This window comes from Cupressus sempervirens, chromosome 8 (genome assembly GCF_028749045.1).
Source record: "Cupressus sempervirens isolate cs-2001-9-10 chromosome 8, ASM2874904v1, whole genome shotgun sequence".
Lineage (NCBI taxonomy): Eukaryota > Viridiplantae > Streptophyta > Pinopsida > Cupressales > Cupressaceae > Cupressus > Cupressus sempervirens.
The window spans coordinates 345642352-345714440 of NC_143125.1; the positions used below are offsets into that span (position 1 = coordinate 345642352).

General features: G+C 33.1%; 1 protein-coding gene across 1 annotated transcript; it reads left to right on the forward strand.

The window, feature by feature from the left end:
* Window positions 1–27413: 27413 nt before the first annotated feature.
* On the forward strand, window positions 27414–27779 carry LOC149542748 (pentatricopeptide repeat-containing protein At5g50990-like). Its single transcript, XM_089795752.1, has one exon. It carries the CDS (start codon window positions 27414–27416, stop codon window positions 27777–27779), a length of 366 nt encoding a protein of 121 aa, XP_089651878.1.
* The last annotated feature ends 44310 nt before the right edge of the window (window positions 27780–72089 follow it).

Below are 72089 nucleotides of genomic sequence, written 5' to 3' on the forward strand. Positions count from 1 at the left end.
TTTCTAACTAGGCCACATGGTGGTTCTTAGTTGTCATTGAGTGGAAATTTAATATTTTTTGGAAGGTAGTTGCATTTACCTTTTGTCCCACATTGGTTGTGTTTTTAATATCTTGGGTAGTAAGTTCTTGTATAAGCAAGGTATGTGAGCATTTGTAAATAAGCTTGGGAGGTGAAAGATCTTAGTGTATAAGATCCTAGTTGGAAATTTCTTTTTGGTGAAGCTCTTTGGTCCAAATCTCTTCTTGTGGAAGCTCTTAGTCTATATTCTTTCATAATGTATGCTTTCTCATATTGTAAGAAGATGGAGTTCTCTCATTTGAAGAATATTGTAAGGAATTTCAAGTACTAATGGATGCTTTCTATGGAATTTTGTCTTTTATTTATCTCCATATTGTTATGTTTTTTTGTTGTGAGTTCATAAGGGTGGTGTGACCGTTCACCATAAGAGGTCCATGTCCTGATTCATCACCTCTTCTTTATCAAGTAAAGATATGTCCATCATATATGTTTTCCCTTGTTTGGATATTATAATCCTTCATTCAAGGATCCCTATTCCACCTATATATATGCATATAGGAAGTTGAATAGGTTCATTTTTTTTCCTTCCTTATTTTTGAAGATATTATCTTAATCAAGAACTCCTGTTAAGTGGATGTCCTGTTATTAAGTTTTGAGTATCCTCTTTCCATAAGAGATATATATTTTCACAATTACCTATGTTCATAGATGGTAAGATTCATAACTCTTCATTATGAACTTATTTTACATTAATTCTAAAAGGATATCTTTTTTTTTAAAGTGGCTATCCTCTTTCTCTTCCTTCTCATGCCTATTTGACATATGCATGATAAGAAGGGGGAATATATACACCCTCCTTGTACATAGTTTTATTGCATGGGGTAGAAAAAATAGATTATGAGCATGGCTTGGAATACTTAATCCCTAGATGCTAATTATTCTTTTGAGGTAATTCTCAAATCTATGCATTGTTACTTCATCCTTTTCTTCACACACAAACACATGCTAAATCTCATAATGAGTAACATAGAGAAACTTGTTAAATCTCATTCATGGGTACCATATCTAGATACATATATTCTAAATCTTATATTTGGGTATAAATATTTTCTAATTACCAATATAGGTAATCCATTGAAGTACAACATGCTAAGTCCCATACATAGGTAAAAAATATTTTATATAGGACCATATGCCATGGTGATATAGTAATTTTTTTATCTATGGATGGAACTTTGGTGGGTTCACTAGTGGGTTACCATCCTATTAGACTATTTCAATGTCATATTTTGTAGCAACTCTCTTTATGTTTCATAGTGGGGTGTACACTCTATTGGGTGAGATAATTATTTGCCATTTTAGTCCCCCATTCAACCCATCACTAATAATTAAATAAAGAGATCTTCAACGGGTTGGATTCTTGCTTTGGGTTAACCCACTAAGGTTGGTGGCTAATATTTCATTTTAGTTTAGACCCTTTATTGAATGAGTTGACTTAGTTTGTTCTCTACCAAGGTGTAGTTTCTTCATTGATCAAGTGAACTCAGTCTATTCTTGGTCAGGTTGACCCACAATGACCAGATCTAACAACTTGTGTGTTTTTATGAGAACATTTTCCCATCCTCCTAAAAGAGTGAGATACTTCCACACATCGTTATTCTAACATTTCTTCATACTGTGGAGCTCCAAGGTCAATATTTGTGCTAAGTATTCTAATTACTCCAAACAATTTGGCTTCAATGGGTCCAAGGGTAACAAATTCTTATTGTCCATGATTGGTCCATGTACTTTGATATCAGTAGCTAGTGGGGTCCAAAGTTTCATACACATGCAAACAAGATGCTGCCATGCATTGCCATTTCAACATTTCTTCATGTTATGGATATTTAATGGACTATTATATGATCAATGGTGGAGATTTAATGGAAGATTATAAGATCATCATCTATTCTATCAAATGGAAACACATGAGATGTTGTCACATATCGCCCTTCTAGCATTTCCTCATGATTGCTTGTTCCTTCAAATATTTGGAGCCTAAAATTATGTAATAACCATTAGATTTGGCTCATCTTGAAATCTCCTCACTACATCTCAGCCTTCCACTAGAAATAAAGCTTATCTTGATTGACGGTTGCATTTTGATATCTTGTTAGGGGAGATTTTCTTCCATCTTAGGTATCCATCTTGAGGGGAAGATCTGTATTGATTGTGGTGATTTAATCTATCATTGGGGGAGATTCTCAATGCATTTGGATAATTCATTTCATGAAGGATATATATCAATGACCAGCATTCAATTTTAGGTAAATTAGTTTCCTCACTATGGTCAACTCTGCAATTTTGTGGGTAGATAACACATCATGTTATCCTTCTTTGCATTTTTTAGTGGAATTTTTTTAGTTGTTTTTAATGTTTCTTTCCTACTTCTTAGAGTTATATGTTGTTTTTAATCTACTAATAATTGTTGTATTATGAAGATATCCTTCCTTTTAGCATTAAATCAATTCCAAACCTAGATGTGAGTTCTTTGAAGGTAGATTAGAGCCAAGATCTTGTGTATTTTAGTGTTTTATTGATGTTTTGTATAGTCGTGGGAAGAATTGTAACTAAAGTTCTATCTTAGTGCATCACCCTCCTTTCCCTTTTTGCATTTAATTTATGTTTTCCTTCACCCTTTTCCTCTAAAGTAGTAGTTTAGGTGCACCTTGATAGTAAGGAAGTCAACCTTCTCTGGAGATTCAACCTTAGAGTGCAACAAAAGATCACTTGAGGGTCATACCTCAAGCAAGGGTGTATCCTTTTGTCTCAATAGTTTCTGGCACACCCAATGGGACAAACATTATAAGATTCAAATTAGTTTTCAAAACCTCTAGTGGTCATACTATAGTTTTTTGCATGCCTAGTGGAACATAGATTTAGTTACATAAGTCTAATGGTTAGCAAGTTGAGATTCATTCATTGATAAATTGGGTGTTTTTCTAAGTACAAATCACCCTTTGGAGGAACTCACTCAACACCACGGAAACTCTATGCATCTTTTAGTTTTAACAAACCAAGTGCTGGTATGATTTCAGATTTTTGTGTTTCTTTGAGATTTCTATGAAGTTGTTTGTTTAAATTACTTATCATGGACCCACTTCATAGAGATTCCTCCCACTTTCCCCATATCATGAAGAAGCTAATTTCACTCCAACCTATCATGTCATATATGGCCATGAATGTGTTAAAGTTTCCCCTTCTAAGTTCATCACAGTCTAGGAGTTCCAAGAGTAACAAGAGAGGAAGAACAAATGAATCCTATGCATAGATTCTTCCTTGAGTTTGACTTCCCCTAAAATGTCAAATGACCAGCCTATTGAGTCTTCCATCGAACCCCATAATATCCCAAGTCAAAGGTAGGGGAGCTTTATGACCACATTAATAATTTGGGCCTTGGATTTTCTAGCATAGATAGGATTTTGGAATATGTTCATAATCATTATGAGGATATAGAATATGGGGATTCTCCTATGTTATGCTCATTATAACTTCTTAGCTTAATGATTTACATAATGAGAAGGAGATGTGGGAGAATGACCCTCATGTTTGCAACATGGTGTCTAAGGCCCTTGATATTTTAGTGAGGCTCAGCAAACCCTCCTTAGTTTATAGTAGGAGGAAGAGTTAAGATAGAGGCAATTTGAGGAGGATCTTGCAAGAAGTTTGGATATTCCAGAAGAAGAGACAAGGCTCAAGCTTGCTCAAGTTCAAGTAACTAAAGTACAAGGGCCTCCAAGGAGAAAAATTTCTAGTTTCAAATAGACCAGTTCTCCTATTATGCAAAATAGCGCACAAGAGCCAAAGACCCATTCATGAGCAATATTTCCAAATCCATATGAAGATGAGCCACCCAAATGCAAGTTTTCTAGCTTTAGAAGGAGTGAGACTCCCCATATTTCCATTCCTTGATGCAATGATCAAGAGCCTATAGCTCCTCAACTTGATGTTGAGTTGCTACCAAGGGTGGAGAAGAAAGAGACAAATGAGAATAAGGTGGTTCCTATCTTTGAGGAACCAAAGATAGCTTACCAAGCTTCAAATGGGGAAAAAAAGATCAAACTTGATCTAAGAACAAGAAAAGAAAGACAACGAGTTGTAGTGGGAAGACAAGCATGAGTAGAAGGAATAAGAAAAGATAAATGTATGTTATGATCTATAGGATAATTTTTATATGCAGTTGGTAGCCGACAAAGATTATCTTATGGAGTGGGGCAGTACAACATATGATGCATTGTTGGCCAAGGAAGATGAGGTGAGTGATCTTACTGAGCAGCTTGAGGTGATTTCTGAGATTCTTGAGAGTACACAATTGGCTCTCAAGGAGTCACAGTTTCATTTGGCTAAGGTGACCATGGAGTTAGAGCGACTACAATCTTTACCTGATTCTATACAGTCACAAGCTGTGGTGTTTGGTGATCCAAGGATGTCCATGGCCGAGATTGTTAGAGACAGTGGAGATGGGGATGCATCCATCCTTGATACTAACATTGGCATGTTAGGTTCATTCCCACTAGAGTTAGGTTTAATTGAGTTGGGTGTTGTAGCAGATTTTTGTGGTGTGCCTGACATGGTGGTGACCTCTAGTACTAATGGCACAAAGACTAGAGATGTTGTATCAAAGACCATATGTGATGTTGGTCAGCTGATAGTTGGCATGGTTCCTACTAGTAATACTACTCCCTTCACAATTTCTTCAGAGGTAGTAGTCAGTTCCAACTTGGTTAATGATCGATTGCAGTTAGTTACATCTGGATTGCAGTCTAAGCCACTGACTGAGATTGGTGCATTCTATCGGCATTACACTGTGAGGTTGATAATACATGACTTAGAGAAGGATTTTTGGAGTGATGCTTTAGCAGGTGTTGTTATTGATTCTACTCCTTTGGCTATGACATCTCTTGACTTAGCTGGTGATCAGTCACAGTGGGTTGTATCACTTCTTCATGGTGAGCTGTTGACTGAGGTTAGTTTTTTTTATCAACATTATATTGCAGGGTATGTACATCAGTTAGCATTTGATCCTTGTGCTGAGGAGTTGATGGCAAACAAATTTGGTTTGGATTCCATTTCTTACTCTTTATCTTGTAATGTCTTTTCACCATCAGCACTGTATGGGAGTTATGGTTATGAGATAGTGGCCGATGATTTGCAGAGTTGTGTTGACTGCAGGAGTTGTATAGTGTGTGGATTCTCCATACTTGGTACAGTTTCATTCGAGAGGGTTCACCATTGTTGCAGAGTTGGATTGTACATTCCATATAGGCCAGTGGGATGTGTTGATGGTATTTACTATGTTGGTAGTTTGATTTGTCCACTTTACTTGGGTTCTGATGTTCTAAGAGTTTGTGCCTCATGGGTTTTTGATTGTGGTAGTGGTGATTTCGGAGTTTGGTTGAGCTATAATTGTCAATTTGATTATGGATTCCTCTTGGTCATATTGCAGAGGATATTACAGGAGCCTGTGTTAATTGGTAGTAGTATAGTTCATGACTACATTTGGGATCTAGGTGGATTGATTGGTTTATTGTTCAGCCATTGCTTGAGGACAAGCAATTATTGGGAGGGGAGGACTTGTCATGTCCCCTTTTCAAATAATTAAAAAATAAAATCTTTGCTAAGGTAGGCGGGCCCAAGAAAGTGAAGTTTCGGAAAAAGGGGGTTAATCTTTGGAAACTGTTGGACTAATAAATGAAAATTTTTATTAAAATAAGTTTCATTAACCTCTCTTGGACGTGAGTTACAGTTATGCCCTCTTTTAAGGGGTTTGGAGGCATTTTGGGCTCATTCCAGAACTTGATTTTTGCTCATTCTTTGTTATTCTTCAGAGGCTGCCAAACCTGTGGAGAAGGAGACCCAAGAACGGGAATTTGCAGGTTTCCAGGGAGACCCAAGAATGGGAGTTTGCAGGTTTCTAGGAAGGCTAAGGATGGGAGTTTGAAGCCATCCATGTGCATGCTCATACAGAGTTTGCCTTTGTGCTGAACAGTGCAGATTTGTGAGTTTTCGGGTGTGTTTTTGTATGAGTTTGGTGTTTACAGTTGAGTATTTCATATCAGTTTGGGTTGCTGCTGTATATCAGACTTTTAAATGTTAAAATAGAGCTGAATATATATATTGGGATGTGATTAAACTTTTTAGATAGATTATTAGTGTTTTTGTGGTGTTTTCGGGCATATTTTGTGCTATTTCGGGAGCCCGATGAGCATAGTTTTGGTCCTACATTTTTGAGCTGTTGTGTAAATGCTATACGGATCTAGAAATTTCAATTTTTAGGCTGTTATACTGCTGAAATTTCTGTAAAAATTTCCATTTTCAGATTTATTAATAATTTGTGAAGTTGTGAAGCTTTTAGCACTACTTTCAGCATACCCGATTTGGGGTTTCTTGAGGAATTTGGTGGATCTTTGGGATATTAGTTTTTTGATCTTAAAGATATGATTAAAGGTTGGAAATATCATATATAATCCAGAAAAGGGACATTTCAAGGATGTAGTAATTTTTCATAAATGTTCCAGCTGTAGAATTTTGTGAAGTTGTAGGTGGAATGGTGTATCAATCATTTTGGTGACTCTATGCTCAATGGATTTCTTAAGGCCATTGATTTATGCTTAACAAACAAGCATCCCCTCTGATTCATCAAAACTATTTGCCATTATTGTTGACCATTCATCCCATTACTAATAATCAATCTAAAATATATTTAATGGGTTGGATTCTTATTTTGGGTTAACACACTAAGGTTGGCAGCTAACATTCTATGTTAGTTTGGCCCCTTCATTGATTGAGTTGACTTAGTTTTTTCTTAACCAAGCTATAGTTTCTTCATTGATTGAGTCAACTCAATTTATTCTTAGTTGGGTTGACCCACTTAGATGAGATCCAACATCTTGCATGTTTTCATGTGAACATTATCTCATCCACCCAAAAGCGTGAAATGCTTCCATGTGTCACCATTCCAACATTTGTTCGTACTATGGAGTCTTCGTGAGGCTCTGGAGTTAGAAATTTTTTAATATATGTTAAGTGCTCCAAGAAGTTGGCTCTAGTGGGTCTATGAATGAAAAATTCTTGTTGTCTAAAATTGATCCATGTACTTCTGTATTAGCAGTTGATGGGGTCTAAAGTTTTATAAGAATATAGATTAGATGCTACCATGGATCACCATTCTAAACTTTCTTCATGTTGTAGAGTCTTTGCAAGGTCCTCAATTTTGGAATTGCACCACATGGTGGAGGGTCCCATATTTAGCAATTTTTTCTACATAACATGCATTTCATAGATTGATGATGGAGATTCAAAGAAATATTATAAGATCATCATCTATTTTGTCAAATGGAAAGGCGCAAGATGCTATTATGTGTTGTCATTCTGACATTTCCTCACACTACCTTGTTCCTTCAAGGCTCCAAAGCCCAAAATTGCATGATAGCCATTGGATCTAGCTTATCTTGGAATCTCCTCATCGCATCTAAGTCATCTACTAGAAATAAAGCTCATCTAGATTGACACCTTCATTTTAATCTCTTGTTAGGGGATATTTTCTTGCATCTTAGCCATCCATCTCAAGGGGAAGATCCACATTGATGGTGACAACATAATTGTTGTGGTTTCACAACGTACACCCCATTTTGATTAGAAATGGGGACCCCCTACTCTTCTTTTTATTTGGCTTTTTGGATCCCTAGTCTAGGGTTCGAGTCTTTTTCTAGTGTTTTTGGTCAAATCCTGGTCCCAGTTTGAAAAACCCAAAATCCAAAAATCATCCTCACAGAGGATAAGTCATTTTTTGCAAAGAAAAGAATAGTGCACTTGCGCACCGCCCCAAGTGCGCTAGTGTACCAAAATTCAAAGGAAAGTGCACCTTTATAATCCTCATGCATTAGAAAGGATATGTAAGATGCACACCCAATGCACCCCATGAGGTGTGCTGGTGCACATTCTCATATATTAAACCATTGACAAGGACAAAGGTGCACCTAGCACACCTCCGAGGTGTGCCTAGTGCACTCTTTTTTTGCGAGTTTTGTGATGTTTTTACATTCTCAATATTTTTTGTCATGTTAGGGCTTATTAATTTTCAACTCTCTGGACTAATGTTTACTTCTTTTCTAGGTAAAAAGGACATCCTCAACTTTTTGGGGTCATAATTTTTGACCTAGAGCTCAAAATTTAGAACCATTTACATTGTTGGAAAGAAGAACTGAAGATCTAATTTTAGTCCCTAAAATAGAGAGACTTTGGCTATCTAATTTTAGGGACCAATGAAAGTTTCAACTTGAAATTTTGAGTAGAAGACCTTTGAAAAAGTCATTTAAAAATGCCTAGAAAATCTTGTGAAAAAGTTTTAAACATCTGATCATTTTGGATAATCTGGATCACCTAGTCTCTCACCAATAAGGATAAGGTAGTTGGAGAGAAGAAAAGATCAATGATACAAAGGTTGGACACATGAACAAGACAAGATTCAAAAATGCTACCTTTTTACAAGATTCAATATTTTAGTTCTTGTGTTTTCCCAAAGATTAAAAGATCTTATGATTTCCTCATCTTATGCAATGACAAGATTCAACACAAGTGCCTTGGAATTTTAGGTAGAAGAAGTAGAAGGAGTTCAAATGTATGCAAGTTTTCTAGCTATAAAGAGGGTATAAATCATCAAAGTAATCAAAGCACACTTTTCTAGAGCTTTAGAAAGATTTTTGAAGAAGTTTCTATTGATGAAGACATCCAGCAGGCCTTCAAGACAGAAGAAGCTTTTCTAGAACTTGATGCCAAGTTTGGGAATTTTGTTGAAACTTGTATAGAGGTAGATAATTATAGACAATAGGCCAAAGATAAATATAATGCCTTGGATTTATTGGATGCAATAAAGGTCACTAAGATTATTGAGAAATTCAAGGGCAAACATCTAGACATAGCTCTAGTATGAAGGGGAACAAATTGAGGAGATTATTTCTTATAAATACTCCATTGTAATATGTAATTGAGGCCACTATTATATTGCAATAAAATTATGCTTTTGGTGCTCACATTTGGAGTGTAGTGATTCTTTCCTGAATGTGTCATTTTTTTGTGAATTTTGTTCATAGAATTGTGATTGAGCCAAAGGTTTATTGCTTTGTTTGTGGTTGCATGATCTTTTAGTTTTGGTGTTTGCTACAGTTTTACAAATTTTGCTAATGTAATGAGGTTGAGAAGAAATCATTGAATTGTGCCTGCATAGCTCTTTGTCTCGCATGAGTGCACTTTTTGTGGCCTTGTGATTTGATGAAGAGTGAAATATCATACGATCATTAAAATTTCTCTTTGACAATTGTATCAGTAGAATTGAGGAGGCACTGCTCCTACTTTTATTGGTTACCTACTAATCTCTTCGATAGCTTAATTTGCAGACGTGTTTTTTTCTATAGCTTATGTCTATTAGGATTTCAATTTTACATTATTTGCTTTGAATTTTATGTTATTTTCTTTAAAGTTCTTTTTATTTCTTTTATTAATGCCCTTGTTAGAATAGGATTTCATACTATCTTCATGGTTGGATTACATTTATAAGAACATAAAAATAAAAAAAACATAGTTCTTTTGTAGTGTTATTTTTGAAATAGTTTGCAAATTCTTCATTTCATCCGAAATCAAAAATGAACCAACAAAGGCCTCCTCATGAACATTCACATTTATCTTCAATTGAGTGGATTCTAGTAGGTTGCAAGATTTCTTGGAACCTTGGAGTCAATTCACAAAATCAACTTTTCAAGAGAGGAGTTTGCAAAAATTCTTGTCATTTAGCATCGTGTAAAATGATAGCTCAACAATAATTTGACATAATTGGGGAAGATTCTTGCCACATCTAGACTATTCATTTTATAGAGGATTTATATCAATGATCAAAATTCAATTTTAGGTAAATTAGTTCCCTCCATAGTTAACTCTGCAATTTGGGGGTGGATAATGCATCATGTTATCCCTCCCCTCATTTTTTGTAAGTGACACAATTTCACTTCTTATGGCAATAAGGCACCATTAGGGACAATTATTCAATGCCCAATGACTTCTTGGGCCTTGTTTTCATGATACCAATTCCCTCCATGCCTCTTTAAAGCATGTAATGATCAAATTTTTTGTGATTTGATCCATTTTATGGCTAGATGCATTGTTTTTACCTTGCCTATCACTTCCAATATTAGACTGCAATTCATGATCAAATTTCTTTCGGATTCTTTAATTATTTCTCCTCTACAACTCAACTCCATCTTGGTTGGGGTTTGAACTTCAAGTTAGATTCAAGTTATGCTTGGACTCTTTAAAAGTAAGTTGTAAATATGTTTTTGGGTTCTTCTCTATCTCTATTTTTTAGTAGCATTATGCTCTACAACTTTTTCCTTTTATTAATTAAATAGATCTATTTCTTATCTCTTCTTGCCATTCATTATTTATACATTCATTTTTCCTTGTTTTGAATGTTTCTTTCCTACTTCTTAGAGTTATATGTTGTGTTTAATCTACTAATAATTGTTCTACTATGAAGATATCCTTCCTTTTAACATTTAATCAATTCCAAACCTACATGTGAGTTCTTTGAAGGTGTATTATATTCAAGTGTTTCATTGATGTTTTGTGCAGTTGTGGGCAGATTTGTAACTAGAATTCTAATTTGGTGCATCACCCCCCTTTCCCTTTTTGCATTTAATTTTTGTTCTCTTTTTCCCATTTCTTATCAAGAAGTAGTTTAGGTGAACCTTGATAGTGAAGAAGTTGGCCTTGTTTAGAGATCCAACCACAAAGTACAAGTCCCACACTTGGAGGTTGTTTCCATGTTACACAAGGTTGCTTGAGGGTCATACCTCAAGAAAGGGTGCAAAATTTTGTGTCAATAATAATCACTCTCTTTTCCTTTTTATCTCTTTTTCTTTCATGCTAGTAGAGATAGATCCATAAGCTATGCTAATTAATGATATTCTTATTGGATATCTCATGTGATCACATATGCTCTTGTAATAACTTTCCAAATATAAAATTAGTGGGAAAAATGTCTCTTTTGTTGAGACGCTTCTCACTAGTGGATGTGGGTTTAGTACTAACCCCTTTGTTGTGATTTTTCCATATTTTCTTTCTTTTGTCATTTCTTTCTTACCCTCATGCATGTATTTGGAGTTAGGACTCTTAGTTTTGGGGAATTTCTCTCTTTGATTAAGTGATGTCCTATCTCATTGAGAATTGTCAAACTTTTATTTTTTTGTTCTTCCTCTCTCTACTTTATGCAAATGTAGGATTATCTAAAATTTCACTTAAGTGGGGGCTAAATGTACCATATTAAATTTGAAGTACTCCAATTTAATGAAGATTTACAAAATATTTAATTTAAGATCATTAATCTCCTCTTCTCTTTCATCTCTTCTTCTCTTTTTTGTCCTTCCTCCTAGGTGGATTTGGGGTAAAACTTAATAGATCCTCTTTAAAGTTCCTATTTTCATGGTGTTTAGTTGAAGATAGCATATATTTCCACTAGGTCCCTCCATTTCATGCATCCATCCACCTAGAATTTTTTTCTTCCACCAAAATAGGATTTCCTCAAAATCTAGACAATATTTCAAGATTCTAAGACATTTTTTTTTTTACAATTGGCTAATGAAGATGTGTAGTTGTTATAATTTATGGCAACACATGATGTACATTCTTACAAGAAACCTCAAAAATAAAGATACTTAGCTTTTGTTACATAGAAAATTATCTAAGTATGAATTTGGTCTACAACAATGTATTGTTTTGTATGTAAGTTATTGCTAACATCATATTATGAATATTGCAATTAGATGGAGATAGTATACATATTGATGATGATGTGTATAACCTTAGAAGTTAGTATGGACTGTATGGAAAAGACATATTCATGTTTTAATGAAACAAGATAGTGGAATCAAAGGAAAGGAATTATTTTGTTTACAAAATAATTACTTGTCCAATTAGGGCCGACATCCTAGATGTTCACTCTAAGTTGGAAAAGTGTATTATGGTCTTAGTAAACCTAGTAGAAAATTGTGTAAAGGCATGGTATTTATGCAAAGGACATCTTGTGATTGGAAGTGTATTTGTGATGTAAGTATTGTGAGTATTGTGATATGCAAACTTACTATGAAAGCAATATATGAGAAGTTTTGTAAACCTATTTTTGTGATCCAAGATCGAGCTAAAGATTAGAGATCAAACAAGAAAGAAGTTATAGTACCTATATTCCAAAAGTCTAATTACTTCTTTGGGCAGTGAGCTCTTCTTGTAATTGGAAGTGCATGTTTGGGCAGTGGGCTCATCTTACATCTATTGTACTGCAACTCCTAACAAGGATTCAAAGTCTCCTAACATGGACTTTTTATATTAAATTTTCTCATTGACTCCTAATAGGGTCCATCCTCTAACAAGTAACTTACATATCAGTATATTATCTAGTGGGTATCATCCACACCTGTGTTTTTCCTTTGGCCAAGGTTTTTGTAGTTAACAAAATATGGTGTTATGAGTTATCTTTGTGCATGGTTACTGTTAATATTCAACATTACTTTATTACTTTTTTATATATGGTTTAAAGTAAGAAATAATATCTAATTGGTGATTAAAGTTTGTAGATTACTAATTCACACCCCCCCTCCCCCAGTAGTTCCTATTTCTAAAAATTAGTGTCAGAGCACAGTTACTTAGAAGAGGCTTCACAAGTTGAGTAAGATCCCTATGGATATGTAATAGTTGATGAAGAACCTTGAAGAGGCACTTGAAAAAATTGATCTCCTTACTGAAAAAATAGATAAGCTAAAGGATAGATATGAAGACTCCAAAGTATACATTGGAACATTGAAGGAAAAGATTGAACATCTCAAACCCAAGCCTGACTCTAAATCTAAAACTAGTGGTGATGATTATTTAAAACTAAATACACAGTACAAGATCTTGACACATGAATTGAAGATTACAAATCTAAAATTAACTTTAAGGAGTGATCCTAGCAAAGTTGAATCTGATTTAAAGACTGAGAATGTACATCTTAGAGAAAATTTAGCAAAGAAGACATTTGAGCTTGAAACATTGAAAGAAGATCATGAAGAACTTCATAAGTCCACTCCCACTATGCTAAGGAGATAGTCACAAGTCCCAAATAGGATATCAATCCAAAAATCAAAAGTAATATCTATGTCAAGGAAACCTTAAAAGTAATCTAACTCAAAGGTTCCAAGATAAATCGACATCTAGACCCAGAAGCACATAAGGAAATGTAGGGAATCTACTATGTAAGTGGGAAAGTTTCATCACATGAATCAACACTAGAGTTACCATGGTAGTCTAACTTGACCCCAACCTCCTAGTGACTCTATGTGGCACTAGTATCCTTTCATAGTAACAAGGTATACTAATGATGCATGGTCACAACCAAGCGTTCCCTCTACTCCCACCCTAGTCTATACTAGTACTCAAGGCATGGGTGAGAACATACAAAGACTCTTATTAGGTTCATTTTAGTCTCATATAGTGTAGTGTTTTCACTTATTAAACAAGTTACAATGGGTTACCCTGTCAGCCACTTTGGGACCCAGCCTCCATTGCAGGCCACTTCCCAACATTACATATAGATAACCTACCCTAAGCTCACAAAAGAATATATCAAAGAATCACAAATTTTACCTTAGCCCTATACAAGTGACTCCAAAGCATCAAAAGATAATTCACAATAACACTTGAGTTCTTTACATGAAATTGGAAAGCATCCCAAAAATAACTGATTGAATACTCAAAAAGGTTAATTCAAACATGACATCACCAAGAACAACTCATACAAACACATCAGTCCTATAAAAGAAACTAGAAAGCAATCCAAATACAAATAATCAAAGGCTAAAAGGTTATATTAGATAGGTCATACCATTCACCTCAGTTTCACAAAAGAAGACTAGAAAGAAATAACAATCAATAGATCAACACACATCATAGAGCATACTCGACACATTACCATGGTTTAGTATAAAAAGATCAAGATTAAAACATCATCATGACATCATAAACATAAAACTCTCAAGCCTCTGGTAACATCCTAAGACTAGTCAATGTTAGGTCAAACCTCGAAATCCAAAATCATAAGATACACCTTGAATACAAAACATACAATGTAGCTTTCTCAATACATTATGTTTTGAAAACACCAAGGTTTAATTTTACTATAAATTTCAAGTTTCCATTTTCCTAGTTACTAGATTCACTAAAGTTCTCAATTTCAAATAGAGTTCAGTTTATGTCTTTACAAAGTATAATAATTATTAAGGTTTTTGAATCATAAAATTCCCCTAGTGTTGATTTGCTAATGTTTGCAAGTACAAAAGAATAATAGATTTATGAGTCTTATTGGAAGTCATTTAAACATGACCTTGAATTGTTGACCAAAAAAATTTAGAGTTTACCAATATTTCCCAAATCACAATAAAAATCATTTTCATTTAAAATCTATCAAGGAAAAACCCAAGTTACCCATTAACCATTCACAACTTATAGTTCTAATTCATTTTAATAATAATTTAATTTAAAAATTTAATTAAATCTTATTAAAAATTTCATCACTAAAAATTAAATTATTAATAAGTAATTATTAATTTATTAATAAAATAATAATCATTAACAATATAAAACTATTACTAACATTAAATATATTTAAAATATAATTAATATTTAATATATTGAATAATATTTAATAAATTAATATTAATTAATTATTAATAAAACTAAATAATAATAATATTAAAAAATCTAAAAAAAACTTACCTCAGTCATAGACTACAAAAAGGTAGTCGTGGACTGCTTAGCAGCCATAGGCTTCCAAGCCATAGCCCACCTCCTGTGTGGTGTTAGGGAAAGAAGAGGGGTTTGGGGGGTGGTGGCCTCCACCTCCCACTAATTATATAATTAAAAAAAAAAAAAAATTATAATTTTATTTTAAAAAACAAAACAAGCCCCCGTTAAATAAGTCGTTAATTCCATTTTTTAAAATATAATAATGTGTTTACATGGTAGTTTACAAATTACCATGTAATTAAATTATTTAATATATATATTTTTAATAAATTTGCCAATATAAACTAGATATGCAAACCCAGATCAAACAATTGAAATTGATAAAACAAGCTTGATTTTTATTTCATAACCCAGACCCTAGTTTTTCGTTCAATCAAACATAGGTTTCAAAATAAATCCATTCTCAAAAATTCTCATGAAACATAGAGTGATAAAACGTAAATAGGTGTTTTGTAATTCTTAAAACATAACAAATATTTCTCAATCAAGAACAATAAACTCACATGCAAGGGTTTCAATCCCGAAAGGATTATGAAAACAAAAAATACAAAAAACACAGAAAAGACAAAAGATTGAAGAACAAAAACCACAGTATAGACAACCATGAGATCTTACTTGGATCTGATGCTAAGATGACAACCACATGAAGCATGCAAACAAAACCCTTTCACTAAAAAATTCCTTCCTCGAAAATGCTCCTCCCAAAACTTGGATAATGAAAAATGAACTCTAAATTGTTGATAAGGAGTTCTTCCCTAGATTTGGGGCATTGATTGTGTGATCACCTAAGTGATCTCCTTGATCACATCTTTTTAACTCTCTATTATCTTTTTGAAACTTCATGCATACTTTATGCAATTTTAAATAACTTTAATAAATTAATATCTTTTTCACTCTTTAATTTATTTTTGAAGCATTAATTGATAAAATATTTATTAACTTAAGTAATAATAATATCTAGCATTTATTTAAAAATGATATCATAAATATATTATTATTAAATTAAATAAATATTATTAGGCTCTAAAATTAAACTATAATTTTATCTTTAAATTTAATTCTTTTTATTTAATTAATTTTCAATTAATTAAATATAATTATATATTGAAAATGTCATAATAATTTTCATTAAACTAAATCATTAATTTAATCTTTTAATTTGGCTTAATTAATAGAAAAATCACCAAAGACCTATAAGACGAAATATGAAAACCCATCATAAAGTACCACATAGAAGATCAAACTCAAAGGTTATAATCATGAATTTACATCATACGACAAATTTGAAAGGGTAATCATCTCAGATGCTTGTCCCAATTTTCTAGGACAAATAGGTTTAAAGGTTATAAATTTGGACTAAAGCATTTATTTCCCTCTCTTACCCTTGAGATAATGTGACAGGTATGCTCATCCTGGCAATTCAGGGAATTTAATACCTAATATTTGTAATCTACATAAAATCCATGCATGTACAAATGCATATATACTAAACTAAATAGGCAATGGCAGGAAGTGGTGCATTGTGTAGATCCCAACTAGCATGTGACTATGACTCCCTTCCTTAACCACATTAGAAACATCATACATAAAGAAAATATACACATACACTATACACATGTAGTATGGGGTGAGTGTCCATAAGAAAATATGTAAAATATCTATCTAACTACTCATCATCAATAACTAAAATCACTATAATAATCATCAACATGCATACATGAAGTAAATAGTACCAAGTAGTCCCATCATAGAATCAACCAAGTGTGAAAAAATATCTTATAATCTGATAGATAATGCTACTAATCATCAAGCATAAATTGGCCTAAAATAGTTTGGCAATAATAATAAAATGTAAACTAGGTAGGCACTACAATATATCAGTATATTATCTAGTGGGTATCATCCCCATTGGAGTTTTCCCTTGGCCAAGGTTTCCCTAGTTAACAGAATATGGTGTTATGAGTTATTTTTATGCATGGTTACTATTACTATTCAACATTTCTAACAATTGGTATCAGAGCACAATTACTCTGAAGAGGCTTAACAACTTGAGTAAGATCCCTATTGATGGAACAGTTGATGAAGAACCTTGAAGAAGGACTTGAACAAATTGATCTCCTTACTAAAGAAAGAGATGAGTTGAAGGATAGATATGAAGACTCCAAAGTATATATTGGACAATTGAATGATAAGATTGAACATCTCAAATCCAAGCCTGAATCTACTGAATCTGAAACTAGTGATGATGATTATTCAAAGTTAGAGACAAAGTACAAGATCTTGAAGCATGAATTGAAGATTACCAATATAAAGTTGACTTTGAGAAATGATCCTAGAGAAGTTGAATTTGAATTGAAGAGAAAGAATATAGATCTCTAAGCAAGCCTAGTGAAGAATACATCTAAATTTGAAACATTGAAAGAAAATTATGAAGAACTCCATAAGTATAACACTATTATGAAAGGTGAACTAACTCAATGCAAGTAGTAACTTGAGAAGCTTTATTCTAGCAGAGAAAAGCTTGACGATTCTATGTCAATACAAAGACCTATCTATGATAAGACTAGTCTTACTAATGTATTTAACATGTCTACAAAGAAACCTAAGATTAGATCATATCTAAAAGAAAAGATAAATCTGATGATAAGATTGAATCTATTCAATCTTCTAAAAAATCTAAAGAAGTTGGACAAGACAAGGAAGCTAAGATTTTGGATGAACTAAAGCAAATGGAATCTCCTAAAGAAATTAGGTATGAATTTAGAGGTAAGTGTTTTTCATGTAATGAAATAGGTCATATGAAAAGAGATTGTACAAATAAGTCATTTAATCATGTTAAGGATTTTTATTGTCATAATTGTCATGGTATGAGTCATAAAGCAATTGATTGTAGGAAACCTAAGTATGATAATAATAGAAGGAATAGTAGAATGTCTCGAAATACTAATCCTGTAGATAGAAGAAGATCTAATGAAAGAACATCGAGAGAAGGAAGACCTTGAAGAAAGAAGACAGATCATGTATTATAAATGTAATAACTTTGGATACATAGCTTGAAACTTTCATGCACTTGATGATCAGTAGAATCCTAGAAGAAAAACTCCAGTATGTCAATTATGCAACAACTGCAAACATACAACAAAGTATTGCAGAATGGATAGAAAGTTTGGAGGTAGAAGGAACAATGGAAGAAACTTTGTAAACAAAAGAAATGATGGAAGGAACATCAAAAATGACAAAAGAAACAATGAGAGGAACTCCAGAGCTAAGAAAGACAATGAGGAACAAAGAAATGTAGTTAGTGAATTCTGAGAACTCAACGAGGCATTTGTAAAAGGATTAGACATATCTAAAGAAAAGCTAGAAGATGATGAGATAGGAAGAATAAAGTTATCATGTTTGATTCAACTAAGTTGAATTAAGCTTTTTTGCAACACAAAAAATTGTAACTTCACTCAGAGATCAAAGAATGGGTAGTGAAGTTGGGAAAAGGTATATTGAGATAAGTTTAGATTGTATCTAACCTCACTTGTAGTTTGGAGCTTATCTAAACTAGTTGTGAAGGAATTAAGATTTATTGTTATTACAAAGAAATTTAATTCTATAACAGAAGATGAAAACTATGTTCTTACTAAGAATTTCATGGAGAAAATTTTTGTTGAGCTTTGTCATGATGAAAGGAAGTTATGGAAAACCTTGGGTAGCATCTTAAGATTGAATAGAAGATCTTGAGCAGATATATGAGTACAAAATGTAATTGACAATTTTTTTGTGTTTGTAAAGTACACAATTAATGCAAGTTCAAGTTGAAGGAATAAAATAGAGTATAGACTTGATTAATACTTCATTTTTATTACATTTGGTTTGTTAAAGAAATTTTGAAGCAAACCATAATTTTTGAAAGAGGCATTTTATCATTTATCCATAGAATTTATTTAATAAAAGTTCATGTTTGTTAGAAACATGGATATGTCTATAGTTCATGATGTTGAGAATGAGGATAGACCTAAGTTGAAGATTTTTTCCATGAAACCCATAGAAGGAAACCCTAGTTCAACATTATCCATTACTCTGAACAATGTAGTTCATTTGGAAGATGTAGGAAATTATCTTAACAACAAGTTTGAATCTATTAGAAGTGAGTATATAAACAAGGATATGGAATTGGTCTTTAACCACAATATGACTATGAAACCCATAGTTGAGCATTTAAAGGAACTATACCTATTCAAACATCATTTCTACTTAGAATACATGATGGGAAACTATGGATGTAAGATAGTGTAGTTGATATCTCAACTGACCTTATACATGAGGTAACTAGTCTTAGTAAACAAGTCAATGTACCTATAGGTGAGTAATTGGTTAAGAAGAAAGTTGAGAGTTATATGAAAGCAATTTATAATGGAAAGGTCATGGTGATCAATGCCATTAAACAAGATGATGTAATATTCTTGAGTAGAATCATTGCCTACTCTATATGTGCAAGTTTAAAGATTAATGAATTTTAAGCTGGATTCATCTATGCATCTTCAAGATATGTGTTGAGAAGGAAGAAGTTGACCTCAATGAAATTCTAAGAATACAACTTCTTAAAAACCTAGAAAAGATCAAGAGGACTAAGAATAGTGTGTTTAGATTTTAGTCACTGATTAATCAGATATTCTTTCATATTCTTAGAAGATTTCCATATTTTTTAGTCATAGATATTATGAGTAGTGAGAGGTGTACAATGGAGAAGATCATAAAAGTGTGTAGAAGACATCTAGTAGATAAGAAATTGGATAGTGGGAACTTGATAATGAAGACATTTCAGAATTAATTGAGATAGAGATTCAAAATTGCACCTACAATTGTAAACAGATTTAAGGAAGATATTTGTATTATTCTTGATATAGATTTTACTTATATTCAAGTAGTAGAACCTCAGGAAACATTTCTTGATCCCTTAGGTTATGAATGAAATGATGATATAGCAGTTGGATACATTGACTTATTGCTGAAATTAGAGAAGGACCAAGCTATATATAGATTTCAAACTTATGATGGGATTACCCAATTAGCTCACCATGCATCCTTGGAGAACACTAGTAGAATTTTAGTGAATAAATGACTACATGACTAAAACTTTTAGTCACAAGACTAAACATTTTAGTCACGTGACTAAAAGTGATCAAATTTTAGTAATATTTTGTAATTTATAAGTACAAGTAACTAAATAAATGACTAATTTGGTCATCAAGTAAAATCACAAGGTTAGACAAAGATTAGTGACTAAATAAATGATCAAATAAATGACTAATTAATTAGTCACCCAAACAAATGATTAGATGATCAATAATTATTTTATCATGTTAATAAATTTTAAGTTTTTTATAACTTTTATTACTCATGGTTGGGTTTTTGTCATATTAAGGAATCATAATTAGGTAATTTTTAAAATATCCTCTCAATTGATATTGACTGAGATATGAAGGGTTTTTTTCGAAAATAAGAAAATGAATTCTTTTTCTACATTATTTCATTAAAAAAAATACTTTTTAAATAATTATTATATTATAATAAATAAATTTAATTTACTTATAAAATAATATCTAATATATAACTAATCTATTATAGGTTTAATATTAGTTGAAAAATCTATTCTATATATTATAATAGAGCTAAATAATATTTAAAGACTCATAATAACATTATTATTTAATTTTTATGCATAGTTAACTAATAATAAGTTTTTAATAGTTATAATATTTGTTTCTTGAATTGAGGTTTTTTCCTCTTATTAGATTTCATTATTTTTAAGTTTCTAAGTTGATTTTTTATCCAATAATATTATAAAATATAACTTCAATAATTTTCTATAGATTTTTTTTACTTTAAATATTTCATTACAAATGAGTTTCTAACTATTAACTAGGAACTATACCTTGACATAAAATAGCTTTAATATTTTTACTATGTATTCTTGTCATTAAGATTTCCTTACCTATACTTTAATCCTTTCTAGATGATAAACTTTAGGTTTCATTATTATATAATAATAACCTTTAATAGCATGTGATCTTCACTTAAATAGGTTTCAAGCACTAGGCCTTTTAATAATTTATCTTCTCCACCAACATTACTATGATGTGTACGATGCTTGCAAAGGTACATTATATATACTTGTATATTAATAAAATAATGAAGAACTAATATTTTGACCAAGAGAGTTACACATCATTAGTCTTATTATAAATTTACAAATTTCAAGAAAAAATAGAATTTTGATAATATTAGACATGTAAGGATACACAACTAAATAATATATTTTAAATGATAGGACATATAAATAAATAATATTGTAGTGAGTAGTATATAATATAGTGGTATTTGATTATTATTTATAGTTTCATATCTTTACATCATAAGTGGGGGAAAGATTTTTATTTTTTTTGTTGCTTATCATTTATGCATCCCAACTTCTTGATCACCAAAATGCTCCATAAATGACAATATAAGATAATCTTCAATGCATCCTTAGAATTATGTAAAATGATAATATTCTTGTTATCACATCCTTGACCATATTTTATATCTAGAATTATGTTAAACCTCATATTTTCCCCTTTATAATCTAATACATTTAAGCTTTCCTCAAAATTTGAAATGCTAAACTTGAACTCAAACAACATATTCTAAACACTTAGAAGGATTGTGATAATTCTCATAGCTTATCACACATCTACATTATCCTCAACTAGTCAAACAAGAATATGAACACTAAGACAAGTAATGCTTGGTCCTCTACCAAAGGTTGTTCAAGTTGTTTGGTGTTGTTAGAGAAGATAGCTTCCTTGAACAACAAGATGATTTTTTATTTGATGAGATCTCTAGGCTTTGAAAGAAATATTCAAGCAATTAACAAGTTTGACAAAATGTCAAGTGTATAGAGGTAGAGAAGATGACACAAACCATTTAATTTTTTTGTTCCAGGGTAATGTATAAAGCTTCCACAAAACTATCTTCTACAACAAGTCAACAATTGTGTTGATAATAACGAACTCCTCAACTTCTTAAGTGAGGAGCAGCTTAAGACTCTTGAGAGTGGTAAGAGTAGTCCAAGGGCCTAACTAGATTTCCTTGTCCTCTTTCCTATATTCCTTTTCTGTTATTCTTTGGTTTTGTTTCTATTTTGCTTCTTCTAGGGTTCCTTAGCATGTTTTTCCTACTACCTGTCTAGTTGCACAATCATTTGGTTGTTGGTTGTAAGAGACATTATCCTTGCTTTTATTTAATCTTAATTCCAAAAAATATTCCAAATGCTAGAATTTTTTTTAGGTCCATATATGGATAATAGCCACAAGCCATGACATTAACTTATTTTTGAAAATAAAACTACAAATACTCTCTATCTTTTAAAAATTTAGAGGTTTTGTTTCGATCCTTATAAATAAATCAATAATTGATTTTAAGCTATGATTTTTCTACTAAGAAAAATTTTGAAAAAAAATTATTCACTAAATAAAATACTAATTGATATTATTAAGTATATGATTGTATTTAAAAAGTACACCAATTGTTTTTCTAATAAACCTTAAAGACCTTTTGGAGGTACGTCCCATTGCGCAGTGTAATTGCTAGTTATAATCTACCCTCTAATTGGTGACCCCGCCTTTTCATAGTAATCATTTTAATTTTGTGTTTGTAAAATTAGGGGGAAAAGCTCTGCACATTTTGGATATGCGTGGCATTGAACCCTTGCATCTTTTCCTTCACCTCAGTGTACCAGGTATTTTTGAAAGCTAATCAATCCCCTAATCTATTTGTTCTTTAGCTACCAAATGATTAATCTATTTCATATTTATTTTGTATATTTCTCAAGATCTTTGATCCTCCTATTCACATTACTACATCTCTCAAAGAGGTAGGTTGATCAACGCATTAGATTATTAGTATTATTGTGATTGATTTATGCCCCCTCTAGTTGTAATACCAATGAGAGTTGCGCTTTCCAGTACAGAGGATGTTGGGCGAAGCACAATGCACTTATTGGAAAAAAGAACTTGTGATAATTTGAGTCAACATGAATGTCATTTTAGCAAACAGATCGTATATATTGGTCAGAACTCCACATTCCATATGTGTGCATGCATCCATTTCCAATAGTTTCAAGTCATTGTTGTCCTCCTTGTGCATTTCATTGGTTCAACTATTCTGAGAGGCTTCTTTCTCAATCAATCTGCACATATTGGAAACATTTTTTTGCATTTTGTGAGATGATATCTCCTTTGAAATTTTGTCAAACAGTTTACGTACTTTTTTGAAGATTCCACAATTGTTATCCTCACTCAGATTTCAATGAGGTATTCTATCAAACAACTCATTGTCTATCAAAGAAGACGTCTTTATGACTTAGGTGGGAATTCCTACTAGATAGCCTCCCCCCTGCTATAGGATCACTTTTAGGAAACCACTTACTTAGGAGAGCTTAATCTTTATCCCGTTCTTTTAAGAGGTACCCAAACCTATTTCATTGCACCAAATGTTCCAACCATTCTTAATGAAGAGAACATGACTAAGAAAATATTGAAAGGAAGCAAGAATTAGAGATGCATCAGTCAGGTTTCTATAATTCTGATGCAAATGATCTATAACATATCATGAGCAGCATATCTACTGTATTATATATATATTTGTTTCTCCCAGCAATTTATTAAAAAAATTACTACTTCTGTTTGGTTGGATGTTTGTATAGTCTAATAGCGCGGACAAAACTATAGGTGATTCTCATCCACAATAACATCCAATAGGACAAAAAACTAATATAACAAACCCCATTTTAGAATCATGTTTCCCTAGACTCTGCATTTATTGCAACATCTATTGTAACCAATGTATGATCATGTTGGCATACTTCAACATGAATTTTACCTTCACGAATGTATGAAGAGATCAATTTTGTTTCACTTGAAAACTTTCCAATGATGGTTCTATTGTTTTCTTCTACTGGAACACTAGGCATATCAGGCCTCTTTATGAAGACGAAAGACTTTCTATGAATATGAAGTTGGTACACTCAACATATTAGGTCCTTCGTGAAGAGGAAATAACTGATGTAAAGATGAAGCTATTACAAAGTCATGCATCTGCTGGAGTATTACAACATGTGCCGGTGAATCCAAAGGAACAACTTAAGCATCTTGGAGAAGTGAAGTTGTACAAAGTGGGTGTGTGGTGTTGTTTGCAAGCCAGTGATCAATGCACTCAAAATAGAAGGCATGCCTACAAACAGGTAGCTTTTGCAAATTTTCATTCATCTCATAATCCCCTAAACAAAGAACACATCTATAATGGGAACATATTAATGAGTTCTTAAAAAGGATACAAATATTCTGGCAACAAACATCACAATTCTGAACATAATCATAAAACAATCTTAATTTCTACTTATGAAATGCTAGTTGCTTGACATGTTCCTATGATCCGTTCTTTTAGATAATTGGCATTTCCTAGCATAATTACTTCAAAGAGGCAGATACATGTCAATTTTAGTAAGTGTAATTGTGGTCAACCTTTTCTTTGCAATACTCTATTCAGGGACATGAAAAGGTCTAGAGTTTTTGTAACCTTCAAATAAGAGAGAATCCTTATCTTGCAGGAGATACACCAACCTAATGGATCAGTGTATATATATATATATAGCTTTAGGATTTTCATTGAATTAAGTGTTTAGTATTATCTCATATAGTGACCCTGTATTTTCCTTCATAGTGTATACCATTCATCTAACCCATAAATATTAGCTTTATAGGCTGGCAAGAATTTTGTTTTGTGTTTCTTTCACATGTTGACCTCTTAAGCTTAGTCTGGAAATGATCCATAAGCTATGGTGTATATTCCCTAATCCAATCAAAAAAATTCTTATTTGTAGCTCCACAAAACCCATGCCCTAGAGTAAATTCTACTTGTAGTTACTGCAACATTCAATCAAAATTCATACACTAACATGGAAATATACATCCACAAAGAATATGCCAAAATAATTACCAGGGATGAAAGTTATTGTGGAGAAATCTAAGAAAATAGGAAATACTCTAGCAAAAATGAGAAAAAGAGCTCCTCCTATCATTTAATTCAATAAAAATGAATTTACACGAATGACATCTAATCAATAAGTTCTTTACCTAAACAAATGAGCTTCAATGCTTGTGGGCCATAGCAATGTTTGAACATTGTGAACACTATATTAGGTTATTAAAAAGAGCCAATGCTATTGCAGAAGGTGTTTTGGCTACTTTTAATATCTCTCTCATGTCTTCTTATTGCAACATAGTGTATTTTAAACACTCAGAATGTGAAATGAGGTACCAAACTATTAGCCATTAGTCATCATGTTGCAGGTACAAAATTGGATGTCATAATTGCCCATTTAGAAGCAACACTACCACTGACTAATGTCTAGCTAGTCTAGAAACATAATTGTTTTTTGTTGGAAATATGCATCTTCAATGCCAATCAAATTTGTTTGTTTCTATCATCTGATTACATGTTTTGAACTCCTTGTGATTCCTCCCAACTGAGAACAAAATTACTACCTCCTTTAACTGTCATAACATCTCCCCTTGACAATATGTTTGTCTTGCAACACCTCCTCACTCATGATGGTGACAAATGCCCCCAGGTCATGTTTCTTAAATCCATTTTATGAATTATGAAGGAATTATGCATACCATTAATTGGTGAATGATGTTTTACACAAAAAGAATGCTGGCTTTTTACATTCATAGTTATTATTCTCTCTCTCTTTCTAATCTTGAACTTATTTTTTTATTTATGATGGGTGTGATGACACTTTGAATGTATCTTTTTAATTGTTTGGAAGAATGAACAAGAGAAAATGTTACTCCCCCAAGCTCATTGACAATTTTAGGCACCTCATTGTTCTTTGCAGCTACACATATTAGGGGATAACCTATTTTACGTGGGAAAGAATTTGAAGCTACTGCATGGAGACACATTTTCTCTATAGAGAAAGCCATAGGATGTTGCCATGTAATGACAGTGATATGAAACCTCACATCCCATAGAGTTAGCACCCCTTTGGATGAACTTGAAACAAGCCAACTCTAAAATGGATCTACCACAACTACAGAAATGTAGCCCTCTTTTGGACTTTCTTTTAATGTCCATGCATTTATCTATGCCCTTAAGTCCCAAAGATTATTATCATTATGTTGGGTACTGTAAAGAATCATCAGAGGACCTTCTGTACCAAAACTTTGCAAACTTAGAATTGCTGCTTCCCTTGTCTCTTTCTTTGCAACATCTTCAATGCTAGTGTAGCTTACAATTCTGCCATCTTCTCTTAAAAGATAATTTACAAAGAAAACATGTATTCTTCCACTGCTAGATGTGACAGCAACTTGTGGCCCATTTGTAAACATTTTAACATGGAATACTCATCCATCATCTACAAAGTAGGTCAACCTTGGTTGAAAAGTAATGTCTTTTTCTAGTCTTTAGCTAGCCCATATTTTAATTGTGGAATCATCAGATACACTTGCAAAAAATTTATGATCATGTGAAACTACAATGTCATTGACAGCTAAATGATGCTCTTGAAGATGTGCCACCAAAATTCCACATGGTCGCCATGTATGATCTGGGATAGATTTTCCAGAGTAGAATGACAATACAGTTGCATCTGCTAGTGATGGCATTGATGAGTGACCAGCACCCAAAGTCCACTATAAGGAAACAACAAAACCAACAACTTGTGCTCCAAAAAATTTAGAAGATTCACACAAAATGGTAGTATTGACGAGGCTTTAAAGATTTTCAAAGAAGCAGATCAAAGAAATATAGTTTTATGAGCTATAACGATTGCAAGATATGCTCCAAGTGGTCCTCTTGATGAGGCTTTAAAGTTATTCAAAGAACTACATTAAAAAAATGTGATTTCATGGACTGTATTGATTATAGGATATGCACAAAATGGCTTTGTTGAAAAGGCTTTCAAAAATTTCAAGAAAATGCAATTGGCAGGTGCAAAGAGAAACTCCACACATTTGCGAGCATTCTCCCAGCTTGTTCCAAAATGGGAGTTTTGCAACAAGGTATTGACAGCCATCAGAGCATAGGAGAGAAGGTATTATTGTCAAATGTTATAGTTGCAAGTTCCTAGGTAGAGATGTATGCGAAATGTGGAAGCATAGACAAGGTGGGTGAATTGTTTGATAATACGCCTCAAAGAAATGTGATCTTATGTAATGTGAATATCACAAGATATAGACAAAAATAGTTGTGTTGACAAGGCTTTGGCTTCTTTTATGCAAATGTAATTGGCAGATGTAAAGCCAAAGTGTACATTTTTTACCAACATCCTCCTAGTGTATGCCAAAGTTGGAGTTTTGTAATAGGGTATGGAGTTACATCAAATCCTTATTAGACAAGGATTTTTATCAAATGTTATAGTTGTGAATTCTCTGATGGATAGGCATACAAAAATGTGAATGCATTCACAAGGCTCATGAACTAGTTTGCTAAATGTCCCAAAGAAATGTCATCCCATGGAATGTTATGATTGCAGGATATGTAGAAAATAAGCTTGTTAAAAAGGATCAAGAAAATTTTAAGAAAATTCCTTTGGTGGATGTACAACCAAACTCCACAACCTTTGCCAACATCCTCTCAGCCTGTGCCAAAATGGGTGCTTTGGAACAATGTTTAGACATTCATCAAAGCTTAATTAAAAGTGGGTTTTTGCCTAATGTTGTAATTACAAGTGTCCTAGCAGACATGTATGCAAAATGTGGAAGCATAAAGAAGTCAGATGAACTGTTTAACAAAATGTATCAAAGAAATTTGATCTCATGGAATGACACAATTGCAGGAAATATCCTGAAATGGTAAGCTTTTCTTGTTTCTTATTTGCATGTAGCCTTTTAGTTTAGTGGAAAAGGGATGTACATACTTCAATTTCATGAGTAGCCATTATTGCATAACACCCACAATGAATAATTATGAGTGCACAGTTGACCTTCTTGCCCTTGCCAGCTATCTTGATGATACATTAAACTTTATCATTAAGATACTAGTTAAGCCTATGGTGGTTGTTTGGACATCTTTTCCTGATGCTTGTAGAGTATAGCTAAATATAGCATTGGGAGTATTTACAAAAACTCTACTTTTTTATTTGAATTCTAAAAATGCTACAAATTATGCTCTTCTCTTGAACATGCATGTGGAAGTGGGCTAGAGGAATGAGGTTCAAAGGGTAAGGAGATTGATGAAAGATAGATGAATAAAAAATGTGCCCAGATGTGGTTGGATTGAGTTCCATAAAATGGTACATGCTTTTTTTATAGGTGACAGACCACACCCACAGACATAGTAGATTAATGTAAATCTAGACCAATTGTCTTCTGAGATGAAGGCAGCCAAGCATTTTCCAAATTTAAGACATACTTAATGATATCGAGGAGGAGAAAAAGAAATTATTTCTTTGCCACCATAGTGAGAAATTGGAAATTGCATTTGATCTGTTAAACACATCCTCTGGAATGACTATTAGTATTATTAAGAACCTTTGGGTATGTTTTGATTACCATACTACAACAAAATTGATTTCCAAGATTGTTGAAAGACAAATTGTTGTGAGAGATGCAAACTGGCTCCATCATTTTAAACAAGGAAAATGCTCTTTTGGAGATATTTGTTGATTCTAAATGAAGTAATCTATATAACAAGGCTTGTGCTGCAATAAATATCTTATCTGATCTGTAATTATAAAAAAGGGACAAGGTTTTATTTTTAGTGTCTAGAAAATTGATTTTATTTTAGTTCTTTCTAAGAATCTATTAATCCATGTCTTTCTATTGATTTTGTATCAAATGTTGAATCAGGTGTGCTAGTCAATCAGTTACTTGGATAATTTTTTAAATATCATTTGTCTTTGAAATGATTTCTTCTATAGTTGTAAGGACTCATGCTTTAGTTATCTATTCCTTTTCCTTGATTGTACCTTTCCATCTTTGTTAACAACTCTAATTACCTTTGCTATTTGTTATTGTTGTTTATTATTAGTCTGTTCACTACTTATTTTCACTTGATTGCTAACTTAAGATTTCTTCCTTAGATTTATTTATTCTTATTCGCAGCTACATGACTTGCAATTCTTTTTGTTCATGATAAGAGTGTTTTATTAAGGTGGTGTTATGACAATTTTTTTAGTCTGCTGTTGTAAGTTAAACGGATTTGATTTGATGCCATTTTCCTATTGAATGTTGATTTCTGCTCTTTCAATGAGTACTCATGCTAATTGGTTCGATCAAGATATTTGATTGCTAAAGAGTAATATCACTACAAGAAACAATACTTATGTGTGGCCAAACTATTCCAAATTATATTTTATGAGAGTCTATCACTACAATAATTTAGAGAAGTATAATTGACATGAAATATAATTTTAAAATGCTTGAATAGAAGAATTAAAAATTGTTGAATTGTTATTGATAAAGATTTAGATTATTGTTTTTCATAATAACTAAAATTTGTGTTCTTTGAGAAGAGTATATCATGTTACAATGACTGTGATCATGGTAGATCTAATGTTGGGAAGACAACTTCATCAAATTTTTGCATTATTCTATAAAGGGTACTAGCTTAATGGAAGAGCACCTGCTTTATAAGTAGGAGGATGGTGGTTCAATTCCATTGTGTCCTAATATGACTAAATTAATGATTAAATAAGCTACCAAATAAACTACCAAATACATTACCAAATATACTACCATATATACTACCAAATATACTACCAAATAAACTATCAAATATATTACAATATATACTGCCTAAAATACTACCAAATATACTACCAAATCAACTACAAAATATACTACCACATATGCTGCCCAAAAAACTACCAAATATACTACCAAATAAACTACCATATAAACTACCAAGTAACAACAATAAAAGATTAAATCAATGATTAAAATAGTTTAGTCATAAATTTGGTTGGGAGATAAATGTCTGGCAATAAACTACCATTGGTCACGTGATCAAAATTAGTCACATATCTACAATATTTAGTAGTTTATTTAGTATTATATTGTTGGTTTTGTACTAGTGGAAGGCATCTCACAAGAAGATAGAAAATATAATGAAGAAAGCCTTATCAGAGGCTGGTATGACTGAGAGTGAGTCACAAGAAGTTAGGCAAACCATGAAGCAAGGTATATTGAATGTGAAACCTTTGTCAGTGTCTATTGTAGAGACATCTTCATGATAGAGCATTCCTTATGCAATAGTATCATATATTCAAACAAGTGAACCAAAGAGAAAATCTGAGAGATTAGTGGAAGTTGTGAGCACAAATAAAAAAAGGGTAAAGCAACAAGCCATTGGACTAGGAAAGAGACAAAAGACATTGTTGACAATTATTGAGTCTAGTGAAGAATACGAATAAGAAGAGAAAGTTAAATAGATAGAGAAGGTAACTACTTCTAAGTAGTCAGCAGGAAAAGCTTGGCAACCTTAGAAGTCAAAGATAGAGAAGATAAACTTATCTATTGCTAATGAAGGCAACTTTGGTTAGATGAACAAATTTTATGATTTATATTAAAAAAAATTGAGAGAGATCAGATTGATATCTCTACTTTGAGATACATTATAGCTAATAATATGAAGCTTAAGGATATTGAGGGCATGATGAAGCAGAAGGTCTATGATAAACTCATAGAAAAGAAGGCACCAACTAGAGAAGGGGACATATAACTTTGGATTTCTATGTTAAGAAAAGTATGCAAGACTGATGATGAAGAAGAAGTCAATAGATTATTAAACAATCTAGCACCTTACTTGAGGAACAAGGTAAGACCATTTCTATTTATGGTGGGTGAGAAAGATAAGATCAAAAGTGAAACTATATCAACCATAAATCAAATGATGAAAAAGTCCAAAGCAACATCCTCACTAGCACATCAACACACAGAACCTCAGAAGTGTTAGTGAGTGGTGACACAATGTAGATAGATCAAACCAATGTTGCCATTAACATTGATGATACAAATCCATTTGAAGGTTTTAAACAAAATGAACCTCATATTGAGGATATTAAAAAACAATTGAGACAAATTGTAGAGGAGAAGAGGTTACTAGAAGAAGAGAGAAAGAAAATAGAAGAGGCCAAGTAGAAATTGCTTGAAGATGAGATGAAAAGTGAAACAAAAGAAGATGAGAAGAAGAGATTAGAAGAGTAAGAGAAGAAAGAGAAAGAAATAAAGGAAAGGGAAGAGAAAGAGGAAGACAAAAGAAGAGTCAAAGAGGCAATTGAAAAGAAGCAAAGAGAAGATAACACTAAGCCTTCTAGTTCATCTACTCTACTTTCTCTTGCTAACTTGATAACTGATGATGATGATCAAACTGACTTGATCTCATCTTTGTCAAAATTAATTTAGAAGAACAAGACAATGAAGAGCCTACAAATAACCTTGATGGAGGTTTCTGACATATTACATAGTACTATGACAATGTAGCACATAGAGGCAGATCTAGAATAGAGGGCATAGGCAGTGCTAAAGTCTTTTGATGAAGAATTCACAAATTTGTTGAGTGTTGCAAAATCTTAGGCACAGATCTTACATGATGCTAACTTGTTTAGCACCATTTATTAAAATATTAAGAATGATTTGATAAGTCTTGATACTTGTATCAAGGAACTTTGAAAGTGTCAATAAGATGGCAAGATATTGTACATTAAGTGTACCTTATCTTGTAGGTTGACTAAGGATATTGATAGTCAAATTGAAGGAAAAATAAGTGAGCTAGAAGCTCTATCTAGCCAATTACAACATCCTACTAGTAAAATTGATGATTTTGAAGAACAAGTGGCTAGTATTCAAAGTGATATCAAGAAACTAGAACTTTGGAAGGAACAAATTTTGAAAAGAGTATTAGATTTCAAAGAGTCTATTGCTCTAAAAATATCTTTTATTGAGAAATAGTTGGAGGAATGTGTCAAGGCCAAGGAAACTTATTCTAACTTTTTATACTCTAACCTTAATGTAGTTGAGATTGCATCATATGCCTTATGTGCAATTCTCACCTCTATTGAATCAACCAAAGATACATGGAAAAAAGGTATGGTAGTCTAAAAGAAAATTTTGATGATTGCATCAAGATACTACTAGCCTAAGGAAAAAGAACATAAATTTTGACAACAAATGGATAGTTTTTCAAATTTTAACCATTGTCATTGATGTCAAAGGGGGAGAAGTACATAAGAAAATTTTAAATTAGGTAAAGAGAATAGTATTAAATCATATTGTAAGGGTGAGCGTATGTAAAATGGACAAATTGTAACAGATGTAATGTTAATGTGTTATTTATTTTAAGTTTTTGATACTTAGCCAATTTTCCCTATTTTGTTCCATCAATACGAGGGGGGAGATTGTTGACAATTAGCTAATGAAGATATGTAATTTCTATCATTTATGGTAAGACATGATGTACATGCTTGTAGGAAACCTTAGAAATAAATATACTTAGCTTTTGGTACATAGAAAATTGTCCAAGTATGAATTTGGTATACAACAATGTATTGTTTTGTATGTAACTTGTTGCTAACATCATATTATGACTAGCAATGTTCAATGGAGATAGCATACATGTTGATGATGATGTGCATAACCTCAAAAGTAAGTAAAGAAAATACAAAAAAGAGATATTTATGGTTTAATGAAATAAGATAGTAGAATTAAAGGAAAGAAATTATTTTGTTTACAAAATCATTACTTGTCCAATTAGGACCAACATCCTAGTTGTTCACTCTAAATTGGAAAAGTGTATTATGGTCTTAGCAACCTAGTAGTAATTTGTGTAAAGACATGGTATTTATGCAAAGGATATCTTGTGATGAGAAGTGAGATTGTGATGTAATTTGTGTGAGTATTGTGATATCTGAACTTACTATGAAAGTGATATATGATTACTTTTTGGGGTAGTGACCTCTTCTTGTAATTGGAAGTGCATGTTTAGGAAGTGGACTCATCTTGCATCTATTGTACTACAACTCCTAACAAGGTTGGAAAAACTCCTAATAGGGTTGGAATTTCCTAATAGAGATTCAAATTAAATTCTCCTAATAGGGAATATTGATACTAAATTTTCTCATTGACTCCTAACAAGGAACTTATATATCAACATATTATCTAGTGGTTATCATCCCCACCGGGGTTTTCCCTTGGCTAGGGTTTTCTAGTTAACAAAATATGGTGTTATGAGTTATATTTGTGAATTGGTACTATTACTATTAAAAATTAATTTATTACTTTGTTATGTATGGTTTAAAGTAAGAAATAATATCTAGTTGGCAACTAAAGTTTGTAGATTATTGATTCACCCTCCCTCTCAATAATTCTTATTTCTAACAATTTTGAGGTCCCGAGATAGCCCCAAAGATTTATACTCCTAATTATGGAGGGGGGATGCATGGAATTCAACCCTAATCAATCAAGGGAAACAATTTCCCCTGATGGGCCAATCAGGGGTGAAATTTTCCTGAGATAAGGCCATATTTTGTCCTCTCTATTTGGGTCTCATATTCTAGGATATTCAAGTGTTAACTTCTATTTTTTTTGGCCTACATAAGTTAGTTAATTATGAGCACTTTATATATGCTTCCATTTGATCCATTTTTACATTTGATCATCAAGACATCCAATCATTCTATGATAAGTCAATCAATCATTCAAGCCTTCAATAATTCTTCAAGATATTCATCTATTGAAGAACAAGGATTCAAGCATTCAACCTATTGTGGGAGCCATCTTCAAGATCTCCTTCATATATTCAAGATCCATTTTTGTATATTCTATTTCCATCCTTCCAATAACTCAAAATATGGATTTAAAGCACATACATTCAAGAAGGTTTTATCTTACTTTGACTTCCTTTTTAGGATTTTCAAGTCAACTTAAAGCTAATGCATCAAAAAAATTTATTAAATTCCAAATTAAGATCATATCCATAGATTGACATTGTTTCATGTTATATCTTTCACCACTACCTTGCTAGAACTCTATTTCATTTATTTTAATTCACAATTAACTCCTAAACTAGAGTTTGACTAAGGAAACCCTACCACTCCCCACCCCACCCCACCCCCCCCCCCCCAAAACAAAAACAACTCAAACCCTTTTATTTTGTAGGTTTTGGATCTTGGATTGATGAAAAGGTTATAGATTGGAGTAACCTTTTTGCCACTTAGTAGAATTGCAAAATTAGAATCAACATGAAACACCATCAATCAGGTCCAAAATTTTCCCTTAATGAATTATTTCACCCCTAATGCATTATTTCACTCCTAATGAATTATTTTTCCCCTGATAGATCACCAAAATATTTTTGAATTTTGTTTTCCTTGTAGATTTATGCTTAGCTCTTGGATTACATTAGCTTTTGGACATCATTCAAAAGTAGATTTTTAGCTTTTTATTTCATAAGGTATTCTCTTCTCCTTTCTATATCCATACTTTTAATTTCAACACCAAATTAAATATCTTTACATCATTACCTGAATCCTCTTAAGGTGGGGGTGAGAGGAAAATAAACCCCAGTTATCATCATTCTTTTGTCCATTAAGTTTTGTATTATACTTCCTCTTGCATCAATCAAATTGAATCAAAAGGGGTGGATCTTGAACTTTCCCCTTTTAAATGTGTTAGGGTTATTTATTTTCTTTTCCCCCTACATACTACTCAATAGAGATCCACATAAATCCATCTATACGAACACAAAAAGTACCTCAAAAGCATTTTACTAACTAACATTTTGGACCCATGAATGGTCCACTTCCTCGAGCTAGTTGATTAGACCATGATCCACATAGGTTATAAGGTAATATAAGGCTTATACCCAAAAATAAAAGCAAAAAGGTAATATAGGACCACATAAAAGCATAAATGTCCAAAATGAAATCACAAAGAAAATGGACAACCAAAGGATAAAAAAATGCATGAGAGGTTTGACCACTTCTAAGTGTGTGTCATTGTACATTCTTATATGTTGGGATCAACCTACCAGGGAGAGAGACCATCCTATAACATAGAATGTGCCTACCCAAGTACTCTAATGGGGATATGTATGACATGCCATAGTACATTTTTGTAACATATGGTTCAACCCTCTAGGGAGATAGACCATCTTGTAGTATAGAATGTCCCTACTTGAGTACTCCAACATGCACAATATCCAATTATCTTGATTAATGTGAATTCTCAAACCCTCATAAAACATTAATTTTATTAATGTTTCTTCTTGATTACAAAATCTCAATATAGACCCTATTATCCCTAATTCTAGCTGAATGCAAAATCTTGGAGCTTGTTGGCCTAGTTTTTTAAATGCCAAAATCCTTTAAAATTATTGTGAAAAAATCGAGTTATTAATTTGTAATTAGGAATTGTATGTCTCCTGATTGTATATGCCCTAGACATATCCCTAATTGCATTGCCCTAATGTTAGTTGTGACCTGGGTTTCTAAAATTGGTTAACATTGTTTATATTTTTCAAATATGCACGAGAGTGTCTAAAAAAGCCCTAAAACCTTCAAAAATATTTTTATTATATAGTTTTGTGTAGTATATTAAATTTTTTTGTGAAAATCTTCCTTACCCTAGCTCATAATTGATTTAAACCTAAGATCTATTAGAAATATTTAGAATAATTAAGAGGAGGGGTGAATCAGTTATTCAAGGTCTAAAGTTCTTGAAAAAATTTTCACTAATTATAATGAGCCCATTTAGCTAATCATGCATCCAAGATATACATATGTCTTAGCAAGTAACTAAAAAATCAATATGCAAGAATAAGACATGAAAGATCAACACATAACATAGACATTTACATGGAAACCCAATTTGGGAAAAACTAATGAAGTAACATGGTACTCAATTCTCACTATTATGAAGTGGTGCCCTATAAAAGGCCTCCCATGTTAAAGGCTAGAACACATTGTTAAATGTGGCCTAGTTAAAGTATTTCAACCACCCTGTTAGAAGTGGGCCTGATTAAAGGACTTTAGAACATTCACTTGGAATGTCACCCTATTAAAAGATTTAAAAATGGTTGTTAAACCAACCTAAGTCCATAGGATTTTACCCTAACTGATACAAATGCTAGAGAGTAATAATAAGGGATTTTGATCTAATACAACTCACAACATAACTTGCAAATTTTAAATCTTAGTTCAGCTCTCAAATTTGCCTAGGTTTCAGTCTCTATATCTCTAACAACTTGTCCTCCTTTCAAGCTTCATCTTCTTGAGTCTCCATGCTTGATGTACCACTGTAATCTCCTATATGGTTACTGATCAAAGCAAAGTCTTTGTACTCTGTTCTTCATTCTCGGTGCCTTCACCTTAACATCCAACCAACCACTTAGCAACTCTTGCTTCTTGACTTGCAACTCCTTAAATAGAAGTATGGAATACTTTTCTTGCTTTAATCTTTCTACTCTTAATTTTGGTTCAAATGGATTAGGTAAGATTCAATGAATCTACCCCTTATCTTCTTACTTCTAGAAATATAATGAAGAATCCTCCTATATTCACCCAAAAATGGTTTATCTAAAATTTTGTGCCACTGGCTCATCATCCTTATCTTCCATCTAGTTTACAAAATTTAAGGTAACAAACTTGTCAACTTAGATCTGGCGAATCTTTGACTTTTCAAATAATGCAGCAACTTGACACTATTAAAATTTTGATGCTTGGCACATACTATGTTACTTAGCACCTACAATGGATTCACTTGGCATCAACAAAATTTTACTGATGCTCAACACCTATTACTTGCTTGGCACATAAATTTTATTGCCTCCTTCTCTTTCACTCAACACACACTAGATTTTGCATTTGCTTGGCACTTACTAAAAATCTACTCAACACAAACTAGCTTGCTTGGCACCCACTAATGAACTTAGTCAAGCTTTGCAGATAGCTTTGTTACAACTTATTCTTCAAGACTTTCTAAGTGTAGCCAACCTCTATATCTTCAAGTGTATTATTAATGCATAATTTTACCTCTGTATTAACTAATCCTTGTACTTCATTAAAAAACCATAACTCAACCTTTCTCTTAGGTGCTTTTGTTACATCTTATTGATTAAATCCTCTTCATCAATTAGCTAAATGATAGTACTTGGATCTTATAAGCAATTGTCATTCCAACAAATAGAAAGTTTGACATCAATGAAAAAATAATGATTGAAAAAATATTTTATTAACAATCTCCCTCTTTGGCATTGATGGAAGTCCAAACTAATCAGCCATGTTATCAAAATGCTAACTAGGTTAAAATAGTAAGTCAAATGCCAAAAAGAAAACTTTATCTAAAAATGATCATTCTATTAGCAACATGAACTAGCTTGTGACTCCCTCTAAATTATGTAAGTAACTCTCTATTCATTCTATCAGCAACACAAACTAGCTTTTGACTCCCTCTAAATTTTGTAAGTAACTTCCTCTTTCAAAATATTAGTGATATCTCTTTTGTTGATATACTATCTTCTCCTTTTTGTTCTTGTTTCCTACTATTCTCCCTTTACACATTTCTCCTTCTACATGTCTAATTAGTTTTTGTATGACACCCTCTTTTCTTAGCTACTATTTCTCCCTTTGTCCGTTTGATTTTGTAGATTTGATCAATCATACAAGTATATCATTTGTAGGAACTCTAATTTCTCCCTTTGTCACCTTGCTAGTGATTGATTTGGAATTTTAGTATTTAATTACTTCAGAGAAAAACCTAAGTAAGTATCCTATACATCAATTTATATCATTTCAGAAATCAACTCATTTGATGCAAGGAAATCTTGTTGTTACTCAAGTAGCCTTGGATAGGGGTATCACCCTTAACTTACCTCTAAGATGCTCAAATGCATCTTTGGGTAGTGCTTTTGTGAAGATGTCAACAATTTCTTCCTTTGAGTTAACATATTCCATCTTCACTTGCTTGTCTTCCACCAATTCTCTTGCATAGTGATACTTAATTACAATGTGCTTTGTTTTGGCATACATCATAAGATTCTTTGATATATTGATGGCACTAGTGTTATCACAATAGAGTATCACAAGTTCAATCATATCTTCCTTCATAACTAGTAATAAATGTTTGATCCATACAATATTGTTATAGTTAATAGCAATAGCAACACACTCAACTTCTATTATGGACTATGAGGTAAAACTTTGCTTTTTACTAATCCAAGTGACTAATCTTTTACCTAAGAAAAGTGCTCCTCCACTGGTGTTTTTTCTATCATCAATATTAGCCTTCAAATCTGCATTAGTGTAGGCTTTCAATTCAAACTTTTTAGTCCTCTTGTAGTATAATCCAAAGTCATCAGTTCCTTTTAGGTACCTCATTATTCTTTTTACTACCATAAGGTGATTTTCTCTTGGATTTGCAAAAAATATTTCCACTATTCCAATAGCTAATGCAATGTCTAGTTTACTATGCACAACATACTACAAATTTCTAATCATTGATCTATACATGGTTTTATTTGTTTTAGTTGACTTTTCATTCTTGGATAACTTATGTCCTATTACCATTGGTGTACTAACTAGTTTTGAATCCTCTAAGCCAAATGTCTTGAGTATCTCCTTGATATATTTTGATTGGGTCACAAATATGTCATGTTTTAGTTGATGTACTTGTAATTCAAAAAAGAATTTGATTTTTGCAAACATTGACATCTCAAACTCATGTTTCATCTAATCAGCAAAATCTTTACATAGGGCATCTTTTCCTCCAAATATTATATCATCAACAAAGATTTCAGATATCAAAATGTCTTTACCTTTTTATGCCTTGATATATAGGTTGTTGTTGTCATCTATTTTCTAAAATCCCATCTTTACAAGATATTTGTGAAGTCTCTCATACCATGCTCTAGGTGCTTGTTTCAAACCATAGAGTGCTTTATGCAATTTTCAAACCATATCCTTATTGTTGTTATCAAAAAATCCCTCTGGTTGTTTTATGTTGTGAGGCCTCACCCTGACCCATCATAGCATATCATAGCAATTTATTTGTATTTTAGAGGCTGCATTGTAGATATGTTGTATTTTGAGACCTTGTTATATGTTGGATTATTTTAGACTGTTACTCAAACTATTTGATACTATGGGACACTTTATTTTATGGTAATCATTTATGATGTTAGAACTTATTTATGATGCTTGATGATTAGTTACATTCATGTACTTGATTGGTTATTTTATTAATGAGTAGGAAATTATGTTTGAATATAAATGTTAGATGGATTACACACACACACACACACACACACACACACACACATGTATGTATGTATATATATGTATATATGTATGTATATATGTATATATATATGTATATATATATACGTATATACATATATATACATATATACATATACATATACATATACATATATATATATATATGTATATGTATATATATATATATATATATATATATATATATATATATACATACATACATACATACATACATATATATATATACATATGAAAATCATGAAATGTTGCAAAAGAGTCATATCATATTTAGTTCGATAATGGTAGTATTATATATGCACAATGGTTAGAAATGGAAAAATGTTATTCATTTGAGAAATGCCTTATGTTTTGATTCAATTATGAACATAGAATTGATTAAAGATTTATATGTGCATATGTTTTATTTATCTTGGACTACTGATATGTGGTTTGAGTGTGCAGGAAATATCCATGGTAAAATGGACAACCAAGACTATACCTTTGTATTAATTGAGATTGCCAAGGTTAGATCTAATAAAGAGATCTTAACCTCATTGTTAAATATTTTATTTTGTGAATGTAATGTGAATGGATGTCTTAGATTAGATTCTTTTTTGTGAAAATTGATTTGCCACTCGTAATGTTAAATGTATATTTATATGTTACTTGACACTGGTGTTGTTATGTGTTTAAATGGTGAGTCATGTTGAGTCATTAGAAAAAGACACCCAACCTTATTCCAAACTAGTTAGAAATATTTAAATTTTCATCCCCTTGCATAAAATATCTTATGAAGGTTTTAATTAGATTAAATCTCGGATTTCAAGTTTAGGATGACTTTAGAGGGCTTTGTTTGAATTTTAGAGTGTTCTTTTAGTGAAATTAAGTTACCTACATGTTAGTACTAGATGTTAGGGCTTTAATTTTGGCTTTACTAGAGTTAAAATCTCTTTCCTAACACTTGTAAAATTCTATTCCTTAAGTATTGCGAAAATGGAAGAAGTCTTATCTAAAATTCCTACCTTATCGCCGATCAGTTAATAATTCTAACCAAATAGGGAAACTTAGGTGGAGTTGAAGTGTTTGTTCTCTTTTATGATGCAGGAAAATTAGGAATGTTCTTCTTTTAGAGGAAAATTGGAAAATAGAGTTGTCATTCATCCACACTCTAGTTTTAGAGATTTTTGAATTTTTTGGAGATTGGAAGAAGGAAGGATAGAGTGATCTTCTCAAATCAGGTCATTTACCATAGCTTGGAGAAAGTTTGGAGCTTATGCCATGTTTTGGAAATTTTGTGTTGTATTGTTTTTCGGAATATAAAATGTGTAAAATGTTTCTATAAATGCATATGAGTGTTGTTCATTGTCCTTGCTGTATTGTTGGGTGTGGATGAATTTCTATTGCCTTATTTTTATTTGATTTGTGTGAGTATGATGTTATGGGTGTGGAAGGACATCACTCACCCTCAGGAGGGAAGAAGTGGCCTTCAGGTGAAGAGGTTAGTTGAGCCTATCCCTTGAGTGCAAATCTCTTCCTTGGAAGGAAGAGGGATAAGCATGTAGTATGGGTTGCATGTGCTAGTACTTTGTTATGCACTTTGGGGGTGATAAGGGGAGAAATTTTGTGAGAGATTGTATTTATTTTGTATGCCTTGTGAAGGCAGATTTGGTTTTTTGTATTTGGCTTCTCCTCAGGGTTTTAGGCACACCTTCACCCATTCTATTGGTTTCTCTGGTAACCTACTGTGTAAGCTCAAAAGGGTGTTATATGTTGTATCTTGTATTGCTGATTTATATGTGTTTGTTTCATTGTTATCCAGTTGGTCTTGGTTCTCCAAGCTTGGTGGGTGGTCTCTTAGAGACCTAGGCTGGGAGGTGAGCTCTCCATGGTTTACAGGGTTTTTTTGTACAAGTTTTCTTGGATATATGTTGAATAAAATCTTGGAAGATTTTTCAATTTCTATTGGAGATTTGAAGATGATTTATTATGAACATTTGTAAAAGTTATGTTTTGTATAAGATCAGAAGTAGATCTTTATGTAATTTTTAAATTGATGTAAGGATCCAATTATGATTGTAACATTTGAAAGGACTTTTCAATACTGTGAATATATGTAATGAACCCAAATTGGGGGTCCATTGCTTATTTCCGACTTGATCTCTTATTTGTATCCTTTTTATTATATTTTCTCCAATTTGTATAGATTTCATTCTCTTTTTTCAATTTGCTCCTTACTAAGGTCATAAATCCATATATATATTAATTGAAAGGGCCATGTCCTTTCATAATATTAATTAAATAATAATAATTTTAATTATATTAATTATATATTTATATTAATAACCTTATTTATATTAATTAATATCAGGATATGTTATATTAATAATTATGTTATATCAACTATAAATATTTTATTCTATTAATAATAATATACTTGTATTAATTAATAAGGTTAGTTATAGTAATGTCATAAAGAATATTATTTTAATATATCAAGTATATATATTGTAATACATTTTTTAATATAGTATTTTTATATTAAAATATATCTTAATCATAATATTATGATTTATTATATTAGATTATTATTATTATAATATGATATATGATATTATAATATAATATTACTTAATAAAATATTATTATTAATATTACTTTATATATAGTACTTATTTATTATATGCTAGAGTGGGGAAATCATAGTCCTCCCCTCTCGAATTTGCTTGTCCTCAAGAAAAATCTTTCATACACAAGCTTTATCATAGACACAAAACATATTTGCATTCAAAAGATGAGAGATTTATGAAATATACATGAATGAAAACACAAAGCATACACAACGTAGATAGATGAAAACACGAAGTAGACACGATGTAGATAGATGAAGACACAGAGCAAACATGATGCGAACACATCATACATAACCTTGATTAGATGCCAAAAATTAACAATGCGCAATGACTATACTTCTTCATTAGGCTTATGAACCCTCCAACCACAAAATAAGCATCAATACATGCATAGAAATAAATATATATAAACTTCAAAGAAATTTGAATAATAATTAGTTAATCCAAGCCAGTTCCATACTAAACCCAAGAGTGGAACTTTGGCCCCCTTGGCCCCGGTGGTGGGTGTTAGGCATCCACACGAGGTGGTCTACTTAGTGGATTGCTTATTTGTCTAGAAAGGTTCTTGTGAAAAGGAGCCATTACTATCTTTCCCTTAACTAGCACTACAATAGGGTGTTTTCTCCTAATTGCAGACTCCATAGGAAAGTGGTAGGGTTCCCTTTTCTTATTTATGTAATCCTTTGGAAGGAATCTTTCTCCCTTTCCTTATTATGATCATCATAAGATGGTAGATTTATGATGTAGAGGGCGTGTGAAACAAGCTCCAAGCGTATTCGACAAGTGCTCAAAATTACTCCGCCTCTCCCTCCACCAACTCCCTACCTTAGGATATCATAATGTGGATGAGAAGATGAATATTAAATTTAATTTACTTAGTTCATTTGAAAGATTTCTTCTTATAGTACACAAACAACTTTCTCTCTCCTTGTTATGATCATCTTGATGGTAGAATGACAGTGCAAAGGGCATGCGAAACAAGCTCCCAGCATATCTGACAAGTGCTCAAAATTACTCCGCCTTTCCCCCCACCAACTCCCTATCTAAGATTATGTAATTTGGACGAGAGATAGACTCTCTGTACTATAATTGAAATGTATTCTAATTACTATGTTTTCCTTAAATCAACATATTTATATTTCTTTTTTTTTTTCATTTTTCAAATATATATTTTCCATTTATATTTCATTTTTCATATATTCTAATTTCATTTCTTTGTAACTAGAATCATTGATAGACTATTCAATATTCTTCACAATAACAAATGTGTCAGTAATAAGAAAAGACATTATCAATTATTTCATAGCAATATATGCACAAAATATATATCTTACCTCATTACCCTTATGTGTTGAAGTGGTGATTATAGGATATTTATCCATTATTTACTCTTAACTACCTTAAGGATCCTGATAGATTCAACCACCTTTGCTAAATAGTTCCTGACTTCTATGTGAGTTAAACACTTTGGGAGAAAAGGTCAATCATGAAGATGTACCAAAATACTCTTGCACTAATGATTTTCCTTTGCGTATTTCCCTTTCTTTACGAGCTGGTCTCCAATGAAAATTTAGGTTCCTTTACCTTGGAAGTGTCAAACTCCCTCTGAATCTGATATCAATATGCCCTTTTTCTACAAGACATACTTGAAAGAAAAGATCAAAGCAAGTGCTCGTAGAGAAAACACAAAATAAGAGAAATATTTATATCGTACTCAAGAATAAATAATTTTGCACAATCAATAATTTCAATATAATAATCTAATTGAAATATATACTTTAATATATATCTTTCCAACATTTTATTTCCTTATCAAATAACCATGATTATGAAATTCTGATTCAAAAATGAATAAGGAAACATTACACACATAGTTAGTTATCTACATAATTGAATACTTTATTATTCATCATTTAATAATAATATAATAGTTCTATCGATAATATTAAACATGACTTTCTTATTTATCATTAACTCTATTTCAAGTTCATATAATGTTAGAAGTAATAGTAATGATAAATTTAAATAACCATTATCAATATATATATATATACCTCATGTACTTTCACTTACCTATCCCACTTGTATATGGTTTCGTAGGAACATGGGTGCTTCCCATTTAGTTTTTATGATATAATGGATGAACGTGAGTATTGCTAAAATTGCATTCTCAACCAAGTTATAGATGGATCATGATATAGTATCCATTCAATCATTCAATCCATAAGTAATGACATCAATTGTTGATTCTATTATATACTATTTACATTTATATAGCCCTTGAATATTCAATGATATATTACCTTGCATGTAATAAATGATTAAAGTGTATATTTATTATGTTCATTATCATAATAATATAGTGAAGGAAATTAAATGTTTATTGTTTACATTTACTTACCTTACATTGGATGGCTCTCATATATTAATGGGTCGGTTTTGCACTCAAGCTCATATATATTGCTGCACTTTATCTATTTAATAATAGAAATAAAATTTGATAATATATAGAAATCAAAAAATGTAACCATACCATATTCTTACCTTATTTGGGATTCAACCCCACTTTCAATGTTTGGATATGTACTCATTGAATGTGCTAAGGTTGATTGCCAATAAACCGTTTGTTTATGCAAGCATGCCAATTTGATCCCAATATTGTTTGACTAGGTTGTGTGTAACAAAATTCCAAGATGTATATGTTTTGTTTTTATTTCCTACACTATTCTCCCTCCATCTGGATTATGCATATTATGTAACTGATATTAATTTCCTCCAAAGCCATTGTAAAACCATCATTAATGTTTGAACTACCTCTGATCCAAATACTCAGCATTTCTTCTTGTAAAGGTAATGTTACTCTTTGTCTATGCTTGTTGGTTGTTCCATTAAAGATGCTTGATATCTTTGCTAACTAGATGACTCATCGAACACTGCATACCAATTCCTTATTACTCTCTTGTCTCTACTATGTTCTCCTTTCTTACCTAAGGTAAATTTTCCCATGTACTTGACCATATACTAGAAAGATTAATTAATTAAAGCATGTCTTGTCACTTCTACCTGGTTTGCATTAATCCTCCTTCCATGTATGTATTCGATGATCTGTTCTATTTCATATGTTATTCTCTCACTCCACAATCTATGTCACCAATGGTAAAGATGAATTCAATGTGATCATGAGGAACTATTTATTGCTAAGTTTCAGACTATTGAAAGAAAATTGTTCTACTTTTCCATTCTTTAATCGTTTCATGGGGATTTGACCAAGATGTATTCTTGGCCGAAAGGCTTCTAATCATGTATGGCAAGTGCGGTAGTTTATCACAAGCACTCTCTATGTTTGATTTGATGCCCGAGAAAAATGTTTTTTGTGCGGAATGTAATGATAGTGGCTTATGTGAACCAGGGTTATTATGAAGAAGCACTTTTACTCTATTACCAGATGCCCTTGGCAGGTGTTAAACCTAACCAGTATACTTTTTCTAGTGTACTTAAAGCTTTTGCAAGTCTTTCAACTCTCTCACATGGTTTATAGATTCACAACCATGCTATTAGAAATGGGTTTGAATACCATGTTTATGTAGGTGATGCTCTGATAACTATGTATGGAAAATGCAGTGTTGTGAAGTATGCACGTCAAAATGCCTATGCTGGATATCATCTCTTGGAATGCCATTTTCCATTTATCTATTTTCTGATTCTTATAAAACATCATAGGCTGGCAGGATGCACAGCTCTGATACCATTTCTAATGAACCCAAATTGGGGGTCCATTGCTTATTTCCAACTTGATCTCTTATTTGTATCCTTTTTATTATATTTTCTCTAATTTGTATAGATTTCATTCTCTTTTTTCAATCTATTCCTTACAAAGGTCATAAATCCATATATATATTAATTGAAAGGGTCATGTCCTTTCGTAATATTAATTAAATAATAATAATGTTAATTATATTAATTATATATTTATATTAATAACCTTAATTATATTAATTAATATCAGGATATGTTATATTAATAATTATGTTATATCAACTATACATATTTTATTATATTAATAATAATATACTTATATTAATTAATAAGGTTAGTTATATTAATGTCATAAAGAATATTATTTTAATATATCAAGTATATATATTGTAATACATTTTTTAATATAGTATTTTTATATTAAAATATATCTTAATCATAATATTATGATTTATTATATTAGATTATTATTATTATTATATGATATATGATATTATAATATAGTATTACTTAACCAAATATTATTATTTTAATATTATTATTAATATTATTTTATATATAGTACTTATTTATTATATGCCAGAGTGGGGACATCACAATATACTTTAGTTTAAATATTTTTAAAATTGTTTCCAAGAATTAAAATTGAATATTATTATGTATGTGTGTATGTGTGCAATGCCCCGCCAAGGGATCCAAAGAATAAACCTAAAGTTTTTACTAAGTTCGGTCGCATTTATTTATTTATTTTAAACATGAAAGTAAATACCACTTATAACTTATGGAAGCAATAGTAATGTCCATCTAAAAGTAAACATAACAGGTTACATTCTTTAAGGATCCCTTATCGTTGAATTAAATCTAAATCAACTTACATTATTGAATCCATCTAATACAACAACCACATGAAATAATAATGATAAGTCCAATGTTTATACATTACATTTCTAAATGCTCAATCTTCCACTGTACATGTCACAGGGTATGAAAAGCTTAAAAGAATATACATATGTGAAATAAGGTACATCATCCTATTTTAATCCATGATACATCATCATAGAAGATAGATTCATCCATCATAAAGATCAAACATAATAAACTAAGTGCATAGTTCCTCCCAACCATTAATAGCATCATTAGACCATCGTGGGTCCTAGCCATCCCTTCGTGTGTAACATTCCAAATCACTGAGGAGATCGTCAGTATTAACATGGCAGGAATGTCACTCCTAACATATACTACATCATATGAAAAAAGTAATCTAACATGCAAATATAAGCATAAGATAACATCATCTAACATATGCTAATCACCAGTGAAAGGATACATATCCACCATCATAAAGGATGCATCAGTCACGATGTCTCAAACGAATCTCAAATGATAAGAGTGGGAAAACAATACCACCCAAATGCGTGGAACCTAAGTGGTCCACTCCCACCATGCTAAGGAGATAATCTCAAGTCCCAAATAGGCTATCCAAATTACATAGCATAAAAATACTCTCTAAGTCTTGAAATCCTAGAAGTATTCTAACTCAAAGGTTCCAATCACAAAAACTAACATCTAATCCCTAGAGGCACACAAAGACATGTAGGAAACCTACTATGCAAGCGGGAAAGTGTCATTGCATATATCATGTAGAAGTTACCTTGGTAGTTAGCTAAACTCCACAAGTCCCTACTGATCCTCATGAGGCCACTAGTATTCTCTCATACTGACAAGGCATACTATGGAATGCAAGGTTGCAACCATGCATTCTCTCTACTCCCATCCTAGTCTATACTAGCACTCGAGGCATGGGCGAGAACAAAACAATTATCTTTTTAGGTTCATTTAGTTAGTATTAGGTGTGAATGTTTTCACTTATTAAACAACTTACAATGAGTTACCCTGGCAGCCTCTTAGGGCCCCGACCCCCATTGCAAGCCACTTCTTGACACTACAAGCAGATTACCTACCCTAAGCTCATGGAATCATAAATCACCCCAGTCCTATACAAGCGACTGGAAAGAAAAATCAAAAGATAATTCATAATAAGAACATCAAATATCCACAATAATAGCATCAAATCTCCATGAGCAACTGAAAAGCATCCATAGAAAATCATGACCACAATAGCTCTATATTGGCAACTGAAGCATCACTGATAATCAAAAGTATCCATTGGTTCTCAATAACCAAAATATATCTCAAATCATACTGATCAAAGACTCCAAAATGGTTGAGTCAAAACATGTCACAACATGACATCATAAGTCAACATTTCAGTCCCATCATGGCGACTAGAAAATAAACCAAGGATAACTGATCGATGACTCAAAAATGGTTAAGTCAAGTGTCCCATACATAACAATCTCAATCATAACAATCAGTAATTACAAACATTTCATAGAGCATTCCATCACATAACCATGGTTGGGTTTATAAAGATAAAAAATAAGACATCATCACGACATCACAATCATAATCCCCAAGCCTCTACTAGACGTCCTATGACTAGTCAACACTAGTCAACCCAAAACCCAAAACAAATAGCATAGAGAAAACACAATGCAAGCACATGTTTTGGTTTGACTGAAATTACATAATTGAATTAAGTGTGGAGGTTTCAGTTTCTATTTGTGAGTATACTTCAAGTATATAAGATTTATCATTTGACCTACAAGTCAACCTGTTTGTTCCCTTGATAGCATTATCCTTCCATTATTTTAAAACAATTTTCTAAAATAATCATAAGATAATTATATACTTCTATAAAAAATTGCACTAGCACCCATTGACTTTTAGATAAAATCACTCACACTATTCAAAACATTAGAATAATACTTATCAACTTTCAAATAATTAGTTTACAATTTCCTTTAAACATTCCAAGGACAATAATTTATTTAAAATGATCCTCACTGATTTTAAGTAAAATCAATCTCATTAATAATTCAATTATTTAATTCCACTAAACACTTATTAATATCTCTTTTCTTTTAATTCGCCCTCATTTAAAAATCCATTTACCTAAATTGACTAATAATTAATTACACTTCTTCTAATATTAACTAATCTTAATTTAATTTAATTTAATTAGATTAGTTAATAAATCATATAAAACTAATGCATAGTAATAAGATTCTATTCAAACCTGTTGTAGTGGCTGAACAGAAAGCTTATGCGACAGGAAGTCTAGCGGCGATAGGAAGATAACATACAAAACTATAAATCTAGAATTGCATCGCGACAAGAAGTCTAGTGGTGACAGGAAAATAGCATACAGAATTATAAATCTAGAATTGCATTACGACAAAAAGTCTAGCAGCGATAGGAAAATAGCATACTAAATTATAAATCTAGAATTGCATTGCGACAGAAAGTCTAGCGGCGATAGGAAAATAGCATATAGAATTATAAATCCAGAATTGCATCACGACAAGAAGTCTAGTGACAATAGGAAAATAGCATACAGAATTAGAACTCTAGAATTGCATTGCAATAGAAAGTCTAGCGGTGACAAGAAAATAGCATACAGAATTATAAATCTAGAATTGCATCGCGACAAGAAGTCTAGCAGCGAGAGGAAAATAGCATACAAAATTATAAATTCAGAATTGCATTGCAACAGGAAGTCTAGCGACGATAGGAAAATAGCATACAAAATTATGAATCCAAAATTGCATTGCAATAGGAAGTCTAGCAGCAATAGGAAAATAGCATACAAAATTATAAATCCAGAATTGCATCGCGACAGGAAGTCTAGCGGTGATAGGAAAATAGCATACAAAATTATAAATTCATAATTGCATTGTGACAGAAAGTATAGTGGCGACAAGAAAAATAAAGAGTGCAAATGAAATATGCAAAAATCATGAGTGCACCTGGATACTGATGCTAATTTGCTACGCCTTAGAATCTGCAAAGCAAACTTCTTCATTCTCCAACGTTTTTGGGTCCTTTAAAGCTCCAAAAATGCTCTCCCAAAACACTCTCCCTAAGCCTCTAGGAGTGCTTGAATATAAAGAACTCTCAGGAAATACCTAGAATGTATTTAGAAACAACTAGAAGGTGCTGACAACTAAGCATGAGTCTATTCCAACCTTCTAGATGAGTCATAAGGTTGTAGACACCATGTGCTTAGTTGGTGCACTAACTCCTGTGTTGTTGACATAAATGAAATCAAGAGGTGCGTTAACTCCTAGACAAGCTTATAACTTTTATTTTAATTTTTATAACTTTTATTATTATTATTTATTTATTACTTTATTATTATTTTATAATTATTATTAATTTTAATTTCTAATTTCTTTTGTTTAAATTTTTTTCTCAATTAATACTCATTTAATTAATTATAGCCAAAATATCAAAGATCATGATATTATATTAATTTTCTCAAATAATTAATTTTATTAATTAAATTTATTTATTCAAGACTTAATAAATAGAAAATTCACCATAGACCTCCAAGATAAAATATGAAAACTCATCATAGAACAATTCACACACAATCAATCTAAAGGGTTAAAAATTACGAAATATGTAATTCGACATATTCGAAAGGTAAAATATCTAGATACTTGTCCTACCTCACTAGGAAAAATGGTTTAAGGGTTTGGGATTTGGACTTGAGAATCTATCTCCCTTCTCTTATCATTGAGATAGTGTAATAGGGTATGCTCATCCTAGCAATTCAAGGAAGTCGATATCCAGTACCTGCAACTTGCATAAAAGCCATGCATGTACATATAATGCTAAACTAAATAGGCAATGGTAGGAAGTGGTGCATTGTGTAGATCTTGACTAGTAGGTGACTACGACTCCCTTCCTTAACCACGTCAGAAATGCCATACGATATGAGCAAACACGCACACCATACACATGCAAGTATGGGGTAAGTATCCATAATAAAACACATGAGATAATAAACTATCTAACTAATCATCATCAATAATTGAAAGCAATGTAATGATCATCATGCATACATGAAATGTAAAGTCTAAATAATCTCATCATATATCAACTAAATCCATAACATAATATCTGATAGTCTCAAAACAATACCACTAATTCATCAACATGAGGCTAGTCTAACATAGTTTGATCATAATAGGAACAATATGTCTAGAAAAATGTGAACGAGGGCAGGCACTACATCCATCGCCCCTTGGGTTAGGCTTACTCCTAGAAGCCTACAAAAAAGTAGGGATATAACTCCCAGAATCTAGCTGCATCCTCCCATGTAGCTGAAGAATCATCAGTAGGGTCCCATTGGACCCTTACCTGCTCGATGGTTCGACCCTTGAGGGTCAACTCCTGCTACTCCAGAATATGAATCAGCTCTAAAGCCATCTGCTCATCCTCTACCTACAATGTATCCCAATCAAGAATATGTACAACATCAAGGATATACTACCTAAGTACTGAAACATGAAAAACATCGTGAATGCAAGCTAGGCTAGGCGATAGAGCAAGGCAGTAAGCAACTGGGCCGATCCTCTCTAGAATCTTGAATGTCCCACAAAGTGAGGTGCTAGCTTAGAACCCTTTCCATATCAGATCAAACTCTTTCATGGATGCACTCTCAAGAAAAATTTATATCCCACAAAAAATTGCTTATCTTTCCCATGTGCATCAGTATACTTTTTCTACCTATCCTATGCCGTAGTCAAGTGCTCACAGATACACACTACCTATTGCTCCATATCATGAAGCATCTCAGGACCCAACATGATGTGATCCTAAAGACTATCCCAACTCAAGGATGTATGACAAGGACATCCATATAATGCTTGAAATGGTGCCATACCAATAGAACTATGATACTTGTTGTTGTAAGCAAACTCCACTAGGTAGAGATAGTCCTCCCAATGTGTCTGCCTATCCATCACATACATCTGTAACATATCTTCCAAAACCTGATTCACCCTCTCTATCTGACCATCTATCTCTGGATGTTATGCCAAACTGAAATTTAATTTTGCTCCAATCTCATGCTGTAGTGATGTCCAGAATGTGGATGTGGAAACTGGATCCCTGTCAAAAATGATCTTTCGGGGAGTACCATGTAATCTCACACTTTTACGCATGAAGAAATTAGCTATAGAAGCTACTATGTAGGATGACTTGATTGGTGAAAAATGCACCACCTTAGTCAACCGATTAACAGTGACCATGATAGCATCATGACGATGAATAGTCATAGGTAATCCTACTATGAAATCCATGGAGATGATATCCCACTTCCATGATGGAATGAGATTTGGCCGTAAAAGTCTAGCCGGGTGCTGGTGTTCTGCCTTAACTCTCTGACACTCAAGACACCTAGCCACCAGATTAGCAATGTCTTGCTTCATCCTAGACCAATAGAACAAACACCTCAAATTAGCATCCATCTTTTTGACACCTGGATGTGCCGAATAAGGTGTACGATGGGATTCTGCTAGAATCAAGGTGTGAAGCTCATCCAATAAAGGCACATATATCCTCTCCAAATGTCTCAAAAGGCCATCTAACTCTCAGACATAGCCTAAAAACTTGCCCTCCAAAGGTCTTCCTGAATCTAATTCCCTGCACTCCTCTTGATACCAAGAATTTGTAGGAAGTGTCTGAAGAATCTGACTCCTCAAATCTACACTAAGAGTCATAGATGATACCACATGTCTTCTATGACTCAGAGAATCTACCACCACATTCTCCTTTCCCTAAATGTACTTTACCTCAAAATCATACACGCATAGAAATTCCATCCATCGCCTCTAGCGAGCATTCAAATTAGGCTGAGTGAAACTATACTGAAGACTGCAATGATCGCTATGTAGCTTGAATCTGTACCCCAACAAGAAGTGTCTCCACCTTGTCAAAGAATGAACTATTGCTGCTAACTCAAGATCATGTGTAGGATAATTTATTTCATGATCTTTGAGCTTGCGTGATTCATATGCAATCACCCTTCCATTCTGCATCAAAACTGCTCCAATCCTTTCAAGAGAAGCATCTGCACACACCATAAAATCTCCCTCTAGATCAGGTACTGCTAAGATCGGTGCACTAGTCAAAAGCTCCTTGAGCTTCTAAAATGCTTCCTCACATTTCTCTATCCATATAAACTTCTTTTCTTTCCTCTGAAGGGAAGTGACAGGATGTGCTATCCTAGAGAAGTTTTGGACAAATCTGCAATAATAACTAGTTAGGCCCATGAAACTATGAATCTCTGACACATTAGTCGGTGTAGGACAATCTATTATCGCCTAAATCTTTGCAAGGTCTACTAAAATACCATCACCTAAAATGACATGCCTTAAATAATGAATCTCAGATTTGAAGAATTTGCACTTAGCTGCATTGGCATAAAGCTGATTGTCTCTTAAACACTATAAAACCAATCACAAGTGTTCCTCATGTTCCTTTTGAGTCTTAGAATATATCAATATATCATTAAGAAACACAAGTATAAACCTATCAAGATAAGACTGAAATACACCATTCATCAAACTCATGAAAATTGATGGAGCATTAGTCAACCCAAAAGGTACCACTATGAACTCATAATGCCCATAGCGAGTTCAAAAAGTGGTCTTGTGAATATCAGCTTCCTTAATGCGAAGCTGGTGGTATCTTGACTTAAGGTCAATCTTGGAGAATACTGTAGCTCCCTTGATCTAATCAAATAAGTCCTCAATCCTTGGTAGAGGATACCTATTCTTAATAGTCACCTTATTCAACTGTCTATAATCAATACAAAGGTGCAAAGAACCATCTTTCTTCTTCACAAAGAGCACTAGAGCTCCCCATGGTAATACACTAGGTTGAATGCTCCCTTTGGCCAGAAGTTCCTCTAGCTAAAGATGTAGCTCACCCAATTCCTATGTAGTCATACGATAAGGAGCTTTAGAGATAGGTTCCGCTCCAAGAATCAGATCAATACTAAAATTGATGTCCCTCTTTGGAGGCATGCTTAGAATCTCACTTGAAAAGACATCTGCATATTCCTGTAAATCGGGTGATCTAAAGTATTCCTCATGGGATCATCCTCATCAAGATCATTTACCATAACAGAAAATATCTGACATCCCTATGAAAAATTCGCTTCAATTGCAGAGCAAAAATCATCTGCAGAGATATAGGCCTTGGTATCCCAACTATCTTCACATCATTACCTTGGTCATCTTGGCACATAATAATCTTCTTACTGCAATCTATACTAGCTCTATGAGATCCAAGCTAGTACATGCCCAAAACCACATCGTAGGAACCAAGGGGTATGACTCGAAGGTCAACTACAGTATCAAATCCTCCTAAACTAAGCCCACACATGAACTACAGAATCCATGGAGACCTTAATGCCTGAGGCTAGTTCTACTTACCATCCATAATGCATGCTATTGCATAGCATAGAAGGCACATGTTTTGCAAATAGACTAAGTTCAATTTTAGTTTTACCTATGTTTAGGTTTAAGTAAAATTTTTAGGTTTGAAACCTAAGTGTTGAAGTATGAAAAATATTCTAGTAATAGTTCAAGTTTTGTTTTAGTTCACCTAGTTTTCAAGTTGAAGAGATACACTTAATAGTTCAAAATTCTAGTTGTTCCAAAATACCTAGAGCTCCCAATGTAGAAACTCGGGCTCTAATAATGTGTGTGTCTTGTTCAAGAAAAAATAGGCATGACATATGTAGACTTTCTCTTCTAGTATACCATTTAGAAAATAAGACTTTACATCCATTTGGTAGACTTTAAAACCTTTGTAAGTAGCATATGCAAGTAATGCTCTTACTCCTTCCATCCTTGCAATAGGGGTGAATGTTTCCCCATAGTCTAGTCCTTCTTCTTGTGAATAACCTTTGTAGACTAGTCTAGCCTTATTTCTTGTGATCTCACCATTCTCATCTAGCTTCTTTTTGAATACCCACTTGGTACCAATCACATTCTTATCAGTTGCTCTTTGAACCAAGGTCTAGGTATTGTTCTTCTCTATCTGCTCAATCTCTTCTTCCATAAGTTTACACTAATTATCATCTTGCAGCGCTTCTTTCACTATTTTGGGTTCAATCTTGCTTAGCAAACATGATTCATTTCTTAGTATGTTCCTTGTCATTGGTCTGGCTTCCTTGTCACCAATGATTTATTCTATAGGGTGATGTTTTCTCACATACTTGGATAGCCTTGGTTCTTTCCTTATTTCCATGTTTGTTCTTTTATTTTTAGAGTCACTATGCACATCTCTGTCAGGTAGTTCATCATCTCTTTCATGCATACTAATTTCATAATCAGAATGTGCATTATCTTCATTCTAAAACTCAACTTTTGAATGCAACTCAACATTCACTGGTTGTGAATCAGTTGATACTGAAACTTGTTGTTGATTCCCAACTTGATTGGCAGCTTCTTCTTCAGTAGACATTCCTTCATAAAAGTATACAAAGGATCTATACTCTTCTAGTTTCTTGGTTTCATCAGCTTAAAATTTTGCATGCTCATCAAAATTTACATTTGCACTCTCCACAATTTGGTTAGTGTTAGTATTCAAACACTTATATGCTTTACTTCTAGTGGAGTATCCAAGGAATATGCCATCATCACTCTTTGCATCAAATTTTTCATTTCTAGAATCTTTAAGAATATAGCATCTATAACCAAACACTTTGAAATATTTTACATTGGGTGAGTGGCCATACCATAATTCAAAAGGTATTGCATTTGTACCTTTCTTGACTTGTACTCAATTCAAGTGTAGATAGCTGTACTTATAGCTTCTATCCAGTACTTTAGTGCAACATTCTTCTCCATCATTAATGTTCTAGTGCAATCTATCCCTGATCTATTCCTTCTTTCTACAATGTCATTCTATTGGGGATTTCTAGGTGCTAATGTTTATCTTTTAATTCCTTTGTCATTGCAAAATGTTTCAAATTCTTTTGATGTGAACTCTCCTCCTCTATCTAATCTTAGACACTTCAAACTCTTTCTAGTTTCTTTCTCAACCCTAGACAAATACCACTTAAACATTTGAAATATATCATATTTTTGCTTTAAGAACATGGCAGTCATCATCCTAGAGTAGTCATCTAAAAACAACATTATATATTTGTCTCCTTTGTAGCTTTGCACTTCTATTAGCCTACATAAATCTATATGGACTAACTCTAATACTTCTTTGGAAGTGTAGGTTTTTCTTTTGAAACTTGACTTGGTCATCTTTCATAGTTGACACTATTTGCAAATTATATTTTTAAGGCTTCTTCAGTTTAGGCAAACCTTTGATTTTCTTTATTTTACAGATGCTAATCAGATTATCAAAGTTGACATGACATAGCCATTTATGCTATAGCCACACATCATCAAATCTAACAATAAGACAAGCAACATCTTCCATATCTAAGTAAAACAAATTACTCCTAGTTTGGATTCCTTTTCCTATTAGATTTCCATCAGTGTGATAGATTTTGGCAATTTTGTCTCCAAATTCTACTTTGCATCCTACATTACCTAACTGTGACACGCTCAACAAATTATAGTTCAATCCTTCAACATAATATGCATTATCATATGAAATTTTCTCTATAAGTTTAATAGTACATTTTCCTTTGATTAGGATTGGAGCATCATTTCCAAATCTAACACTATTTTTGTCATACTGAGTTAAGGTAGCAAACTTACTTTTTTCTCCTATCATGTGATGTAAGCATCCATTTTCTATGATCCACCTATCAATTTCATTCACATAGGTTACAAATGTTGATGCCTCATCTTCATCTGATTCATCCTTCATGGCTACATAGACTACCTCATCATCATTTTCATTAGAATCCTATTTTTCAACAATGTAGCATGTTTTTCCTTTGTCTTTGTAATGTCTGCTATCATCTTCTCTTCTATTCTTGTTCTTGTTTCCTTCTCTATGGTTCTTTTTCTATGTGCATCTTGCAGCAATATGTCCTACTTAATTACAATTGAAACATATGATAGGTATCTTACCTTTGAATCTACCTTTTCTTCTATGAAATCTTCTAGCCAACAATGCTTCTAATTGTTCCACATCTTCTTCATCTGTGCTGCTATCACTAGATGCATATTTTACCTTTTTCTTCTTCTTCTTTTGTTTCACCTCTTCAATATCTTTCAACAACAACTTGACCTTGAAAGAAAATTCAAGATTCTTAGGTCTGTAGTTATCAAATTTGGATAACTCAAATGCAATGAGTCTTCCCACTATACCTTCAAGAGTTAGCTTGTTTCTTGGTACACATCTTAACTCTTGGATGGCTGAAACTCTAATAGCATAGATGTGGAGAAAGGTTCTTAAGAATTTTCTATTGATAGTTTCATCATCTAAATGACCACCCAAACTTCTTATTGTACTAACTACTTCTTTCACTCTAGAGGCATATTGAGCAGCATTCTCACCTTACTCCATTCTCATGTCATCAAACTTTCCTCTAAGGCTTTCTCTTTTTTCTCTCTAGACATTCTGATCTCCTCCATAAATACTAGTCAAGGCTTTCCACATTTTGAATGTAGAGTCACAACCCTTTATGTCATCAAGTTCAGCATAATTGAGGGCAAAAGAAATCTCCATCATTGCCTTATTGTGCTCCTTCTTTTTCTTCATATCTTTTGTAGTAGGGATAGCTAGATTAGCATGTTCTACTTCGATTGAGGTTTGTGCATGATCACTTATTGATCCAAGGTGCAACTTAATTAAAATTTTCCATTCTATGAAGTTATTTTTGTGGTCTCCACAACACATGCCCCATTCCTTGTAAGGAATGGGGACCCCCTACTCTTTTTTTTCAACTCCCAGTCTCGTAGTTCGGGAGTCAGGAGAAAGAAACTCGATTAAATAACTTCAAAATTTAAAGTTTTAAAATAAAATAAAATAATAATAAAATATTGTGTGCACATCAAGGCGCACATGCTTTACAAAGGCGAAGAGGTGGGGAGGTTATAAAACCCCCTTCCCCTTCTTATCATTTCATTTTTTTTGGAAGAGTAAAGAAGGGAAAGGTATGAAAAAAAACCTTCCCCCCCTTAACCTCCATGCAGCCCTCATGCAGCCCTCACGTGCACGTGTGCAACTAGAAGAGCAAGCACGTAGTGCATGCTGTGCACGCCCTCTGGGCCATGCGCGGTCGCTGCTGCCATGCCCTTTGGGCTGCACATGGCTACTGCTATCGCACCCTTCTAGGCCACACATGGTGCGGTGCTGTGTGCACCCTTTTGGATGAGCATGCACCATCGTCGTGCCCTTTTGGGCCATGCACAGAGTAGTGGTATGCATGCCCTCTGGGCCGTGTGCAATGTAGCACTACGTGCACCTCTTGGGCTATACACAGCCACCACCACACACCCTTTTGGATGCACGTGCACAATCACTGCCACACCCTCCTAAGTGCATGCACGTAGCCGCCATGCCATGCCACCATGCCCTTTGGGCCATTGCCATGCTTTAAACCCTCTTTTTTTTTTAAAGTCAAAAACCAAAAAAAAATTTAAAAAAATTTTTAAAAAATAAAAAATAAAAATAAAAACAACAAATTAAATAAGTTTTCTAGGAGGACATTTTTTTTTTTAACGTTTTATATATATCCAATAATTAATCTTTTTTTTTCTCTTTTGTGACGTGCAGGTAATATAATCAGATGGTGTCCACATTCAGATCAACAACAAAACTAGTTGTGTACAAGTTCTAAGGCATAACCCCAAAGTCACGGTTGCACGATGAATACTCTAAGATCAAAAACACAGAACTTGGACACATGGACTTGGGAGAGTTTTTGAGGGTTTGTAACAACCCAACTAAAATATCTTCTTTGAGATCTACCTTAATCTATTTTGGATTGGTAACTACAGCATCACATCCTGGGACTATTCAATCAACTGAATTGATTATGATCCTATCTTGGCATTTCATTCCTGAGGAAAGGGTGGTAAAGAGTGTCACTGGGGAAGTGGTCTTAGATCTATAACCTAATAATATCGAGAGGGTTTTTCACCTACCTAGAGCTGATCATTTTATTAGGCTTTCATATGAAGCAACTAAGAGGTGGCATAAGGATCATTACTAGGAGGCCATTGACATCATATATTCCTCATACTTCATTGAGAAGCCATCTCAGGGGAAGACGGATCATTACTAGGAGGCCATTGACATCATATATTCCTCATACTTCATTGAGAAGCCATCTCAGGGGAAGACAATTAGTAAAGTAGATATGACTCGAGGATACATGAAGGATGACATTGGATATTTAATCATTCTCTTGAGAAAAATTATGGGATTTCTTGTAGTGGGTCATCTCGCTCCATTCATGGTTAACTTCATTGAGACCATCAGACATGCAAAGATGCCACTAGATTTGGCCACCACACTTAGTGAGAACTTGTGTGATTAGTTGCGGACAGTAAAGGACAAGAAGAAGTTCTATATGACTTCTTATGTGGTATATCTACTTGCAGTGAGAGCCACCGACTATCTTAGGTTGTACAAGAAGGGAAATATTTAGGATCCTAATGCATGGCCATATATAGTCTATCCTCAGCTAGTTAAAAAGAAGCTCTCACCACAGTGCAAGGAGTATAGAATTGCTAATGATGCCTTCATCTTTTCCATCATTTGATTCATCAAAGGGGATTATGGAAAGAGATTGTTTGATGAGGCCAAGGCATAGATCACAGCTCTTAGTGCATATTTCATCCAGTTTTGAACATTCACATACATTCAGGTTGGTGGTGCATCCATCCATCCAAAGAAGCTCTCAAGATATCCAAGTGACAAGTTGGTTCTAATGGAAATTTCTCGACAGATTGAGTCAGCTTATGAGAGGATCAAGAAACCAAAAAGGCCTTGTTGGGATTGGCCTTTTGTAATAGGAGCATACTAGGTAAAGAGAAAGTAGGATATCCCAACTTTTGAGTGGGAATGGGAGAATTATCCTCTCGAAGAATATAACTCTCCTCAGCCATTCTTTGACAATGTTGGTAAAGTGGAAAATCTAGCAGAAAAAGAGTTCTACCATGAAGACGCCATTGAAGATCATTGGATGAATGCCACAAATGACTATGTTGTTCATATCAGGGACTATTGTAGAATGACTTTGTATTTAGCGGAGAAGGCGCTCCATTTGACCATCCTAGATGAGATAAGGCTACAGTATTTGTAGGAGCTATTGGATCCCTTATTCAATATAGATAAAGTTGGTAAAAGGCTCATCCTAAATATAGAAATTGATAGAGAGGAAGGAGATGATATTAATCATCGAGCGATACATGTCATCAGAATGACAAAGAGTTGGATCAAGAAACCCTTTCCACTTGAACCAATTCTAGATACAATGATATTCCATGCACATGCTCACCTAGAAAGGGTAAAGGGGAGGAAAGTCATAGTTCCTATCTTTGCACTCTAGTCTCCTATCAGGCTAGAAATAGTATACCAGCTTGATCATCTAGTGGGATACTACCATCCTTTAAAGAAGAAGAAGGAAAAGAGGAAGAGAGCCTCTCCTCAGAGGATCTAGATAGAGCATGTTGAAGAACAGGCCCCATCGCAACAACATGAATCTAATCCCTAGGACCCCTGAGACTCTAGAATTTCTCATATCTAGGTTGGTTTTCCATTACCTCCTATTTTGTTAAGCCAACAAGAAGAGGGAGAGATTCTAGAGACATCCATTCATCTGATGCATGAAGAGCGCACTTCTCCTATGGTTCCACAGAAGCAAAAGAGGGTCAAGGTTAGAATGAACAAGAGGCAAAGAGTTCATAAAATATTAGTGCCTAATCCATCTATTCCTAAAACCATTCCCAAGGAATAATTAGATGAGGATGAAATAGATTCAGATGAGGAGGAAGAGAAAGTGCCTCTACAAAGGAAAACTCGACTGGCCAAAGCCACAAAATTGGAAAGAAAGAAGAATGTCACAAATACCCCACCACCCATCTAAGCTGAAATAGTAGAACTCTTCTCTTTGGAAGATGAAGTACAATGATCGGTGAATGAGCAAAGGGAGCTAGGTGATGATATTCTCTATATTCCAAATTTTGATTGCATGCTAGTGGGTATAGAATTGGTTGGAGATAAGATTAGAGATACTCTTCTAGGTGAATTTCAATAGCAAGATTGGATGCAGATGCCACCTGAGACACAAGGTCCTCATCCAACTCCCCCATCTTCACCTCAGGTTATTATGGTAGATAAGGTTGCAGTGACACCTCCACCTCCAAGTTTAGAAGAACATGTTCAAAAGGAATTGTCATTACAAGGAGAACCAGAACCAAGGGTTATTGATGAGCCATCGAAAGAGGCATAGGCAGTAGAATGTATACAACAACCTCCCCTAGAAGTTGAGGATCAAACTATAGGATCTATAGAAACTGACACTATAGAAGAAGAACCCTCACAATAGGAGACTCTGAGCAAGAGCGAAAAAGGGAAGGAGGTATTTGAATACATCCCTTCATCATCTAGAGCCAAGGTTACAGAAAGAGATATCCCGAGATGGTTTCAGAAGGAAATAATGAGAAGTGTTATGCATCAATTCCTTGCTTTAGAGGATAATATTTGTGACATTGCAGAGATTTTGAACAAGCCTGACTCTCCATTACATGATGCAACACCATTTGCATTCATTACTACTACTTAGAACCAGTACTTATTTACATAGGTGGGTCATCCTCTGAAAGGTATAGATGAAGAATCTGTTGGCCTTCAAGACTATGAAGTGAAGGATATCATGTTAGGAAAGCCTACATGAGATACTATTCGATAGATGATGACTATGGGAGTCAAGGAGGTTCTTAACCATATGGAACAGGATGAGATTGAAATCAGAATACTTCAAAGGCAAGTTAAGATCTTGAAAGGATATTTAGCTGTAGCTAATGGTCCTCTTGATTCTGAATTCCCTAAGGAGACTTTGACTACCATTCTTAAAGAAGTGGAAGGTGTACGAATCGGTCCATTTTTGATAGCTTGTCAGGATTGGCAAGACAATATTGAGGATTGGGGTGTCACTATAATTACAGGAAGTCTGAAGTTATGACATGCTACACAAGAGAATGTTGATAAGATCTTGGAAATTTTGAGGTAGGACTTTAGTATTATGGATGAGGTACGGGTTTGGAGCAAGGATTTACAAACTCTACAGGCGATAAAAGGACAAAGGTACCCCATTCTAATTGATGTATATATTAAAGAAGAGTTAGACATGATAGATGATTGGATAGAAAAGATTGCAAAGGGAAATAAAGTGATGGAAACATTGCATGATGAGATACATAGGCTCAAGGACCAAGCCCGAGAGCGAATTTTGGAAGCAAAAAAGCTATACAGTGATGCATGCTTGGACATTTTTGAAGATGAAGAATGAAAGAAGATTTTACCAGTTGAGGTAGTTGTGGAGAATTTTAGAAAGACTTTAGAGGAAGCATCTAGTGATGAAGACATCAGACAAGCCTTCTGAATAGAAGAAGCATTGTTAGAGTTGGACACCAAACTCGAAGATTTTGTAGAAACTTGAATTGAGGTGGACAACTACAGATAGAAGGTTAAAGATAAGTATGAGGCTTTGGATCTTCTTGATGGTGCTAAGATTACTGAGATTATAGAGAAATTCAAGGGCAAACATCCAAACATATCTATAGGATAAAGATGAGCAAAACCCAGATGCCAGAATTTCAATTTTGACACTTAGTAAAATTTTGAGACTTTGACCTAGTCGAGGTCTATAGGTCCATAGGTCCATAGGTCAATAGCTCTGGAATTCAGAGGTCCACTGATAGTTGACTGCCAATTCCAAAAATAGCACTTTACATGCATTGGGAGCACATTTTGATGGCAAGTTAACTCCGACACACATCAACTGAAGGGCCAACTTCTATTTTTGGTGTCTCCATGCACTTCTACTTTGACTGATGGCTTTTTCCTAATTTCTCTCTCATGCTTTCATTGTTTTTGACATGTAAAGGGCTCATGCATCCAATTAATGAATAAAATATGGATGGAGTCCCTCTAAGCACCAGTTAGATTGTCAGTTTGTATATATTTAGTTTGTTTAAATGTTTTAAAAGCATTTTATTGCATCAAGATATCTCTCACTCTCAACACAAATTGAGGAGATGATTTCTTATAAATACCCCATTATAAAATGTAACAAGGGTTGCCATTATTATGCAATAAAGATATGCTTTTGGTGCTAGCATTCAGAGTGTAGTTATTCTTGCCTAAATGTGTCATTGTTTTATGGATTTTATTCATGAGATTTTGATTGAGCCAAAGGTTTATTGCATTGTTTCTGGTTCTACGATCTTTTAGTTCTGGTGTTTTCTACAGATATATAAATTTTGTTGATGTAACAAGCTTGAGAAGAGATCACTCGATTGTGTCTACATAGCTTTTTGTCTTGCATGAGCACACTTTCTGTGGCCTTGCGATTTGATGGAGAGTGAAACATCATTCGATTTGTTAAAGATTCTCACTGACGATTGCATTAGTGGATTCTAGGAAGTGTTGCTCCTATTTTCATTGGTTTCCTACTGATTTCTTTAAAGGTTTAACTTGCAGCGTGTTATGTTCTATAGCTTATGTCCATTTAGGAATTTCAATTTCAAGTTATTTGATTGCATGTTATTTTCTTTCAGTTTTGTTATTTGCTTTGCTAACCTCCTTGTTAGATTAGGACCTCATACTAGCTACATTGTTAGAGTTGCGTTCATTGAAAAATAGAAAATACAAAAATATTGTTCTTTTGGTGTGATATTTTGAGATAGTGAATAGATTTTACCTCAATTCCAAGATAAAAGAGTTTTTTTAGAACCAGCAAAGGCCTCCTCATGAAAATTCACATTTATCTTCTACTGAGTGGATTTTGGTATGTCGCAAGACAAACATTGAACCTTGGAGTGGATCCTTAAAAAGATTTTCTTTTCAAGAGAGGAATTACACTATGGATTCCTATCGTTGACCTCATGCAAAATGAATGCCCAACAGTTATCTCTATTGAGCTTGGGAACTTCTCTCTTGGACATCTTGATCTTCCTACTTCTAGTACCTTTAAACCAAATTAGTAGATGACACTGATACCAATTGTTAGAAATATTTAGAATAACTAAGGGGGGGGTGAATCAGTTATTCAAGGTCCAAATATCCTGATAAAATTTTCACTAATTATAATGAGCCCATTTAACTAATCATGCATCCAAGCTATACATATCTCTTAGCAAGTTATTGAAAAATCAACATGCAAGAATAAGACATGAAAAATCAACACATAACACAGTCATTTGTGTAGAAACCCAATTTGAGAAAAAACACCAGTAACATCCTACTCAATTATCACTATTTTGAAGTGATGCCCTATGAAAGGCCTTGTTGGAAATATAGATGGAGTAACAGAGAGGGGGGGGGGGGTGAATTAGTTACCATAAAAACAAATCCACAGATCCCTTAGATGTCTAAAAAAACTAGTTACTGCCGTCACTCGCTAAACATACATAATTTGTTGTAACTTGGTAAATGTAGTGTATGTTAAATTTAACAGATCTTAAACATTCACAGTGATTAATATAAAAGCAAAAAGGAAATAACATGAACACATGAGACACTAGATTTAACATGGAAACCCAATATGAGAAAAACCACCAAGTAACTAGCTATTGATTTTCACTCTTCTAAAATGAGCCTTGTTAGGAGCCAACCTAGTTAAAAGTCACAAAAAACACTATTAGGTGTGACCTTGTTAGAGGATTTAATCACCTTGTTAGGAGTAGCCCTGCAAAAGGTCTTTAGAACAATTCAATGGAATTGTAACCTTGTTAGAGAATTTACAACTAGATGTTAAACCAACTCTGCTAAGAGATTTCAGAATCATTTCTACAATGATAAGAAAGTAACAATGAAATAAGCTGAATGAGATGCAACTAAGATTGTTGATTACAAATCTATGTTCTACTTCACACTAGATCCTTCCTAATCAAATAAAACTTTGCTACTCCTCAAGGATATCTAACCATCCTTCAAATTTTCTCACACTTTCCTCTACAAACAATCAATACACTTGCATACTATCTCATACTCATTAGAATTCCAACTTGAACTTTCATTTATACCATTTAGATTATCAAGTCAGCTCAATTACAACTTTCAATCACCAATAATCATTACCTCAGTTGGCTAGAATCAATACTTGAAACAATTAATCTTTATTTCTCAAATTAATAAAATCCTTCATTAGCTGACCTTTCTTAGTAAACACTAATCCTGAAATGATTTCCTATGTTAACCAATAGAAGTTTAGTTAACACTGTGAACCTAAAAAATCCTTTGAAAACCTAGTGAACTTGATAAACACTAACATCTGACCAACTTTCCTTCATTAACCATGTGAGCTCAGTTAACACTGCTTTCTGCCACATTTTCCTTCAATGGTCGAGTGAGCTTGGTAGACACTGTCTTCACAGAGTAATTTCTAGGAATGCTCGATAGACACAAAAAATTTCCTTGCTAACCAACTAAGATTGGAAAGAACTATTTGCCAATTGATATGACATTTTTGTAACATCAAAGACAACACATAATTAGACAATTGTATCCAACAATCTCCTTCTTTGGTATTGATGGCAACACAACATGTCATAGCACAATGAAATTTGAAAACAAGACTTTATTCTGATAGAAATTTTCTTCCTCTTAGATTTTATGCCACAAAATTTTCTAATGTATTAATCTCCTTCTGTGAAGGAATTACATAGCTTCTTCTCCAAACAACAAACTCTCCTTCAAGAAAATTTCAGAAAGATATGACAGTAAACTCTCCCTCTTTGACAATACATGCCAAATAAAACACATAACAAATGAGTATTAATATACCTTGAGTACTAATTCATATGCAATGTTCCCTTGACTATGTTGCATCAACTAATAGATCTTCAACTTGGTCCTATTGATGCATCACTACAACTTTATTTTAGTGAGCTTCAGATATAGGAATGACCCCTAACTTACCTCTTAGATACAAGAATGCATCCTTAGGTAATGGCTTAGTGAATATGTCTACAATCTATTATTTTGTATGGATATATTCCAATCTAATTTCTTTATCCTGCACCAATTCTCTGACAAACTGGTATTTTATAGCAATGTGCTTGGTTTAGGAATGCATCACTAGATTCTTTGATATGTTAATTGGACTTGTATTATCACAAAACATAACAACTAGTTCTTTGATCTCAACCTTCATTCCTTCCAACAACTATTTAAACCAAATAATATTAGAATAGTTCATTGCTACTATAACATACTCTGCTTCTACTGTAGATTGGGATGTGCAATTTTTGTTTTTGCTTGTCCAAGATACCAACCTTTTTCCAAGAAATAATGCTCCACCACTAGTACTCTTTATGTCATCAATGTTTCCTACCCAGTCAGCATTAGTAAACACTTTTAAGTCCATATTTCCTCCAAGTTTATACCATTAGCCATAATCTTCAGTGCCTTTCAAGTATCTCAAGATTCTTTTGATTGCCATCATATGATTTTCTCTGGGTTTTGTCGAGAATCTTGCCACTATACCAACTGCAAGAGCAATATCAAGCCTTGTATGAACTACATACTATAATTTTCCAATCATTGATTTGTATAAGGTCTGATCTACCTCTTTTGAGTCATCATATTTGGTAAGCTTTAGTCAAGTATACATGGGGGTTCCAATTGGTTTTGAATCTTCCATACCATACTTCTTGAGTATCTTCTTGATATATTTAGACTGAGTGATGTAAATACCATTCTTGCTCTGCTATATCTCAAGACCAAAAAGGAACTTAATCTCACCAAACATAGACATTTCAAATTATTTGTTCATTTTTTCTAAAAATTCTTTGCATTGATCATCATTCCCTATAAACAAAGTAATAGTTCTGCCAAAACAATCTTGTTATCTAGTCCTTCCTTGATGTACAAACTACTATTATCATTAGTTCTCTAGAAACCAATCTGAATAAGGTAGTTATGCAATCTCTCATACCATGCTCTAGGATCTTGTTTTAGACCATACAATGCTTTGTGTAATTTTCAAACCATGTCCCTTTTTTCTGGATCAACAAAACCTTCAAGTTGTTCAATGTAGACTTCTTCATCAAGAATACCATTGAGAAATGTAGATTTTACATCCATCTAACATATCTTAAATGCTTTATGTGTTGCATATGCAAGTAAGGTCTTGAAACCTTCCAATCTTGCAATAGGAGCAAAAGTCTCTCTATAATATATGCCTTCTTCTTAAGAATATCCTTTACATACCAATCTAGCTTTATTTCTTGATTCGTTACCATCTTCATTCAACTTATTCCTAAATACCCATTTTGTTCCAATCACTTTTTTATCTTTAGGCCTAAGTACAAGAGTCCAGGTTTTGTTCCTTTTTATTTTTTCCATTTCTTCATTTATAGCTTCAATCCAACTTTCATTTTCCAATGCATCTTAGACATTTCTAGGTTCAAAACCAACAAGTAAAGATGTACCTTTGAGCTTACTTCTTGTCATAGTACCTTCTAATTTGTCTCCAATAATCTAATCTAGTGCATGATGCCTCCTAACATACTTGGCCAATATGGGTTCCTTTCCTCTTGAATGAATTTAATTATCATCCTCTTGAATTTTAGCTTTAGGTTCTAGTTACTCAGACTCGATAGGTATTGGCTCAATAGCTTCAGAATGTGAATCGATTTGAACTTCGTACAACTCAGTGACTGAGGAAGACTCAAGAGTAGAAGTCTCTTGATTGATAGATGTGTCTAGAAATGTATCAAGTTCAATGTAAACAAATCTCTTATAATCCTCTAGTTCCTTTTTGCTTTCTTCTTTATTCCTTTCTACAAACTCATCAACTTTCACATGTGCACTTTCTATGATTTTGTCAGTAGACAAATTCAAACATCTATATGCCTTACTCTTGCAAGAATGTCCCAAAAATATGCCTTCATCACCTTTCACATCAAAATTTCCTTTTCTAGATTCTTTCAAGATATAACATTTACTTCCAAATATGTTCAGGTAACTTACATTGGATTTATAGCCATACCATAACTCATAGGGGGTTTTGAATGAGTCCTTCTTTAACTGTACTCACTTTAAGGTATGAACTATAGTGCTAAAAGCTTCCTTCCAGTATTTGATAGAAATGTTCTTTTCAATCATTAAAGTCCTTGAACAATCCATGATAGATCTATTCCTCCTTTTAGCTATTCCATTCTACTTGAGAATTTCAAGGGATGATACCTATCTTTTGATTCCTCTTTCAATGCAAAAGTTATTGAACTCATTGGAGATGAATTTACCACCTCTATCTAATCTTAAGCATTTCAATTTTTTCCCCATTTCTTTCCCCACTCTTTTCAAATACCATTTGAACATCTCAAATGCTTCTAAATTCTCTCTTAAATACATAATACTCATCATTCTAGAGTAGTCATCAACAGGGATAACTTTAAGGAACCCCCTCCCAAAATTTATAAAATTGTGGTGAATCACATGTCATTTGCGTGAAAAAAATTTAATAGTGTTGACAAATTATGCGTCAATCAATGGATATTTGGTGGAAAACTTTTTAATAGTTTGGACAATTTTTATAAAATAATGGCGATTATAATTTTTGTTTTTAATAAAACTATTAATATTGATGGCGAATTATGTTTTAAAATGTAATTATGTTAAATGTATTATTTGATAACTCAGACCATCTGATGATCCAAGATCAATGGCTAAGGTTTAATTTCGGCCAACATTTCTTGAAGGAAGAAGAATTGTCGAGGTAGTCACCAGAATGTTGACACGTATCAAGGTAAGTTGTTTGTGGAGTACAATGTCGCTTATAAAAAAAAAATTCACATAGGAAAATCGGAATTTGGCGAATGATGATCGTCGAAAGAGACACTCAATTAATTCCATGGTGAATAATAGTAAACATTAAAGAGAAATATGGGTGAAGAACCTGACTACCAAACTGAAATTACGTAATAATAGTGGCGAACGTTTCAACCACTATATGAGTATTTTATAAAATTTAGGTGAACCAGTCAACTAGTATACAATGTTTTTTTTAGCCAATTTCTATAGCCCAATCAGGACATATTAGCCAATTGGCGAATAATAGCCACTAAAAAAATCCCTAGTCGTCAACAAAAGGAATGAGAACTTTTCTCTAGTATAGCTCTCAAGTCCAATAGGTCCACACAAATTAGTATGTACAATTTCCAAAATATCTTCAGACTGATAGTTTTTACTTTTAAAGCTAGTCTTTTCCATTTTACCAATTTGACAATTCTTGCATAAACCAACATCAAGTTTCTTCAAACTAGGAATGCCTCTTACTTTCTTGAATTTTCTTATCTTTACCATTTTATCAAAATTTACATGACATAACCTTCTATGTGATAACCAACTTTGTTCAACTTGAGCAATAAAACATGTGCACTCACCAAGATCAAGATGAAACAAGTTACCTTTTGTTTGTTTTCCTAATCCAATCAATTTTCCTTTTTCATCTAGTAGTCTTGCCTTGCCATGCATGAATTCCACCTTGAATCCAATATTTATTAGATGTGCCACACTAAATAGATTATGTTTTAGTCCTCCAACCCAATAGGCATTATCACAAATGAGTTCTTTGGTTAATGAGATTTGACCTTTTCCTTTTATGCAACAAGGTTCATTGTTTCCAAACCTTACACTACCACTATCATAGTCTTCAAAGTGTTCAAACTTTGTCTTGTCACTAGTCATATGATGTAAACATCCATTGTCTATGATCCATGTATCATTTTTTCTCACATGAGAGATAAGTGCCATCTTATCTTCTTCATCATCATTAGATTCATCTTTCACAACAATGTAAACTATTTCATCTTCACTATTATCAGAATCCTTAGCTATAAAACATGTTTTCTTAACTTTTTCCTTCAATGCTTTGAAATCTTTCTTGCCATTGCACTTGACCTTTCTTCTCATCCTTACTTTTCTTGTTTGGGCACTTGGTTATAATATGACCAATTTCTTCACATGAAAAATAGATTAGGGGAACTTTACCTTTGTATTTTCCTCTACCTCTAGAATATTTCCTTGCAAGTAGAGCTTTAACAACTTCAAGATTACTATTAGAACTTTCCTCTTATTCTTCTTCACTTTCTGATTGAGCATCCTTTATTTTATTACCTTTTTCTTCAAGTGAAACCTTGGCCTCAAATGCTGATTCAATATTCTTGGAGGCTGGAACATAATTATCATAGTTATCTAGCTCAAAGGTTGTCAATCTTCCTACCAGGGTATCCAAGTTTATCTTATGATTTGTCTCACATCTTTTTTCTTGAATTATAGATACTCTAATTGCATAAATGGGAAGCAATGTTCTAAGAAATTTACTTACAACTATTTCTTCCTTGATCTCTCCTCTAGAAGCTTTGATTGCACTGACACTTACTTTGATCCTTTCAACATATTCTGCATTGTTTTCATCCTCTCATTCTCATCTAATCAAATTGTCCTTTAAGACTTTCTGCTTTGGCTCTCCTCACATTGTCATCACCACCATAGATATCCTTTAGTCTGTTCCAAATTTCAAAGGTAGTTTTATTGTCCTTGATATCATCAAATTCTTCATAGCTTAGAGAAAACGTAATGTCTATCATCACGGTGTTATGAGTCTTTTTCTTAGCAATGTCATTAATAGATAATGTACCAAAACTAGTTGTGTATTCTTCATCAAGGTATTTCAATCTTGTATCACCAATGAAAGCCAGATGAAGTCTCAAGAGACCCTACCATACTGAAAAGTTATCTTTGTTAAGCCTTGGAATTTCTCTCTTGTAAGACATCCTAATCTTTAGCTTAAGTCCTTGAAACCTTTCCTATAAGTACCAAAATCTTTGATATCAATTGTTGGAAATATAGATGGAGTAACTAAGAGGGGGGTGAATTAGTTACCACAAAAAAAAATCCATATATCCCTTAGATGTCTGATAAAACTAGTTACTATTGTCACTTAGTAAACATACAAAATTTGTTGTAACTCAATAAATGTAGTGTATGTTAACTTTAACAAATCTTAAACATTCACAATGATTAACATGCAAGCATAAAAGAAGTAACATAAAAACATGAGACACTAGATTTAACATGGAAACTCAATATGGGAAAAACCACCAAGTAACTAGCTACTAATTTTCACTCTTCTAAAGTGAGCCCTATTAGGAGCCAACCTGGTTAAAGGTTACAAAACACACTATTAGGTGTGACCTTGTTAGAGGATTTAATCACCCTATTAGGAACAGCCTTGCAAAAGGTCTTTAGAACAATTCAATAGAACTATCACCTTGTTAGAGGATTTACAACTAATTTTTAAACCAATTCCGCTAAGAGATTTTAGAATCATTGCTACAATGATAGGAAAGTAATAATCGAATGACCTGAATGAGATGCAACTAAAATTGCTACTTATAGATATATGTTCTACTTCACACTAGATCCTTCCTGATCAAATAAAACTTTGGTCCTCCTCAAGGATATCTGACCATCCTTCAAATTTTCTCACACTTTCCTCTTCAAACAATGAATACACTTGCATACTCACTCATACTCATTAGAATTCCAACTTGACCTTTCATTTATACCATTCAAATTATTAAGTCAGATCAATTACAACTTTCAATCAACAATAATCATTACCTCAGTTGGCTAGAATCAATACTTGAAATAATTAATCTTTATTTCTCAAATTAATAAAATCCTTCATTGGCTGACCCTACTTGGTAAACACTGATCCTGAAATGATTTCCTATGTTAACCAATAGAAGCTCAGTTGACATTATGAACCTAAAAAATCCTTTGGAAACTGACTGAACTCAATAAACACTAACCACTGACCAACTTTCCTTTGTTAACCATGTGACCTTGGTTAACACTTCTTTCTGCCAAATTTTCCTTCAATGACCGAGTGAGCTCGGTAAGCACTATCTTTATAGAGTAATTTCTAGGAATGCTTAGTAGACACAAAAAATTGCCTTGCTAACCAATTGAGCTTGGTAAGCATTGTCTACCAACCGATATGACATTTGTGTAACATCAAAGATAACACACAATTAGACAATTGTATCCAATAGGCCTGCCTTGTTAATGGGTGCAATAACTGTTAAATGTGACCTAGTTAAAGGATTTCAACCTTCCTATTAGAAGTGGGCCTGGTTAAAGGACTTTAGAACATTCACTTGAAATGTCACCCTATTGAAGGATTTACACATGGCTATTAAACCAACCTAAGTCCATTGGATTTTACCCTAACTGATACAAATGCTAGAGAGCAACAATAAGGGTTTTTGATTTGATACAACTCACAACATAACTTATAAATTTTAGATCTCAGTTCAGCTCTCAAATTTTCCTAGCTTTTAGTCTCTGGGGCTCTGACAGTTTGTCCTCCTTTCAACCTTTGTCTCCTTGAGTCTCCATACTTGATGTACCAATGAAATCTCCTATATG

Excerpts from the sequence above, each read along its gene's own strand:
- LOC149542748 (XM_089795752.1), top strand. The coding sequence starts at position 27,414 with ATGTCCCAAAGAAATGTCATCCCATGGAATGTTATGATTGCAGGATAT.